The sequence below is a fragment of the Somniosus microcephalus genome, chromosome 30, assembly GCF_052327205.1.
Source record: "Somniosus microcephalus isolate GS21.2 chromosome 30, FLI_Smic_1.0, whole genome shotgun sequence".
In the NCBI taxonomy this organism is placed as follows: Eukaryota; Metazoa; Chordata; class Chondrichthyes; order Squaliformes; family Somniosidae; genus Somniosus; species Somniosus microcephalus.
In genome coordinates, this window is record NC_141016.1 from 20,625,381 (window position 1) to 20,697,469 (window position 72,089).

Genomic DNA, 72,089 nt, shown 5'->3' on the forward strand with positions numbered 1-72,089 from the left:
CAAACCTAAGCCACTGGAGCCAGCCATAAACAGATATGCAACGTGCAGCGTAGTACATTCACCATCTGCTGCTGCCTCCTTACAAGGGAGAAAGGATCTCGCTCAAATCTAGAACTCAGCACGTGAACAAAGTACAGACCTGGACCCACAGGTCATCAAAGGGGCACCGTGTGCTTGCGACAGGTTTTGACTTAAAAAGCCCCAGCACCCCCGCACCCAGTAATGAAACCCCAGGCGCATGAAACACAAGAAGTTAGCATGCAGGTACAGCAAGTAATTAGGAAGGAAAATGGACCATTGGCCTTTATTGCAAGGGGGATGGAGCATAAACATAGGCAAGTCTTGCAACAACTGTACAGGGCGTTGGTGAGACCACACCCGGAGAACTGCGTACAGTTTTGGTCTCCTTATTTAAGAAAGGATATACTTGCATTGGAGGCAGTTCAGAGAAGGTCCACCAGGATGATTCCTGAGTTGAAGGGGTTGTCTTCTGAGGAAAGGTTGAGCAGGTTGGGCCCATGCTCATTGGAGTTTAGAAGAATGAGAAATGATCTTATTGAAACATATAAGATTCTGAGGGGGCTTGACAGGTTAGATGCAGGGAGTATGTTTCCCCTCCTGGGGGAATTTAGAACTAGGGGGCATATATTCAGAATAAGGGGTCGCCCATTTAAAACGGAGATGAGGAGGAATTTCTCCTCTCGGAATGTCGTAAATCTTTGGACTTCTCTACCCCAGAGAGCTGTAGAGGCTGAACAATTGAATATAATCAATGCGGAGATTGACAGAGTTTTGGAAAACAGAGGAATCAAGGGTTATGGGGACCGGGAAGGAAAGTGGATTTGAGGCCAAGATCAGATTAGCCATTGTCTCATTGAATGGCGGAGCAGGCTCGAGGGGCCGAATGGCCTACTCCTGCTCTGATTACTTATGTTCTTCTGCACGCACCATCCAGTCCCCCTCTGATCCATCAGTGGCGCGGCTTCAACCCAAATATAATTAGCCGGAGGTTAAACGAGCCCAGGGACCGGCTGCAAGTAAACCTCGAAGGAGAAGGCGACCCAACATGGTATAACTAACCCGGGGGAATCGGGGTTGGCAGCGACTCGACAACTCCGATTCTGGGATATTTGAAAGGCTGGAGAAGAGCCGGTGTCGGGGGTGCACCAGCCCACTGGCCATTCAGTGACTCCCCCGGTGGCTCGGCTCTGCTCAGTCTCCAGTCATCACCCCCTGGCCCCAGCCCACAGGCCCAAGCAGCGACATGGCTCCTCTTCTACAGTCTTATTAAGACCAGTACCGGGCAGGGCTGCGGAGTACCGACAGGCCGCGGACCCCAGCTTGAGAAACGCTCCAGAGGTTTAATTATAAATGAAGACAGTGCCCCAATGCCCCTGTAAAAATTGGCACCCAGTAAACACTTATAAATTAAATCTCGCCCCCCGGGAATCCCCGGTACAATCAACTCCCAACCCGGGGAGCCATGTAATTGTTAAAATGGCTTGAGACACATACCAGGAACTCCAAGAGCAGCGAGTACGGGATGTTAAATAATAACAGTAATCATAGCATCATAGATTGGAGCTGATGCTCTCACTTATACTATGGGTAACACTTTGAAAAATACTCTTACTTATAGCAGAGGAAAATCCTCCAGCGATACAATTAGGGCCCATGGCAAGTGACATTAATTACAGTCACTAAAATAAGTTAAGCGAACCCATTTCATCCGAACACTTGTTATGTCATAAAATATAATTAACTAGATATTGCGAAAGCCCAGAATATAATTTCACTAACTGTTCCACTGGTGGATACTGCACAGTGCGATGGTTACATTTATACAGTAATACCCCCATCTGCCTATGGATACTGCACCGTGCAATGGTTACATTTACACAGTAATGCCTCCCTCTTCTGGTGAATAATGCACAGTGCATTGGTTGGCTTCATACAATAATGTCTCACTCCTCTTGTGTATTCTGTATAGTGAAATATCTGCACTTATAAAGCACTGTTGAATACTGCACAGTGCAATGGCTAAAGTTATACAGTAATCTCTCGTTCCACTGGTAAATACTAGTTTATACCTCGGCTGGTGAATACTGCCCACTGCAATGGCTATATTTATACAGTAATGTCTCCCTCCGCTGGTTAATACTGGTTTATACTTCGGAAGGTGAATACTGCACAGTGCAATGGTAACACTTATACAGTACTGTGCGTGACCTCTTCTGAATACCGGACAGTGTATTGGATATATTTATATAATAATGCCTCCCTCCGCTGGTAGATTCTCCTCCATTAACGTCACCAATGGCTCCAAGGGATGCAATGTGTGTTTTCTCAATTAGATCCCGTAATTCATCCAGTACTTCTAAACATTTTCAAGACAGGAAATATAAACAGCACCCATAGAGTAAGGCATAAGCCATCAAGTGGTCCACTAACCATAAACTGACAGTTTTCATGAATAGACAAACAAACTGAATCAGTTCTTATAAACTGACCACAGCCATAAACAGATCCCATCCATAAGATAACCCACTACTCATTAATTGAACAACTCACCAAAACTGACACATCACCAAATAAATACGTAACCATCTAAACTGATTTGGCCTGTAATTGGTTCTCTTCTCTTCTATTTGTCCTGGATTCAGATCTCGTTCGGGGAGCGGCCCAATCTGTGGATATCTCTCCACTCCCACATGCATGATGCTGCCTAACCTGCCATGCACTTGCTATTCGTTCATCATTTTTCTGCTTCCTGTGTTGGGCACGGTTGCATAGTGGTTATGTTCCTGGATTAGTAATCCAGAGGCCTGGACTTCACATCCGGAAACTATGAGTTCAAATCGCACCATGACAGCTGGGGAACTCAAATTCAGTGAATTAAATAAATCTAGAATAATAAGGCAGTATCAGCAATGGTGATCATGAAACTACGTAAAACCCATCTAGTTCGTTATTTTCCTTTAGGGAAGGAAACCTTCTTCTCCAAGTCACACACCACCCTGACCTGGAAATACATCGCCATTCCTTCATCGTTGTTTGGTTAAAATTATAGAATTACCGAAAAGCACTGTGGGAGTTCCTCCACTATACGGTTCAAGAAGGCGGCTCACGACCACCCTCTCAAGGGCAATTAGGGGTGTCACAGGTCAAAGTAATTGATAGCCGGTCACTTGTTCTGGACTTCTCGTGCTACACGCTGTCAACACTCAGTTTGAGCTCCAGGTCTGGCTGTAGGTGACACAGGACATTGACAGACACCACACGACCACCTGTCAATATGGACATAACAAAAGCAAAATACTGCAAATTTTGGTAATCTGAAATAAAAGTAGAACACTCTGGAAACATACAGCAGGTCATTCAGCACCTGTGGAGCGAGTTAACGTTTCAGTTCTGTGATTTGTATCAGAACTGGAAGGTGTTAGAAATGAACAGGATTTTATCAAGTAAAGGGCCAGGGAAAAGGAGAAAATGCAGATTCTGTGCTAGGCTGGAGGTAGGTGTGATTTACTTACAACAGTGATGAAGGGCAAGACATAGGAGGTGATAATGGTACTGGTTTATAAACAGGATATGCTTCCAGACAGCTGCATAGCACAAGTTGGGGGGACGGAAGCATGGGAAATCTGTCAAAATAGAGAAGGCTCCTGTGGGCCGGGAATGTGGTAACAGCAAGGCAGGTACACCCAAGGACAACCACGCCAGTCGTGTATCAATATGCGATCCCTACACCAAGCTCCAGCCCACACCTCCGCCACTTCCACTATTTCTGGTACATCCATCCACCATGATCAGCACCTGCTGTCCGACAATATAAGAGTGGGCGTTTAAGGCTGAAAGGCCTAGAAATTCAGTAAGGCGCTGCCAGCTTTGCGGCCAGTTACCGCCCAAAGCGGGCTTCTGCGCCAATAGAGGAGGTTGCGCTGATATTGAGCTCGGCGGTAATGGCGGCGGTAGCCGGTAGCGCTGCGCCGGCACCGATGACGTCATCGGTGTGCGCAGTGCCCTGTTTCCGCCCCGATGCCGGCCCGACGCCCATATTCAGTTGCCGCCGCCTCCTCCGTGGCGGCCGCTACTAACATCCGGAGACCAGGGCCTTACTGCAGCCTTAGTGGGGCGCATAGAGGTGGAGGTGCGGCCGGCCGGTTTTTCAGCGTCCGCATGCCCGCACCTCCTTCCCCGGCTTCCTCCATCACGCCCCCCACGGCATTGCCGGCTGCTTTCCGCGAGCCCGGCACTTCTCCGTGGTGCCGGGCTCATTTGCCGGCACAATCCAGCGGCGATCTCCCCGTTGCAGGCACCTCCACCTTAAGAGAAGGAGGAGGCCTGCAGTACCGCAGCCTGCTGCACCGCATCGGGTGTCGCTGCGGCACCTAGAGCGCTGAAATTCAGTTTCAGTGCCCCAAGCGGGGGCGGGCACACCCTGGAATAGCGCCCGGTTCCGACTTGGGGCGCAAAAACTGAATATCTGACGGTCGCAACTGGCTCCGCGCCCAGCGCTAACTTTTGGGCGCTAGCCAGCTGGCGGGGCCATAGTGAATTTCTAGGCCAAAGTGCCTAATAGAAGTTGAGGTGCTGACTGAAAGGAGATGTTCAGCAAAGCGATCACACAATCTGCGTTGGACTCCCTAATGTAGAGCAGACCACAGCGTGAGAAGCGAATACAGTATACTTAGTTGGAAGAAGTACAATCAAATGACTGTTTCACCCGGAAGGAATGTTTGGGGCCCGGGACTGTGGAACGGGAGGAAGGGAACGAGCAGGGGTTGCATCTCCGTCACTTGCATGGGATATTTCCGGGGGAAGAGGAGTGGATTTGGGATTGATGGAGAAGTGGACCAGGGTGTCACGGAGGGAATGGCCCCTTCCTAATGCTAAAAGGGGACGGGGTAAGATGTGTCTGGTGGTGGCATCGCGTTCGAGGTTGCCGAAATCTGTTGAATGTTTTGTCGAAGTTGAGGAAAAGGGGGACCCTATCATGGTTCTGCTGGGGAGAAGGGTTGAGGGCACTCGTGCTGGAAATGGGACGGACACGGTCGAGGGCCCTGTAAGCCACAGTGGAGGGAACTCCTCGGCTGAGCAAAAAGGAAGGCAATTCAGAAGCAGAGGTGTGGAAGCTTGCAACGCCGTAACAGATGTGACGGTGACAACTAAACTGGGAGAATGGATGGAATAGAGACCTAAAAGAAGAAAGAAAGACTTGCATTTATGTAGCGCTTTTCATGACCTCAGGACATCTTAAACCGCTTTATAGCCAATCAAGTACATTTGAAGTGAAGTTACTGTTGTAATGTAGTAAACATGGCAGCCAATTTGCGCACAGCAAGGTCCCCAAACAACAATGTGTTAATGGCCAGTTCATCTGTTTATAGTAATATTGAATGATGGATAAATATTGGCAAGAACACCAGTGGTAACTTCCCTGCCCTTCATCGAAATACTGCCATACAACAACAACAACAACTTCTATTCATATAGTGGCTTTAATTAGTATAACGTCCCAAGGCGCTTCACGGGAGTGCTATAAGAAACAAAATGACACCGAGCCACATAAGGAGAAATTAGGGCAGGTGACCAAAGGTGTGGGCAAAAAGGTAGGTTTTAACGAGCGTCTTAAAGTAGAAAAGATGCAGTGAGGCGGAAAAGTTTAGCCAGGGAATTCCAGAGCTTAGGGCCCAGGCAACAGAAGGCACGGCCACCAATGTTTGAGCGATTATATTCAGAGATGTTCAAGACGGCAGATTTAAAGGACAGATATCTCGGGGTGGGGGGAGGTGGTGGTTGTGGGGCTGGAGGAGATTACAGAGATAGGGAGGGCTGAGGCCATTGAGGGATTTGAAAACAAGGATGAAAATTTGAAATCGAGGCATTGCTTAACCGGGAGCCCATGTAGGTCAGCGAGCACAGGGGCGAAGGATGAACGGGATATGGTGCAAGTTAGGACATGGGCAGCCGAGTTTTGGATGACCTCAAGTCTATGTAGGGTAGAACGTGGGAGGGCAGCCAGCAGTGCATTGCAACAGTCAAGTCTAGATGTAACAAAGACATGGATGAGGGTTTTAGCAGCAGATGAGCTGAGGCAAGGGCGGAGATGGGCAATGTTACAGAGGTGGAAATAGGCGGTCTTTGTAATGCCGTGGATATGTGGCCGGAAGCTCATTTCAGGGTCAAATATGACAGGAAGGTTGCAAAAAGTGTGTTTCAGCCTCAGACAGATGTTAGGGAGAGGGTTGGATTCAGTGGCTATGGAGCGGAGTTTGTGGTGGAGATCTGATTCTGGAGTGGTTCCTGATCTGATTCTGGAGTGGATTCGGATCTGATTCTAGTTGGGTCCTGATCTGAGTCTGGAGTGGGTCCTGATCTGATTCTGGAGTGGGTTCCTGATTTGATTCTGGATTGGTTCCTGATCTGATTCTGGAGTGGGTCCTGATCTGATTCTAGCGTGGTTCCTGATCTGATTCTGGAGTGGGTCCTGATCTGATTCCAGAGTGGTTCCTTATCTGATTCTGGAGTGGGATCCTGATCTGATTCTAGAGTGGTTCCTGCTATGATTCTGGAGTGGGTCCTGATCTGAGTCTGAAGTGGGTCCTGAGCTGATTCTGGAGTGGTTCCTGATCTGATTCTGGAGTGGGTCCTGATTTGATTCTGGAATGTATTCTGATCTGAATCTGGAGTGGAATGCTGATCTGATTCTGGAGTGGGCCCTGAGCTGATTCTGAGTATTGTATGCAGTTTTGGTCACCTTATCTGAGGAAGGATGTTCTTGCCATGGAGGGAGTGCAGCGAAGATTCACCAGGCTGATACCTGGGATGGCAGGAATGATGTATGAGGAGAGATTAGGTCGATTGTGCTTATACTCGTTCGAGTTTAGAAGAATGAGAGGGGGGATCTCATTGAAGTGTATAAAATTCTAACAGGGCTAGACAGACTAGATGGAGGAAGGATGTTACCGATGGTCAGGGAGTCCAGAACCAGGGGTCGCAGTCTAAGGATAAGGGGTAAGCCATTTAGGACAGAGATGAGGCGGAATTTCTTCACCCAGAGAGTGGTCAACCTGTGGAATTCTCTACCACAGAAGGCAGTAGAGGCCAATTCATTCAATATATTCAAGAAGGAGTTGGATATATTTCTTAATGCTAAAGAGATCAAGGGATATGGAGAGAAGGCAGGAACGGGGTACTGAATTTGGATGATCAGCCATGATCTCATTGAACGGCGGAGCAGACTCGAGGTGCCGAATGGCCTACTCCTGCTCCTATCTTCTATGTTTCTATGTTTCAATGTGGGGACAGAAGACAATGGCTTCAGTTTTAACAATATGTATTGGAGAAAATTTGGAGACTGTGGAGAGGTCGAGAGAAGTGGTGGTGAGGTAGAGCTGGGTGTCGTCAACGAACATGTGGAAATTCGGATGATGTGGCCAAGGGCAGCTAAGTGCCATGGAATATTTTATACCCACCTGAGAGTGCAGACTAGGCCTTGGTTTAATATCCTGGTGAGGGTTGAAGGTGTAGAGGGACAGTCGTCCTGACGAGAAATTGAGGTGTAGATGGGCTGAATGTCCTGTTGAGAGATGGAGGATTAGAGGGACAGGACGTCCTATCAAGGGATGGAGGTGTAGAAGGATTGAATGTCTTGGTGAGAGATGGAGGCATAGAGCGACTGGACTTCACGGTTTCAGATTAAGGTGTAGAGGCACTGAGCACCCTCGTGTGAGATGGAGGTGTTGAAGGACTGAAAGTCCTTGTGAGAGATGGACGAATGGAGGGAATTGGACATCTTGGTGAGAGATAAAGGTGTAGAGGGACTGGACGTTCTGCAGAGTGATGTGCGAGTGGAGGGACTGGACGTCCTGGTGAGAGATGGAGATGTAGAGCGACTGGGCGTCCTGGTGTAGGATGTAGGTGTAGAGGAACTGGAAGTCCTGGTGAGTGATGGAGGTGTAGGGGGATGAATGTCCAGGTGGGGGTAAAGTTGTAGCGGAACTGGAATTCCATAGCAGATAGGCCACGATTATGGCCAAGAAACTTGAAATGGTTAAAATGACAGATGGCAACTGAAGTCTTTAAACATTGGGAGAAAAAATAGAATTGAGTTTGAAAGAAATAAATTCTGTTGGGCAGCAACAGTATTTTTTATTCACTTATGGGAATTGCGTGTCGCTGGCAAGGGCTGCATTTATTGCCCATCCCTAGTTGCCCTTGAGAAGATGGTGGTGAGCGGCCTTCTTCATCCGCTGCAGTCTGTGTGGTGTTGGTACTCCCACAGTACTATTAGGTAGGGAGTTCCAGGATTTTGATCCAGCGACGATGAAGGATCGGCGATATACTTTTAAGTCAGGGTGGTGTGTGACTTGGAGGTGGTGGTGTTCCCATGCATCTGCTGCCCTTGTTCTTCTAGGTGGAAGAGGTCGCGGGTTTGGGAGGTGCTGCCGAAGAAGCCTTGGCGAGTTGCTGCAGTGCATCTTGTAGATAGTACACACTGCAGCCACGTTAGGCTGGTGGTGGAGGGAATGAATATTTAAGGTGGTGGATGGGGTGCCAATCAAGCGGGCTGTTTTGTCCTGGATGGTGTCGAGCTTCTTGAGTGTTGTTGGAGCTGCACTCAACCAGGCAAGTGGAGAGTATTCCATCACACTCCTTACTTGTGCCTTGTAGATGGTGGAACGGCTTTGGGGAGTCAGGAGGTGAGACACTCGCCGCCGAATTCTAGGGAATCTATCTGAGCAAGTGGTAGAAGTGTCAGTAGGAGAGCAATTTGGTGACAGTGACCATAATTCGGTGAGATTTAAGGTAGTAATGGAAAAGGACAACTGTGGACCAGAGATAAAGGTTCTAAATTGGGGGAAGGCCGATTTTAATATGATAAGGCAGGATCTGGCCAAAGTGGACTGGCGTCAGCTACTTGTAGGGAAATCCACATCAGAGCAGTGGGAGTCTTTCAGAAAGGAAACAGAGAGAGTACAAATTCAACATATTCCCGTAAAGGTCAAGGGTGGGACCAACAATCCCAGGGAACCCTGGATGTCAAGGGATATTCAAGAATGGATTAGGAAAAAAAGGGAGGCGTTTGGCAGATACAAAGGACTAAAAGCAATGGAAGCCCTAGAGGAGTATAGAAAGTACAGGGGGGCAATTAAAAAAATTAGGAGAGCGAAGAGGGGGCATGAAAAAACACTGGTGGGCAAAATAAAGGAAAATCCCAAGGTGTTTGATAAGTATATTAAGGGCAAGCGGATAACCAGTGAAAGAGTAGCACCCATTAGGGACCAAAGTGGCAATCTGTGTGTAGAGCCGGAAGATGTAGGTGAGGTTTTAAATGAATATTTTGCATCTGTGTTCACTTTGGAGAAGGACGACGTAGGCATAAAAATCAGGCAGGGGGCATTGTGATATACTTGAACAAATTAGTATTGAGAGGAAGGAGGTACTAGCGGTTTTAGCGGGCTTAAAAGTGGATATACCCCTAGGCCCTGATGGGATGTATCCCAGGCTGCTGTGTGAGGCAAGGGAGGAGATTGCAGGGGCTCTGACACAAATTTTCAGAACCACTCTGGCCACAGGGGAGGTGCCAGAGGACTGGAGGACAGCTAACGTAGTACCATTATTCAAGAAGAGTAGTAGGGATAAACCAGGGAATTACAGGCCAGTGAGCCTAACATCAGTGGTCGGGAAATTATTGGAAAAAATTCCAAGGGACAGAATTAGTCTCCACTTGGAGAGGCAGGGATTAATCAGGAATAGTCAGCATGGCTTTGCCGGGGTTGGTGGGTGGGGGAGATCATGTCTGACCAATTTGATTGAATTTTTCGAGCGGGTACCTAGGTGTGTGGATGAGGATAGTGCAGTTGATGTAGTCTACATGGACTTCAGTAAGGCATTTGACAAAGTCTCACTTGGGAGACTGGTCAAGAAGGTAAGAGCCCATGGGATCCATGGTAATTTGGCACATTGGTTCCAAAATTGGCTTAGTGGCAGGAGGCAGATAGTGATGGTCGAAGGTTGTTTTTGTGACTGGAAGCCTGTGTCCAGTGGTGTACCGCAGGGATCAGGGCTGGGTCCCTTGCTGTTTGTAGTGTACATTAATTAATTAGATATGAATGTAGGAGGTATGATCAGTAAGTTTGCAGATGACACGAAAATTGGTGGAGTGGTAAATAGCTAGGAGGGAAGCCTTAGGCTACAGGACAATATAGACGGGATGGTTAGATGGGCAGAACAGTGGCAAATGGAATTTAAACCTGAAAGGTGTGAGGTGGTGCATTTTGGGAGGACTAACAAGGCAAGGGAATACACAATGAATGGTAGAATCCTTGGAAGGACAGAGGATCAGAGGGACCTTGGTGTGCATGTACATAGATCCCTGAGGGCAGCAGGACAGCTAGATAAGGTGGTTAAAAGTGCATATGGGATACTTGCCTTCATTAACCAAGGCATAGAATATAAGAGCAGTGAGGTTATGATGGAGCTGTACAAAACGCTTGTTAGGCCACAGCTGGAATACTGTGTGCAGTTCTGCGTGTGGCGCTGCGGCACGTTGCGCTGCGATATTCAGTTTCAGCGCCCTAAGAGGGACGCGGAGCGCCTTGAGCCTCGCCCCGTGTCCCTCTTGGGGCATTCAAGCTGAATTTCCTGCGGTCGCAACTGCTCTGATCGCTGCGCTAATTCCGGCGCCCAGGCGAGCATGGCGCCCCGTTTGCAGCTCCACCGAATTTCTCCCCCATTCTATGACTCTATGAGAATACGTAGCCTCTGACCTGCTCTTGTTGCCACAGTATTTATATGGCTGGTCCAGTTAAGTTTCTCATTAATGGTGACCCCCAGGATGTTGATAGTGGGGGATTCGGCGATGGTAATGCCATTGAATGTCAAGGGGAGGTTTTTAGACTCTTGCTTGTTGGAGATAGTCATTGCCTGGCACTTCTGTGGCGCGAATGTTACCTGCCACCTATGAGCCTAAGCCTGAACGTCGTCTAGGTATTTTTGCATGTGGGCATGGACTGCTTCATTATCTGAGGAGTTGTGAATGGCACACAATACTGTACAGTCATCACCGAACATCACAATTTCTGACCTTATGTTTGACGGAATGTCATTGATGAAGCAGACTACCGGGGCAGTCTTGTTTGTGAATGTTAGGAAGGAGGTAGAATGGGCTGTGCATGGTTAGTGATTATGAGGTTGGAAGCCATGGGGTGAAGACCTCAGAGGAGAGGAGGTCAGTGACAGTCTGAGAAAGGATGGTTTGATGTTCGCTGGCAGGGCCAGGGTGCAGGGGGAGGTAGGACCAGATGTCAGAGAATTGGCGTTTAGGTTCCACAATTTAGAGGTCTTATCACCAAACAACGACTTCCTTGTCAGTAATGGTAATGACAATGTCAGGGTTGGACCTGAGTTAACGGAGTGCTGAAAGTTGACAGGGACATAGGTCAGAGTGAATGAGGGAATGATACATTTAATCACTCCTGCCCTCCATCCTTTAAGAGACTTTCACCCTTTTGATTTTCCATTCCTTCCTTTTCCCGGCTCTGTATTTGCTAAAAGTGGTTAATCTCTTAACATTTTACTTTTCTGAAGAAAGGTCATTGACATGAAACGTTAGCCCTGTTTCTCTCACCTCAGATGTTGCCTGACCTGCTGAGTGTTTCTAGCATTTTCTGTTTTTATTTACAGTAATGTTTGCCGTCTGCTGGTGGACACTGGCCGTTGCACGAGTTGTCCTGATAGAATAAGTATTAGCACCTACTGATGGACAAGATGCGCTGCAATCGTTCTGCTGATTGACTAACCATTCCTCCCTGCTGCTTAATAACTGAAATATTTAACTTTTAGAATTAAAGTTCAAAAACGATGGCCGTGAAATTCTGATCAGATTCTCCTGGTGTCCCGCCATACTCTGGAATCCCCAGGGATTGGTGCAGTGCAGTAAAACAACATCGTGATGAGTCTAGGAATTGGTGTATGTTTAGTGACTGGATTATAATAAAGACATTAACGTCGACAAAGACACAAGTTCCAACTAAAATATTTAATAAATGCATTTGATATTTTTAACGGTTTTTTACATTGTAAACTTGTATTATGAGACTGCAGCAGACTCTACTTCGAGCATACGGCGGTATGTTAGGGACCAGTTACAATAAATGGAGATAAAAGAGAAAGACCATTCATTTGACCCCCTGCGGCTTCTAATCCTTCTTTAATGGGATATTAACAATTGAAGAGGTTGCAAAATGAAGTTCCTATAAACCCTTCATTAATAAAATTGGGTTTATAATCTTCACACGGAGTTGGTCCATCCAACCAGATAAATGCATTACAGTGTTAATATAGACAGAACAATGATCCGAAATACATTTTTTCTGTTTTACAATTTTTAATTAAACAGAACACAGACAGTTTCAAACAAAATATGCAGAAAACCTAAATCTAGTTATTTCAACACAAAGTAAAATGGCGATCAATTAAAATAAAGTGATAAATATGAAGAAAAGCACATTCAGCATGCTCAAATTGTTAGAAAAGTTAATGGACACTTAGATTTAACACATAATATTTCCCGCTAGTCTGTAGAATGTCTCGGGACATCGCATCGTGGAATTTACGTGGACTTTTTCCTGAAAGGGAACAACAAAACCTTGCGTGAGAGATGATTAAATCAATTCCCACCAACACACAATAAAATCAAGTGGAGTCTTTTTTCACTGATCAGAGTATTCTCTCTGATATGTAACTTCAACTAGCCTTTTCTTTAAATAAATCGAGCTTGAGGACAGAGCTTGGAGAGAGAGCTGGGAGATCGCAAACGGAAAGAATCGCAAGCAGAGCGGAGGAATTTTGTGACCGCAGGAATCGGTGGAGAGGGGGAAGGCGTTGGAGACATCTGACTGAAAAGGAGGAGTGGAGCCACAGAACTCACGGTCTCTAAGACACTAGACATGAGAATGGACCTGCGGGAGAACGAGAGGAACGGCCACAGATAAAGGGAGGTCCAAGAGCCCGGAGGGAATGCGAGTGTCAGGGAGCGTGATAATTGATGTCAAAGCAAGGGAAGGAGCTGACTGGTGAGTATTTGGTGATTGTTCTTTTTGCCTTAAGTTTATTTCTGTTTAGTTACTAAATAGTCCATTAAGTAGAGTCATGGCAGGGCACCTCAGTCCAGTGGAATGCACATCTTGTGCCATGTGGGGACTCCAGGATGTTTCCCATATCTTGGACAACCACATGTGCAGGAAGTGTCATCAGCTGGAGGAGCACAAGCTCCAGATGTTGGAGCTTGAACAGCAGCTGGCGTCACTGTGGTGCATCCATGAGGCTGAGAGATACATGGATAGCATGTATCAGGAGGTGGTCGCCCCGCAGCATAAGAGTGTGCAGGCATAAAGGGAATAGGTGACCATGAGACAGCAAAGGGGAACCAGGCATGTAGTGCAGAAGTCCCCTGAGTGCATCCTGCTCTCCAACCCTTATTCAGTACTGAATACTGGTGAGATCAATGGCTCCTCTGGGGAGTACAGCCAGAGCCAAGTCCATGGCACCACGGGTGGTTCAGCTCTACAGGGGTGGAGGAGGAAGATCAGGAAAGCAATAGTAATAGGAGATTAGATCGTTAGGGGAAGAGACAGGTATTTCTGCGGCCGCAGACGTGATTCCAGGTTGGTATGTTGCCTCCCTGGTGCCAGGGTCAAGGATGTCACTGAACGGCTGCAGAATATTCTGAGGGTGGAGGGAGAACAGCCAGAGGTCATTGTCCATATCGGTATCAACGACATAGGTAAAAAGAGGGATGAGGTCCTGCCGCTAGATTTTAGGGCGTATGAAAAGAGTTTAAAAAGCAATACCTTAAAAGTAGTAATCTCCTGCCATGAGCTAGTGTGAATAGAAATAGGAGGATAGAACAGATGAATGTGTGGCTGGAGAGATAGTGCAGGAGGGAGGGCTTTAGATTCATGGGACATTGGGACCGGTTCTGGGGAGGTGGGACCTGTAAAGGCTGGACGGGTTGCACCTCAACAGAGCTGGGACCGATGTCCTTGCAGGGATGGCGGGGTGGGGGGGTGGTGGTTGGTGCTGTTGGGGCAGGTTTAAACTAACTTGACAGGGGGTGGGCACCAGGATGTAGCATTAGAAAGAAGAATCAAAGGACACAAAGGATTGGGAGAACCAGATAGCACTAGAGTAAGGTATAGTACGGGATTAGGTGGGATCAGACTAAGAGGGAATACACGAAGATCTAAGATAAGTTTACAGTGCATGTGTGTGAATGCGCAAAGTGTGGGAAATAAGGCTGGTGAGCTACATGTGCAAATAGACACATGGGAATATGATGTGGTGATAACAGAGAGCGGGCTCAAAAAAGGGCAGGATTGGTTACTAAATATTCCTGGATATAAGATGTTCAGGAAAGATAGTGAAGGAAAGAAAGGAAGTGGGGTGGCAGTATTGATTAAGGAGATTATTTAATGCTGGAGAGAGAGGGTGTCCTGGATGGGTCAAGGACAGAATCTATTTGGTTAGAGTTGAGAAACAATAGGTGTGCCATTACACTACTGGGTGTATTTTATAGGCCGCCAAATAGTTGGAAGGATATAGAGGAGCACATTTTCAGGGAAATTACAGAGGGTTGCAAGAACTATATAGTAGTGATAATTGGGGACTTCAACTATTCTAATATAGACTGGGATAGTAATAGTGTAAAGGGCAGAGAAGGGGAAGAAATTCTGAAGTGTGTTCTGGAGAAATTTCATCAGTATGTTTCTGGCCCAACGAGGAAGAAGCCATTGCTGGATCTGGTTCTGGGGAATGAGCTGGGTCAAGTAGAGCAAATGTCAGTAGGGGAACATTTAGGGAACAGTGATTAAGTATCATAAGTTTTAGACTAGTTATGGAAAAGGACAGGGAGCTATTTAGAGGAGAAGTACATCATTTGAGGAAAGACAATTTTAGTGGGTTGAGAATGGATCTGGCCTGGCTTAATTGGAATCAAAGATTGGCAGGCAAAACTGTAAGCGAAAAATGGGATGCCTTTAAAGAGGAGATGCTTCGGGTACAGTCGAGCTACATTCCGACAAATGGGAAAGGTAGGGCAAACAAAGCCAGAGCTCCCTGGATGACGAAAGAGCTAGAGAGTAAGATGAAGGAGCAAAAGGGGGTGTATGATAGATGTCAGGTTGAGAACCAGGCTGAATATAGAAAGTTCAGAGGGGAAGTGAAAGGAAAATAAGAGAGGCAAAGAGAGAGTATGAGAATAGATCAGCAGCTAACATAAAAGGGAATCCAAAAGTCTTCTATAGTCATATATATATAGTAAGCAGGTAGTATAAAGAGGGTGGGTCTGATTAGGGACCAAAATGGAGACCTGTGCATGGAGGCAGAGAGCATGGCTGATGTACTAAATGAGTACTTTCCATCTGTCTTTACCAAGGAAGAAGATGCTGCCAAAGTCATAGTGAAAGAGTAGGTAGTTGAGATTCTGGATGGGATAAAAAATGATAAGTAGGAATTACTAGAAAGGCTGACTGTCTTTAAAGTAGATAAGTCAACATGACCGGATAGGATGCATCCTAGGATACCGAAGGAAGTAAAGGTGGAAATTGTGGAAGTACTGGCCATAATCTTCCAATCCTCCTTGGATACAGGGCTCGTGCCAGAGGATTGGAGAATTGCAAATGCTACACCCTTATTCAAAAAAGTGTGTCAGGATAAACCCAGCAACTACAGGCCAGTCAGTTTAACCTCGGTAGTGGGGGAACTTTTAGAACTGATAATCCGGGCCAAAATTAACAGTCACTTGGACAAGTATGGATTAAGTAAGGAAAGCCAGCATTGATTTGTTAAAGGCAAATCGTATTTAACTAACTTGATTGAGATTTTTGATGAGGTAACAGAGAGAGTTGATGAGGGCAATGCAGTTGATATTGTGTACATGGACTTCCAAACGGCGTTTGATAAAGTGCCACATAATAGGCTTGCCAGCAAAGTTGAAGCCTTAGAATGAAAAGGACAGTGGCAGCATGGATACGAAATTGGCTAAGTGACAGGAAACAGAGAGTAGTGGTGAGCGGTTATTTTTCGGATTGGAGGAAGGTATACAGTGGTGTTCCCCAGGGGTCGGTAAAAGGATCACGGCTTTTCTTGATATGTATTAATGACTTGGACTTGGGTGTACAGGGCATAATTTCAAAATTAGCAGATGACACAAAACTTGGAAGAATAGTGAACAGTGAGGAGGATAGTGATAGACTTCAAGAAGACATAGAGAGGCAGATGGAATGGGTGGACACGTGGCAGATGAAATTTAATACAGACAAGTGCGAAGTGATACATTTTGGTAGGAAGAACAAGGAGAGGCAACATAAACTAAAGTGCACAATTCTAAAAGGGTTGCATGAGCAGAGAAACCTGGGGTTGTATGTGCACAAAACGTTGAAGTTGGCAGGGCAGGGTGAGAAAGCGATTAATAAACCAGACGGGATCCTGGGCTTCATCCATACAGGCACGGAGCACAAAAGCAAGGAAGTTATGATGGACTTTTATAAAACACTGGTTCGGCCTCAACTGGAGTATTTTGTCCAATTCTGGGCACCGACCTTTAGGAAGGATGTGAAGGCCTTCGCGAGGGTGCAGAAAAGATTTACAAGAATGGTTCCAGGGATGAGGGACTTCAGTTAGGTGGGTAGACTGGAGAAGCTGGGTTTGTTCTCCTTAGAGCAGAGAAGGTTGAGAGGAGATTTATAGAGGTTTTCAAAATCATGAGGGGTCTACACAGAGTAGATGGAGAGAAACTGTTCCCATTGGCAGAAGTGTTAAGAACCATAGGACACAGATTAACTGCAATTGGTAGAGAAACCAAAGGCGACATGAGGAAAAAGCATTTAGAATATGGAATTCGCTGCCTAAAAGGGTGGTGGAGGCAAAATCAATTGTTGATTTCAGAAGAGAGTTGGATAAGTACCTGAAGGAAAAAATGCAGGGCTACGGGGAAAGCGCGGGGGAGTGGGGCTAGCTGAGGTGCTCTTGCAGAGAGCCGGCACGGGCGTGATGGGCCGAATGGCCTCCTTCTGTGGTGTAACCATTTTTGATTCTATGATACTGTGGCAAAGCCACCAAGGGACTCCTGTATATGACTATATATAACTGACTTTAACAGAGTGCTACAGCACCTATGTTTGTTTACTGTTTGTAAATAACCCGCTCTCGTAAGTTGCAGAACCAGCGCGATGACGTCATCACGTGACGTCTCGAATGGCGGGAAACGTCATGACGTCATGCTGGGAGGTTCCCAGGTCAGACCTCGTGAAGCCAGCCTTAAGAAAAGAGCTGTTGATTGTTTCTCCTGCATTCCATTGTTTGTTCTTTAGTTTACATTAAAGTTTGTTTAATTATCGGACTGACTCAACCTCAGTATTTCAGCTAGGGATCTGACGATTCCTACAGTGGTGACCCCGAAGCTTCGTGGACGATTTTCGCGGAGGAAGTGCGACGCAGCACGATGGATGTTAATGCAGTGACCTTGAAGCTCCCTCAATTTTGGGAACAACAGGGGGCCTCCCGGCTCAGTTCCAACTTCAGAACATCGTGCTGGATCAGACCCATTATCTTTACGTGGTCTCCTCACTGGACAGCTCGATGGCTTCAAGGATCATTAGCCTGCTGGAAAACCCGCACGTGGATAACAAGTATGATATGCTTAAGGCGTGACTAACGCAGGTTTTCGGCCTCATGAAAGCGGAGCGCGCGCGACGTTTACTCACACTGCCCAGGTTAGGCGATGCCAAGCCATCTGATTTGATGAGCCAGATGCTCACGCTCCTTGGCTCTGAGCCGCAGTGTTTTTTGTTCCGGGAACTGTTCCTGAGCCAGCTCCGAGCAGCTGCAAGCAGCCCTCGCCAGGTCGAAGGCTATGGATGGTGTAGCGCTCGCGGCCGAAGCCGACACTATTTATGCGGTGATGCAGCAGTACTGCACCACCTCGAAGCATCCTGCCCCAAAGAACCCCGCCTTGGTGCCTCCACCTCACGCCCGTTTTGGCCCAAAATCCAGATGCTGCCATCCTCCCTGTAGTTTCGTGCCTAATGCAACAAGAAAGCAACAGCACTGACTGCATGAACGGAAGAAAGACCCCGATGTCGGTTTCGCATCTATGATGGCGGTTGGAGATTCCATGAAGTTACTTTATATCACCGACTCCATTTCGGGCTGGCGGTTTATGTGTGACACGGGCGCCCAGTGCAGCATCCTCCCCGCTTCACTCCTTGACATCAGGGCCGGGAGGCACGGTTCTCCACTCCAGGCCGCCAACGGCAGTGCTATTCGTATGTTCAGGAAGCGGCGGATCCAGGTGTGTTTCGGTGGACAACGTTTCCTATGGGAGTTTATCTCCGCCCAAATCGCAATGGCAATCCTCGGTGCTGACTTCTTCTGTGCCAATGGCCTATTGGTTGATTTACGAAATCGCCGTCTGATTCACGCCACCACGCTTGCCTCCATCCTGTGCTTTCAGGGCTTAGATGTGCCTCACACAGTTTCCTGCACCGTGGCGGTGCCCGACGACTTCGCCCACCTTCTCGGGGAATTTATGGATCTAACTCGGCCCACCTTCTTGGCAACAATGGCTAAACATGGTGTGGAGCACCACATCATGACGACCGGCCCCCCGGTCTATGCCCGGGCTCGGAGGCTGGAACCCAGTAAACTCGAGGCCGTGAAGGCGGAGTTCGCCACCATGGAGCGGATGGGGATTGTTCGCTGGTCGGATAGTACCTGGTCTTCGCCACTTGATATCATCCCTAAGCCCGGCAGTGGTTGGCGGCCCTGCGGTGATTATCGGTGCCTCAATGAGGTCGCGATGCCCGACCGGTACCCAATACCGTACATCCAAGATTTCTCCACACATTTGGCGGGCAATTCGTTTTTTTCCAAAATCGACCTCGTCCGGGGGTACCATCAAGTGCCCATCCACCCGCAGGACATCCAGAAGACAGCGGTCATTACCCCGTTCGGTCTTTTTGAATTCCTCCGAATGCCGTTTGGGCTCAAGAATGCGGCGCAGGCGTTCCAGCGCCTTATGGATTCAGTGCTGCGGGATCATAAGTTCCTGTTTGTGTATCTCGATGACATCCTGGCCACCAGTATTTCAAAAGAGGAACATCTCTGCCACCTGCGCCTCATTTTCTGCCGCCTCCATCAGCATGGCCTCATAATTAACCTGGCCAAATGCCAATTTGGGCTGTGACAGATCGACTTTTTGGGCCACCGCATCACTGCGGAAGGAGCAGTGCCACTTCAGTCGAAGGTGGAGGCGATTGCTGCTTTTCCATGCCCGCAATCCGTTAAAGCGCTCCAGGAGTTCTTCGGTGTGGTAATTTTTTACCATCGGTTTGTTCTCCGGGCCGCGCAGCTTATGCGGCCACTCTACGAGGCACTCAGAGGGAAACCGGGGAAGGAACCTCTGGTCTGGACACCAGAGATGCATCGCACTTTTGTGGACACGAAAGATGCTCTCGCAAATGCAACGATGTTGGCACACCCGCTGCCTGGGGCCACCATCGCATTTACGACTGATGCTTCGGACTACGCCGTAGGTGCTGTGCAGGAGCAATGGCTCAACGGGACGTGGCAACCGCTGGCGCTTTTTAGTCGCCAATTGCGTCGTAATGAACGCAGCTACGGCACGTTCGACAGGGAGTTGTTGGTGTTGTATCTGGCCATCCGCCATTTTCGTTTTCTGTTGGAGGGACACCAATTCACCACATTTGTGGATCACAAGCCCCTGACGTTTGCCATGGCCAAGACGGCTGAGCCGTGGTCGGCTCGACAGCAACGACAGCTCACCTTTATTTCTGAGTTCACCACCGACATCCGGCACATGGCCGGCAAGGACAACGTGGTCGCCGATTGCCTCTCGCGTGCGACGGTCCAGGCCATCCAGCTGGGACTCGATTATTCACTCATGGCTGCAGACCAAGCGGCTGATCCGGAAATGCAAGCTTTCCGTACTGACTCCTCCTGCCTTCAGCCATCGGATGTGCTTTTCCACTCGGCTGGCACCTCCGTGCTCTGTGATGTCTCCTTGGGGGACCCCCGCCTGATCGTTCCACTGTCCTGGCGTAGGAACGTTTTCGATGCCATCCACGGGCTTGCGCACCCTGGTGTGAGGGCTTCACAAAAACTACTGGCATTCAAGTTCGTCTGGAGAGGGATGCACAAGGATGTCCATGACTGGGCCAACACCTGCATCGTGTGCCAGCAGGCTAAGGTTCAGCGGAACGTCAAAGCTCCCGTAGCCATTTTTGAAGTACCGGAGCAGCGTTTCGATCAAGTCCATGCCGACCTCATTGGCCCACTACCGCCGTCACAGGGTTTCACACATATCTTGACTATTGTCGACTGTACCACCAGGAGGCCGGAGGCCATTCCTTTGACGTCCACCACCTCCGCGGATGTCGCCCGGGCTTTTCTTTCCTCCTGGGTTGCACGTTTCGGTGTTCCATCTGATATTTCATCAGACCGCGGGCCGCAATTCTCATCTGCACTGTAGAATGCCTTAGCCTTGGGTTTGGGCACCAAGCTCCATCGGACCACGGCTTACCATCCACAGGCAAATGGACTATGTGAGCGCTTTCATTGGTCCTTGAAGGCATCGCTGCGGGCCAGCCTCCAGTGGGCCGCATGGATTGACAGGCTGCCTTGGGTGATGCTCAGATTACGCACAGCGCCCAAAGAGGACCTGCAGGCATCGGCCGCCGAGCTGGTTTATGGACAGCCACTTCGGGTGCCAGGCGAGTTTCTTCCATCACCAACGCGACCTTGGTCGGCAGCCGAACCACTGGAGGCCCACCGGGACGCAGCTCAATATTTTAGGCCAATTCCGACGTCACATCATGGTTTGCCCGTGTCACACGTTCCGCCGGAGCTTAAGCAGGCTAAATTCGTTTGTGTCAGGCATGACGCCCACCATAGTCATCTCACACCTCCATATACAGGCCCTTTCCAGGTACTGCAGGCGGGTGCCAAGAGTTTTTTAGTGGACGTCGGGGGCAAGCCTGACCACATTTCCGTGGACCGCCTCAAGGCTGCACACCTGGACCTTGAGCGACCGGTCGAGGCAGCACAGCCAGCACATCATGGGCGGCCATCTGCTGCCACCACACGTGACGTCCTGAACGGCGGGAAACGTGATGACGTCAGGCTGGGAGGATCCCAGGTCAGACCTCGTGAAGCCAGCCTTAAGAAAAGACCTGTTGATTGTTTCTCCTGCATTCCATTGTTGGTTCTTTAGTTTACATTAAACTTCGTTTAATTATCGGACTGACTCGACCTCTGTATTTCAGCTAGGGATCTGACGATTCGTACAATACTATAAATAAACACCATGTTCTCTCTGATAGTTTCAATATCATTAACTGTAGTAAATACACACCCCACAATCACAGAATTGAATTAAGTACAGCCAGTATGAAGGGTTATTTTATTTCAACAGTGAATACATAGAATGTTCTCTCTGATACTCTCAGTATCACTAACCGTTGAATACATTCCCTAGTATCACAAAGTAGACACCACCCGGGAATGGACACTCCTCAGCACTGCGGCACAAACAAAGGAACAGATCATAAAACATTGCTTTTACCGATTTGATGTAATTGATGTAAAGCTTTGAGCCACACAGTCACTGCCCATCGGTGGCGGAATTTCCGGGGCTGTGAACATGTCACAGTGAGCGTCATCATTGTTACCAGGAACCGTTAAACCGGGATCAGTGTGGGGCTGAGAGCTGTATGCTGCGAGGAGAGACAGATTATGGATTATTAATGGAACTGAGACCGGGATCCATGCGGGTGTGTCAACAGTATACTGTGAAGATTATGGGTTAAAGATAGCATTAAAACCCACATCAGTGTGGGCAATATATCTGTGTCAATTTGGTGCAGGGGCTGGAATTTGTTGATCTGTGAGTGGAAGAGAATTGTTTTCAACCTAGACCCAGTGCTTTGTTTTACAGCTGGGTGACAGCAAATGTGGTGCATCTAATATCCAAAAACCAGAGTACCAAAAGTAATAAAGGATAGTATTCGACTGAAAACAAGGGCATATAAATTAGCCAAATCTAGTGGGAGGATAGAAGATTGGGAAGCATTTAAAAGCCAGCAAACAATAACTAAAAGATTAATTAAGAAAGGGAAGATAGATTATGAAAGTAAACTAGCAATAAATATAAAAACAGATAGCAAGAGTTTCTACAGCTATATAAAAAGAAAAAGGGTGGCTAAAGTGAACGTTGGTCCCTTAGACGATGGGACTGGGAAACTAGTGGTGGGGAACATGGAGATGGCAAAGACGCTGAACAAATATTTTTTATCAGTCTTTACAGTAGAGGACACTAAAAATATCCCAACACTGGACAAACAGGGGGCAATGGGGGGCAGGGGGGGGGAGGAGGAGCTAAACATGATTAAAATCACTAAGGAGATGGTACTCAGTAAAATAATGGGACTTAAGGCGGATAAATCCCCCGGACCTGATGGCCTACATCCTAGGGTGTTGAGAGAAGTGGAGGCAGGGATTGTGGATGCATTGGTGATCATTTTCCAGAACTCCCTGGACTCAGGAAAGGTCCCGGCAGATTGGAAAACTGCTAATGTAACACCCTTATTTAGGAAGGGAAGTAGACAAAAAGCTGGAAACTATAGACCAGTTAGCCTAACAGCTGTGGTTGGCAAAATGTTGGAGTCCATTATTAAGGAAACAGTAACAGAGCATTTGGATAAACATAATTTAATAGGACAGAGTCAGCATGGTTTTACGAAGAGGAAGTCATGTTTGACAAATTTGCTCGAATTCTTTGAGGATGTAACATACAGGGTGGATAAAGGGGAGCCAGTGGATGTAGTGTATTTGGACTTCCAAAAGGCATTTGACAAGGTTCCACACAAAAGATTACTGATCAAGATAAAAAATCACGGGATTGGGGGTAATATACTGGCATGGGTAGAAGATTGGCTATCTAACAGAAAACAAAGAGTTGGGATAAATGGTTCGTTCTCGGGCTGGCAATCAGTAACTAGTGGTGTTCCACAGGGGTCAGTGCTGGGACCCTAACTCTTTACAACCTATATTAACAATTTGGAGGAAGGGACCGAGTGCAACATATCCAAGTTTGCCGATGATACAAAGATGGGAGGGAAAGCAGTGAGTGAGGAGGACATAAAAAGCCTGCAAAAGGACATAGACAGGCTAAGTGAGTGGGCAGAGATTTGGCAGATGCAATATAATGTTGGCAAGTGTGAGGTTATGCACTTTGGCAGAAAAAATCAAAGAGCAAGTTATTATCTAAATGCAGAGAAACTGCAAAGTGCTACAGTACAAAGGGATCTGGGATTCCTGGTGCATGAAACACAAAAAGTTAGTATGCAGGTGCAGCAGGTGATCAGGAAGGCCAATGGAATCTTGGCTTTTATTGCAAGGGGGATGGAGTATAAAAACAGGGAAGTCTTGCTGCAGTTATACAGGGTATTGGTGAGGCCACACCTGGAATACTGCGTGCAGTTTTGGTTTCCATATTTAAGAAAATATATACTTGCTCTCGAGCCGGTTCAGAGAAGGTTCACTCGGTTGATTCCAGAGATGAGGGGGTTGCGTATGAGGAAAGGTTGAGTAGGTTGGGACTCTACTCATTGGAGTTCAGAAGAATGAGAGGCAATCTTATCGAAACATATAAGATTGTGAGGGGGCTTGATCGGGTGGATGCGGTGAGGATGTTTCCACTGATGGGTGAGATTAGAACTAGGGGGCATAATCTTAGAATAAGGGGCTGCCCTTTCAAAACTGAGATGAGGAGAAACTTCTTCACTCAGAGGGTAGTAAATCTATGGAATTTGCTACACCAGAGAGCTGTGGAAGCTGCAACATTAAATAAATTTAAAATGGAGATAGACATTTTCCTAGCAGATAAGGGAATTAGGGGTTACGGGGAGAGGGCAGGGAAGTGGACGTGAGTCTAGATTCAGATCAGCCATGATCCTATTGAATGGCGGAGCAGGCCCGAGGTGCCGTATGGCCTACTCCTGCTCCTATTTCTTATGTTCTTATGTTCTTCTGATTCAGTTTGAACACTGGAATGATTCTTGGTGCGAGTATTGACAAGGTAGATAATACACACTGAACAGGATAAGGATCTCTTTTCAGGAACATCGCTTTTCTTTAAGACGTCACTTCTTGTAATCACAACAGGAATCCACCACCTTTCCGTGACACAACCGATTGAAACAAAATTTTAAACAGCGACAGTCCATTCCAATACAGAGTGCTGGTGACTGCGGGAATGTCGGAGATGCAACTCACCGATAGTGGAGAGATCACTGTCAGCACTTCTGAGTATGAGGAGACCATCAGGACCACTGTCCAGCAGAAAGTGTCCGCCCTGAGTGTCAATGGCTCCAGTTTCAACATCGTCACAATCGCCGGGAACCGGACCTGGGAGGATATAGAGATTTTCTCAGAAACGACTCAGAACCGTGTACTCAGAATAATATTATTATAAATAAATCTAACCGGGCCTTGCAGGGCGGGGGAGTGGACCATGTGTGGTCTTCCGGTGAAGTCATAGGGCTCGATTTCAATGGGCCGTGGAGGCGGGTTTGGAGGCGTGTGGGTGTTTAAAATCCCGAAATCAGGGGTCCCGACCCCATCCCACACCCAATCCAGTTTCAAAGGAGGTGGGTGCCTGCCCCGCACTGGGCCCCGCCTACCCGAGGTGGGAAGGGATTTGTGCCAATTATCTGCCTGTTAACAGGTAGTTAACAGGCAGTTTTTAGCCTAATCCCTATTTTTAAGGTTGAAGTGTGGGATTCCCGACGGCTCCAAACCACGCCAAATTTGCGAGGTGGGCCGTCGGTTGAAGGACTTGGAGGGGTCGAGATGTCGGTGTTCAGGTGAGTGATGTGTGCATGAGGGCAAAGGTAAGTGTGTTTGGTGTGTCTAAAGTGTTTAAAGAAGTTTTACTTACATGAACTTACCTTTTCAGCCCTTCCTTCCTTTAGGTTTCAGGAGTCCCTCATCTCAAAGGCAGAGAAAGCAGAATGGCTGCGAATTGTCAAAAGTGACAGCCTTCAGCTTTCTTTGCAGGAGAGATTTCTAACTGAGTCTGCAGAGAAGGATTCAAGTTAGAAATCAAATTGTCACTGTTTGACAGCTTCACAGAGCTGTCAAACGCTGATATTTCATCTGTCAAAAGCTCTTGGCAGATGAAATGTCAATCCCTATAACCAGTTGTCCCTTAATTGGCCTGCTGAGCCCGCTGGGCAGGCTCAACAAGGTCAATCAAGGGAAAATCGCGTGGGTTGGCCACAAATGGGACTACAACCCAAAAAGTGGGAGTCCCGCCTCCATCACGTCCCCATTGACAAAATCCAGCCCATTGGGTGTGTCTGCTTCCACCACGTCCATCGGCAGCGAGTTCCAGGTCCCCACCACTCGCTGCATAAAAAAGTTTTTCCTCAGGTCCCCCCTGTATCTCTTGCCCAAAACCTTAAATCAGTGTCTCCTAGTCCTTGTAGTACTACTGGGAACAGCCTTTCCCAGTCCAGCCTATCCAAACCAGTCATCATCTTGTACACCTCTGTCAAATCACCCTGCAAACTCCTTTGCTCTAATGAAAACAAATCCAGCTTCTCCAACCTGTCCTTGTACCTAAGATCCCCCATCCCTGGAAACATTCTTGTAAATCTCCTCTGCACCCTCCCAAGTGCCTTCACACTCTTCCTAAAGTGTGGTGACCAGAACTGGATGCAATACTCCAGTTGTGGCCTAGCCAGTGCTTAATAAAGGTTCAGCATAACTTCTCTACTTTTGTACTCAATACCTCTATTTATGAAGCCCAAGATCCCATATGCTTTGCTAACCACTCTCTCAATATGACCCGCCACCTTCAGGGGTCTATGCACAGTAACTCCCGGGTCCCGTTGTCCCTGCATACTCTTTAAAACTGTGTCATTAATGTATATTGCCTCTCCCTGTTCCTTCTGCCAAAATGCATCACCTCACACTTCTCTATTAAATTCCATCTGCCACTTGCCTGCCCCTTCTGCTAGTCATTCCCTGCCCTGTTGCAGTCGATTTGTATCATCATCACTGTTTGCCGCACCCCCAAGTTTGGTGTAATTGGCAAATTTAGAAATTGTACTCTCTATTCCAAAATCCAGGTCATTTATATATATCAAAAAAAGAAGTGGTCCCAGCACTGACCTTGGGGAACACATCTGTCGACCAACCTCCAGTTTGAAAAACAGCCATTTACCACAACTCGCTGTTTGCTGCCCTTAAGCCAATTACTGATCCAAGCTGCCATTGACCCACCTATTGAATGAACCTCAATTTTGTTAACCAGCCTTCTATGTGGTACTTTGTCAAGCGCTTTCCGAAAATCCATGTAGACAACATCCATTGCATTCCCTTCATCAATCCTTCCTGTTACTTCATCAAAAATTCAATTAGATTAATGGCGTTAGCTGGCGGGGAATGATTGGACCATGTTGTGTAGAGGTAGTTAAGTCTCCGCTTTAAATTCACACATTTACCATCCAAACTGCACAAACATTTTACATGTCGTGGCCCGTAGAGCCGTGTGAAGAAGCACAATGAACTGAATGTTTCATTCCATTATACCATTGGGGGAAATCGATATGACTTTGTTTCGAATCCAACGTATTTCCACAATATTTTGTAACTAACGTCACTCTCCAGTACTACGGGTCCTTGGCAGTGTCATTTTTCGGCGAGTAAGTTCAGATATCTTTAGTTGCTGGTTTTTGGTAGTAGAGAGTGTGACGTCCAAAAAAGAGATTGTACGAAGTAAAGTTGTACCTACCATGAATACTGGAAGAGTTCCCTTCAGGATTTCCTGCTCCCGGATCAGTGTCGCCGAAAATGTCACTGGTGTAATTTTCAATCTGATTGAGTCAATGGAACCAGAAACTGCCAACCACAAAAATAGATGGTTATTAGAGAGATTGATTAGGACATTGGAGCATAGGAGCAGACAACATAATGCCTCCATCGTCCCTGTGAAAATATCCTGGAATTTGGTACCTGACACCATTGTGGGAGATGATTCACCACAAGGAATGCAGTGGTTCAAGAGGAAGGCCCACCACCACTTTATCCCACAGTACAACGGTGACCTCACTCCAAAAGTACTGCGCTTTGAGACGTCCGGTGGTCGTGAAAGGCGCTATATAAATGCAAGTCTTTCTTTCTTGATCAGGGCAACTACGGATGGACAGTACATGAGCCCAGAACACAAGGACTGCAGTGGTTCAAGGGGAAGTCCCATAAAAAAAACTTCTGAGCAACTCGGGATGGGCCGGCGAGCCGGCACAACAATAAACAGTGCAGCCCGTTAGTACAGGTAATATATCAGAGCAGAAAAAACAGTATACAACATAATTGTTTAGTACAAAGAGAGTGAGCAGGGTTTCCTGATCTAGAATCCCTCCCTTTCCCCCGTCTCTTACATTTTCTGAGTCTCTAAAACCGAGTTGATTGCAGAAACAGGACCCCCCGGACTGTGGGCCAGGAAAGAGTTTAACGAGCATAATATCGGCTTCGTTCATCCGTCTGCTTTTTAACCGAGATTTATCTTAACGGTTAAATCCCTGCCTAAAAATAGCGCAAGACAAAGATTATATCGATTCGATAAGCGTTCTTGCTCTAATATCGTAAAGCGCAATTAGTAAATTAATGTTAAATATCAGAATACAACCGGTTAGAATAAATCTGATAGAAGCAACCAATCGCAGGAAGGGAGTTCCTGACAGGAACGTGTTCCAGATACAGGAATAGAATAATCAAAAAAATAAAATCTGCAACAAGATATATAGATTTTTGGACTGATAGTTAGATTTTTGGACAGTAGAGGAATGATGGGATATAGGGATAAGGCAAGAACGTGGAGTTGAGGTCGATGGTCAGCCATGATCTTATTGAATGGCGTAGCAGGCTCGAGGGGCCGAATGGTCTACTCCTGCTCCTAATGCTTATGTTCTTATGACAATGCGGCTGTCGCCTCATAAAAGCAGCGACTGCTTTGAGACTGTTTAAAGGGAATGAAATTAAATGTTAGTGACAGAGAGTCCAAGCTCAGCAAACACATGAAATATTATAAAGGATAGGCGATACGTGAGCAAGGAAAATGGTTTCAGTCGGTTTCTGACTTCGGGTGATGTTTGAGTGAATATAAAATAAAAGATTACAATCAGCCGATGTTTTTATTATTCACGGGCTCAGGTATCTGAGGGAGACCGTGTGGAGCCGGCCGGGAAATGGAAACAATGACTCTGCTCGGTATATACAACCAACCGGAAAATCTGTTATTTGAGCAATACCGACCAGTGGGAATCTTCCTAAATCATTTTGCTGGTCTCACTATACACACGGACACAGCGACCCTCTCACTGTGATAGGACTCCTTCACATGGGGGCAGTGAGCGGAATGCTGTTCGTGTCCAGTCAGTACATTGACCATTAAAAGGGGTATTTAAGGGTAGGCGGCGTTTGTCCAGTGAAGATTCGGCATCAAACGAAAAATACTGACCTGATCCCTGGGTCTGAGCGGAATCTCCGCCGGGTGGAATATTCTCAATTTCTTGGTACAAACTAACAGCTGAGTTCCTGCCGCCAGTGACAGCACCTGTTGGACGGAGGGCGGGCGATTAACATGTTGTCTCACTCCTCGTGCGTTTATCAGTAATTCGTCTGAGAATGAATCCAATTCTTAGAGATGGTGATACTCAAGGGACAAAGTCAGTTAGCTTGAATGTGGAAGAGTTTTGTTGTGTGTGTCTTTCCTTGTGTGCGTGCGGATCGGTGTGCGTGTGTCTGTGTGTGCGTCTTTATCTCTGTGAGACACTAGTTCAGAGCCAGCAGACCGGGGCCAATTGTATTAACAACGGGAACGACGAAATGAGGGGGTACCAGGAGAAATGACCTCCAACTGATCGCTCGGTTTCGGGGCCACAGAGTAATTCAGCTGCAGAGAGGCTGGGTGAATTTGGCTGATCTCTTCGGACAGCATCAGTTTGGAACCGCGAGTGAGGAGCTGATGGTTCTTTGTCCTTTTCCGTCAATGTAAGAAGTGAATTGCTGTGTACACAGAGTGCGTGTTGGGTGCATGAGACATCAGTGGAACAGTTGTGTTGGGCTGTAGAATATTCAGTGTCGAATGTTAAAGTGTCACCTCTCAAAATGACGGAGAGAACCCGGTCAGAGAGTTCGCGATTGGGCATCCGGATTCGGAAACGGAAGGGCTGGAACGGATACCCAATGGATAAAGGAAGTGTAACAGAAAAATAAATAACTGAACGCATAGCCCAGACAATTCAATTAAACTTTCTATTCCATTGTTGGAGCAAGTAAATTCTTCTGGAATCTCATGTATCGAATGAGGAGACTTGAAAAAAATCTCCATTGTAAACGTCCCATTTTACTAATTCGGGCAGTACACAGAATGAAACAAATTGCCAAAAGCGGATTAAGATTTCTTTCTAAAAAGACCACTTGATACTCTATGGAAAGGTGCAATGAACTGGAGATTCGCCAGGATATGAAGCGATCTGAGATCAAGTGTTAGTTCAGCGGTAAGATTTGAGCCTCACTTCTTGTTGACTTGCTCTGCATTACCGCCATCAGTGCGATTAGATCACAGATTAGAAAGACTCGAGGGTTATGCAGATGGCAACAGGGATGGAGGTGTATTTACCCCACTGTCCTTAATCAAAAGATTACAGAATGTTTTAACACACAGTTCGCCTTGTATTTTTTTTATAAAATGTTCCAGTCAATTTGAAACCGCTCACATTATCTTCAGAGATTAATAAAACTAAGAAAATACAAATAATAACAAAATCACTAATATGAAAGCTAACACTAATACTAACAATAGTACTAATAATGGTAAGTACCTGCATATGTGCAGGGAAAACCAGGAAGCGGCTAATTGAGTCATGTGGAATATAATGTAAAAACATTTCAAAATTGAAACATTAGAATTTTACATTAAAATAATAAATGTTGTTCTTAATTTCATAAATCATTGAGCGATGTACACAGACCGAGTAACACCCCCTGCGACCCTTACCGGAACAAATCACACCGGCATCTTCCTTGTGATCACAGTCATGTTGACCTAGTGGTGAGGAACGACAGTCGGACAGAAATGATTCACTTCCGGTGCACCTCACCTCATCCAGCCAGATAAGGCCGTCACCCTGGGCAAATGCGGCCCCCCCAGTGGCCAATAGAGCGGGGCCGCAACCCAGCTGTCTGCAGACAACATTGGCATCGGCCATATCCCAGGAGTCATCACACACCGTGCCCCAGCTCTTATTGGACAATATCTCCACTCTCCCGGAGCAGTTGGTGTTGTTACCTCCAACCAGGCGCAACATTTGGCCTGAGTCTGTCAAAGTGAATTATGTATTGTTATTTATTTAGTAAAAGACAGAAATACAAGTCAGCTAATCGGTATAATAGAGTAGGAAGCACCTGGTGAATGTTAATGTTTAGAACCAGATTCTTGAACGCAGAGCCTTGAATTGTGGGATCCCAGCGGTATTCTGGCTTCTGTTGGGAAGAGAAGCATGCTGAATGTATTGGACGTGAACGTTTGGACTGACACCCGCACATTGAGAGGCTCGTACCTGAACAAACGACACCTACATCCTCACTGTGATGACAGTTGTGTTCACCCCACGGTTCTGACTGACACTGCCAAAGCGCCGACTCGTGTGCATTACACTCCATCTCATCAAGCCAAATGGGTCCGGATCCCGCTCCGAATAACCGAGTGTCATACTGAATAGATGTGAGAGGGCCGCACTGTAACTGTTTACAGATAACACCTGCATCATTTGGACCCAGATTTTCCGAGCACACTGTACCCCAGGTTCCATTGTAGAACACTTCTACTCTTCCCTCACAGCGATGCTTTCCATTCACCAGCCGCATATCTTTGTACTCTGTCAATGAAACAAGAAATATCCAGTTGGTTCTATTGACATCTCGTTGTGCTCATACTGCACAATCACATGTTACACCGGTTGTGTTCACTGGTTGTCGGTAATTATTTAAGAAATTTAATTTTTTTTTTCAATCCGAGCATGTGAGAAAGAATTGTCAACAGGGATTTCTAAAGGGAATGTCATGCTTGACCAACATTGTTGAATTACTTGAAGTTACAGAAAGAGTAGACAAGGGTAATGCAGTAGCTGAAATATTCTTGGATTTTCAAAAGGCCTTCGATAAGGTAAGCCATAGCAGAATCATGATTCATGTCAGAGAATGTGGAGTCAGTGGGCAAGTAGCAGAATGGATAGCAAGCTGGCTACTAAACGGAAAACAGTGAATCTTGGTTAAAGGTAGTTAATCAGACTGGCGGAAGGCGAGAATTGGTGTTTCACAATGATCGGTGCTGGGGCCACTGCTATTCATAATTTATATAAACGGTTTGGACTTGGGAATCGTAAGTACATTTTCAAAATTTACGGGTGACAGCAAATTGGGGGGTCTAGTTAATACGGAGGCCGACCGCGACAAATAGGGGAAGACATTAATAAACGGGCAGAACGTTCGCGTAATTGGCAAATTAATTTTAATAGAAGAGTGAGGTGGTGTATTTTGGTAGGAGAAATATGGAGGCCAAATACTCTTTGGAAAATAAGAGGCTAAATGGGATAGAGGAGCAAACGGATCTGAGGATACAAATTCTCTAATCATGAAAACTGGCGGACACCAAAGCTAACCGTGATAATTATACCGTTAATAGTATTTATTAATATATTACTAATTATTAATGCTTTTATTGCAATTTAGGTCACACAGATCTCAGAATGGTATCTGGGGGCAGTCGATGCTCCGGCCGGGTCGAAATTCAATTCGGAGCGCAGTGGGGGACGCTGTGTGATGTTTACTTTGGTTTAGAAGACGCCAGCGTGGTCTGTGAGCATCTTCAGTGCGGGGCAGTCAGCGCAATCCCGGGAGCAGCTCACTTTGGGGAGGGAACCAGCCCAGTGTGGAAGGAGAACTACAGGTGCCGAGGAAACGAGTCCCGCTTGTGGGATTGCCCGGTTTCAACCTGGGATCAGTTTAGCTGCTCACATAGAAATGACGCCAGTGTCATCTGCTCGGGTGAGTCCACAGTCTATTGAACTGCAATTCACCAACTGTAGATGTTGCCTTTGACACTGAGCGAGTCTGAGTTGCATGTGTCGGTCGATTTGTCTCAATAAATGAGTACTGAACCAAAGTGTTTCAATGCAGTTCATGTTTTATAAATTAATTTCTTGTTACGATGTTTATCTGTCTGGGTGAATCCAGAGCATTATCCAGAATCCGACACCAAGAGCTGATGGCAAAAACGTTCAAACAGCAAAACGGGGACAACTGCTGAAAAATGACATGCTGCAATTGTACTGAAACGGCTATAAATGTTAGCAGTTAAAATATGAATCAACATTATAAAATTATGAAGGGGTTCCATATGTTAAATATAGAGAAGATGTATCCCCTTGCTTGGAAGTCCAAAACTAGGGGCCATAGAAGAAGATTGTCTCTAATAAGGCCAATACAGGATTCAGGAGAAACCTCTTTTTACTCTTGAGAGTGGTAAGAATGTGGAAATCGCCACCACATGGAATAGTTGTGGCGAATCGCATAGATGCATTTAAGAGGAAGCTAGCTAATTGCAAGAGAGAGACTGGAATCGAAGGATGTACTGACTGACTGTAGAAACACCATGTTGTAGGCCTTACGGTAGGTAAGATAACTGGTAAGATGGCTGACTGCAGGAGCACCATGTTGTAGACCTTGTCCCAGCGGGGACTCCACAAGGACTGCGTTCCCTGTCCCGTGAGGAGCGTGTGGGGAGCCTCATAACCTCCTCACACTCGGCTCTATATTCCCGACGTCACGTGACCGCGTCATGACGGCAACACGTTCACGTGCGCTTAGGCGGTCACGTGACCTGCGCCGTTGCATCGTACCTCTCCCCAGTACGAAAGCTGGCTTTGAGGCCAGGGTTGTAAGGCTGCGGTACTTGCCACAGGAGTGGAGGATCACTTCACTCCCGTCTGCTGGCTGATGCGGCCAAAGTTGCGGTTGCTGGCCGATGCGGCCGAAGTCACGGTAGGCCGGGCTGTGCCGGTGGCCGTCTTGGAAGCCCGAATCGGGCCGGCGGCCAGTACCCATGCGTCAAGTGATGCGTGACGTCAGCGCGTTAGGTCGGCGGCCGACGCGCATGCGTCACGTGATGCGTGACTTCAGCGCGTTAGGTCGCCTCTTAAAGGGACAACGGCCCAACAGGTAAATTAAAGGGGCAACGGCCCAACTGGTAAGTTACACAAATAAGTTAGTTAAGTACATACAGTTAGGTAAGTTATACATACATAAATAAGTTAAAGGGAATTATGTAACTCAATGTAAAGGACAACCGTTGGGACCGCCACATGGTGAACTTTTGCTGCACTCCCTCTATGGCAAGTATATCTTTTCTTAGGTAAGGAGACCAAAACTGCACACAGTACTGCAGGTGTGGTCTCACCTAGGTCCTGTGTATCTGTAGTAAGATATCGTTGCTCCTGTACTCAAATCCTCTTGCAATGAAGGCCAACATACCATCTGCCTTCCTAACTGGTTGCTGCACCTGCATGTTTGCTATCAGTGACTGGTGTACAAGGACACCCTTTGTACATCAACATTTCCCAATCTATCACCATTTAAATAATACTCTGTCTTTCAGTTTTTTTCTACCGAAGTGGATAACTTCACATTTATCCTTGTTATACTGCATCTGCCATGTATTTGCCCACTCACTCAACTTGTCTAAATCGCCTTGAACCCTCTTTGCATCCTCCTCACAATTCACAATCCCACCTAGTTTTGTGTCGTCAGCAAACTTGGAAATATTACATTTGGTTCCCTCATCCAAATCATTGATATATATTCTGAATAGCTGGGGCCAAGCCTGTGGTACCCCACTAGTCACCGCCTGCCATCCCGAAAAAGACCCATTTATTCCTACTCTCTGTTTTCTGTCTGTTACCTATTTTTCAATCCATGCCAGACTATTACCTCCAATCCCATATGTTTTAATTTTGCACACTAACCTCTTATATGGGACTTTAGCAAAGGCCTTCTGAAAATATAAATACATCAGATCCACTGGTTCTCCCTTATCTATTCTACCAGTTACATCCTCAAAAACTCCAGTAGGTTTTTCAAACACGATTTCCCTTTCATAAATCCATGGTGACTTTGTCTAACCCTGTAGATATTTTCTAAGTGTCCTGTTATCGCATCCTTTATAATAGACTCTAGCATTATGCCTACTACTGATGTTAGGTTAACTGGTATGTAGTACCTTTTTTCAATAGTGGGGTTACATTTGCCACCCTCCAATCTGCAGGAACTGTTCCATAATCTATAGAATTTTGGAAGATGACAAATAATGCATCTACTATTTCCGTGGCTACCTCTTTTAGTACTCTGGGGTGCAGATTATCAGGCCCTGGGGATTTATTGGCTTTCAGTCCCGTTAATTTCTCCAGCGCTATTTTTTTATTAACACTAATTTCCTTTAATTCCTCCTTCTCACGAGACCCTTGGTTCCCTAAAATTTCTATGAAGTTATTTATGTCCTCTTCCATGAAGACAGAACCAAAGTATTTGTTAATTGATCCACCATTTCCTTGTTCCCCATTACAAATTCTCACGTTCTGACTGTAAGGGCCTACATTTATCTTCACTAACCTTTTTCTTTTTACATACTTGTAGAAGCTTTTACAGTCCGCTTTTAGGTTCCTTGCAAGTTTACTCTCATATTCTATTTTCCCCTCTTAATCAATCTCTTGGTCCTTTTTTGATCAATTCTAAACTGCTCGCAATCCTCAGGCCTGCTACCTTTTCTGCCAACTTTATATGACACCTCTTTGGATCTAATACTATCCTTAATTTCTTTTGTTAGCCAAGGTTGGGCCGCTTTTTCTTTTGTGTTTTTGCGCCAGAAAGGAATGTACAACTGTTGCAATTCATGCATTCGTTCCTTAATTGTTAGCGATTGCCTGTCCACCGTCATGCCTTTTAATTAAGCTCCCCAACATATCATAGCCAACCCACTCGTCATACCTTCGAGTTTCATTTGTTTAGATTTAGGACCCTAGTTTCGGATTGGAGTACTTCACTTTCCATCTTAATGAAGAATTCTATCATGTTATGGTCACTTTTCCCTAAAGGGCACTGCACAACAAGATTATTAATTAACCCCTTCTCATTGCACAATACCCAATCTAGGATAGCCTGTTCCCTAGATGGCTCCTCAACGTACTGCTCTAAAAAAAAATCTCGTACACATTCCAGGGATTCATCCTCCACAGTATTATTGCTAATTTGGTTTGGCCAGTCTATATGTATATTAAAGTCACCCATGATTAATGTAGTACCGTTGTTACATGCATCTCTAATTTCCTGTTTGATGCCATCCTCTACATTACTACTTCTGTTTGCAGGCCTACAGACAACTCCCAGCAATGTTTTCTGCCCCTTGGTGCTTCTTAGCTCCTCCCAGACTGATTCAATATCTTTATTTTCTGAGTCAATATCCTTTCTCACTATTGCTCTTATTTCATACTTTACTAACAACGCCACATCACCTCCTTTTCCTTTTTGCCTGTCCTTCCTAAATATCGAATTTCCTTGGATATTCAGCTCCCAGCCTTGGCAAACCTGCAGCCATGTCTCCGTAATCGAAATTACATCGTATCTGTTTACATCTATTTTCACTGTTAATTCATCTACCTTATTACAAATGCTTCGTGCATTCTGATACAGTGCCTTTAGATGTGTCTTTTTAATATTGTTAGACATCTTAGCATTTTTTGCACTATGGCCCTATTTGTCTTATTACCATTTTTTCTTACCCAGACCCTATTTTTTAGTGCACTCTTTTGTTTGTACGCTCTGTTGCTTCCTGGCAGATTCTGGTTATCCTTACCCCATCACTTTCTTGCATTGCTTCCTTGTCTTTTCTCTTTAACATTCTAGATGTCTCTCCACCGGGACCCTCCCCCCTGCTTTATTGAGTTTAAAGCCCTATCTACCTCCCCAGTTATTCGATTCACTAGAACTCTGGTCCCAGCACGGTCCAGGTGTAGTCCATCCCAACGGAACAACCCCCTCTTTCCCCAGTACTGGTGCCAGTGCCCCATGAATTGAAACCCACGTCTCCACACCAATTTTTGAGCCACGCATTCATCTCCCTGATCCAATTGACCCTATGCCAATTTGCTCGTGGCTGTTAATAATCCAGAGATTATTACCTTTGTGGCTCTGTTTTTAAATTTAGTCCCTAGCTGCTCAAACTTATGCAGCAGAACCTTTTTCTCAGTCCGACGTATGTCATTGGTGCCTACGTGGACCACGACAACTGGATCCCCCCGCTCCAAGTTCTTCTCCAGCCTGGAGGAGATGTCCTTTACCCTGGCATTGTGTAGGCAACACAGCCTTCAGGACTCACGCTCTTGGCTGCAGAGAACATGTCTATCCCCCTAATTATACTGTCCCCTACCACTACCACATTTGTTTTTGCTCCCCCCTTTTGAATGGCTCCCTGTACCATGGTGCTGTGGTCAGTTTGCTCATCCCCACTGCAGCCCCTGCTTTCGCCCACACAGAGAATAAGAACCACGTAACTGCTGGGCAAGAGCAAGGGCTGAGGCTCCTCCACCACTATCTCCTGGGTCCCCATACCTGCCACACTCGTAGTCACACCCACCTGCCCTGACAACGGACCAGATTTGAATTAATGAATCTAAGGGTAGTGACTGCCTCCTGGAACACAATGTCCAGGTAACTCTCCCCCTGCCTGATGTGTGTCAGTGTTTGAAGCACGGACTCCAGCTCATCAACACGGAGCCGAAGTTGAGCAACCGGCACTTTTTGCAAGTGTGGTCGCTGTGAGCCTCAATGCTGTCTACCAGCTCCCACATGTTGCAGCAGTAACACATCGCCTGCCCTGCCATCTCTAATATATTTAATTAATTAAGTGTTTAAGTTTTAAACGCTTAGTTTTTAATCCCGGCTCTTAATTTAAAGCAATGTCCAAGAAAAAGAGAGAAATACTGACCAACCAATCACGTCCCTGCTTTCCTGTGACGTCACTTCTTGTTTTTCATTGTCAGTTCCGCTGTCTCCGCTCTTGGGCCTTCCTCTGCCGCGCCCTTTATTTACTCAGTCGCCACCCTCGTATCGCTTACGTCCGCTGTCTCCGCATACTATTAACACCATTACTGCTTAACGAAAACCTCTGCTGCCATTACTACTAATGTTAACACTACTATTGCTAGAACTATTATTATAATATTACTGCGGCTATTACTACTGCTACGAAAATCATTACTACTGATAATGCTATTCCTACACCGAGACCTGTTGGCACAACTGCGACTATTACTGCTGCCGCTATCACTATTATTACTAGCTGCAATATAGGAACAGGAGTCAGCCACTCAGCCCGTTGAGCCTGTTCCTCCATTCAATTTGGTCATGTCTGATCAGTAGCTCACGTCAATTTTCCAACTTTGCTCCATATGCCTTGATGCCATTACCTAACAGAAGTCTATTGGTCACTGTTATGAAATTTACAACTGCATTTTGGTGCAGGGCACTCCAGATTTCTAATTTCACTTCTGAATGTCCTAGCTCCAACCTTAAGATTGTGCCCTAGTTCTGGATCCCCACAATCAGAGGAAATATTTTCTCGGTATTGATTAATCGAAACTTTTATAATTTAAACCATCCCAATGACACAACCATTCAACTTTCTAAACTCAAGTGTATAAAAACCAAACGTATAGATCCTGTCTTCAGAATTTAACCCTTGTAGCCCTAGTGTCACGCTGGCGAATCTGCGCTGCAGCCTCTCCAAGGCCAATATACCCTTCCAGATGTTTGGTGCCCAAGGCTTAAAACAGTACTCCAGATGGGGTCTGACTAAGGCTCTGTACAATAAAGCATCACGTCCTCACATTTGTACTCCAGCCTCCTTGATATGCAGACTGATATTTCATTAGCCCTCTTCGTTACTTTTTGCAACTTTGCACTAGCTTTTAGTAATTCGTGTCCCGGGGCACCCACACCCTTTTGCTCCTCCACAGATTCTAGCCTCTCACCACTAAGACAATATTCCGATTGGTATTACTTTGATGGCCTCACATTTGCACACATTGACCTATACCTGCAACGGACTCGCCCACTCACTTGACCTGTTTGTTCCCCGTTTTAACTTTCTAATCCCATCCACATAACTTACTTTGCTGCCTAATTTAGGGTAATCTGCAAACATGGTCCTAAAATCTCAATTCTTTCATCCAAGTCACTACTAAATATGGTGAAAAGGTGAGGTCCCAGTACAGATCCCATGAACAACAACACTTGCCATAGGGATACTCCCTAATCAGGGATACTCCTTTTATCTGTACTCCCTGTGTCGTACCTCCCAAACAATTTGCAACCAATGTTTCAAGGTCAAGTTCAATCTCGTGCACTTTTATTTTTGCTAATAATCGCTTTGCAGAACCTTATCTAATGTCTCCAAGAAGTCCATATAGACGACATACAAAGACATTTACTTCTTTGGGACCGCATCAAAAAATCAAGTACACATGACCTAGAATCATAGAATAATACAGTACAGAAGGTAATCATTCGGCCACAGTGCCTGTGCCAGCTGTTTGAACGAGATATGCAATTAGTACCACTCTCCTGCTCTTTTTCCATAGCCCTGCAAACTTTTCCTCTTCAAGTATTTCTCCAATTCCCTTTTGAATGATGTTATTGACTGTGCTCCCTCCAGCCATTACAGTAGTGTATTCTAGATCATAACAACTCGCTGTATAATCATTTTTCCTCTTGTCATATCTGGGTCTTTTGCCAATTACCCTACATGTGTGTCCTTTAGTTACTAAATCTTCTGCAACTGGAAACAATTTTTCTTAATTTACTCTATCAAAACCTTCATGATTTTGAATCTCTTATCAAATCTCCCCTTCTCTGCTCTAAATAGAACAACTACAGTTTCTCTAGTCATAGAAACATAGAAACATAGAAGATAGGAGCAGGAGTAGGCTATTCGGCCCCTCGAGCCTGCTCCGCCATTCAATGAGATCATGGCTGATCATCCAAACTCAGTACCCTGTCCCTGCCTTCTCCCCATATCTCTTGATCCCTTTTGCCTTAAGAAATATATCTAACTCCTTCTTGAATATATTTAATGAATTGGCCTCAACTGCCTTCTGTGGTAGAGAATTCCACAGGTTCACCACTCTCTGGGTGAAGAAATTCCTCCTCATCTCTGTCCTAAATGGCTTACCCCTTATCCTTAGACTGTGACCCCTGGTTCTGGACTCCCCCGCCATCGGAAACATCCTTCCTGCATCTAGTCTGTCTAGTCCTGTTAGAATTTTATAAGTTTCAATGAGATCCCCTCTCATTTTTCTAAACTCCAGCGAGTAACAGTCTCTCAACGTAACTGATTGTTTCATCCCTGGCACCATTCAAGTCAAACTCCTCTGAACTCTCTCTAAGGACTCAACATATTACCTAAAATATGATGCATTGAATTGGCCTCAATATCCATTTGGGGCCGAACCAGAGTTTTTTTTGAAGATTTGGCATAACTACCTTGCTTTTGTACTCATGCCTCCAGTTATAAAGCCAAGGATCCCCTGTGCCTTTTTAATAGCATTCACAACTTCTCCTGCCACCTTAAAAGACGTAACCCCCTGGTCCCTATGCTCCTGCACCCCCTTCAAATTGTACCATTTAGTTTATATTGCCTTTACTCATTCCTCCTACTAACAGTAATCATGTCACACTTCTCTGCGTTAAATTTCATCTGCCATGTGTCTGCCAATTTCACCAGCTGCCTATGTCCTCATGAAGACTGTTTCTCTCTCCCTCACTGCTGACTGCATTTCTGAGCTTTGTGTCATCTGCAAACTTTGAAATGATGCCCTGTATATTCAAGTCCAGGTCATTAATACATATCAAACATTGCAGTAGTACCAACACGAAACCCTGTGGGACACAAATTCATACTTCCCTCCAGTCTGAAAAACATCAACTCATCACGACAATCTGAGTATTTGTCCCTTAGCCAATTGCGTATCCATGCAGCCACTGCAAATTTTATTCCATGGACAAGAATTTTTCTATGACGTCTATTATGTGTTTTTTTTAAATCAAAAGCCTATTGCAAGTCCATAAACACAACATGAACTAAACTACCATCAACACTCTCCAATAATTCAGCAAAATCCCAATCACGTTTTGAAAATACGAAGTTACTTTAACAAATACATGCAGGCTTCCATTCATTAACCCATATTATTCCAAGCGCCAATACATTGTGTTGCAGATTATTGGGCCAGAAATTCCAGGCCAGAAGCGTGAGTACGGTCGGCTTACTCACGCTTCTGGCCGTTGGAAATGCCGGCGTTCAGCATGAACAGCGCATGCGGGGAACGCCGGCATTTCCAGACCTCGAGCGCGTGCGACTGCACAGGCAGCGCTTGCGCAGTGAACTTCGTGGATTTCATTCATGAAATCCGTGAGGTTAAGTCCTTAGAATTTACACTGAAAAAAAGCAAGTGTAAAGTGGTTCATTGGCTGCGGAGGAAGATATATTTTATCGTGGAGCTTTTGAAATGCAATATTTTTGTTTGGGAAAGGGAGGGAAGTTATTTTAAGAAATTTTAAGTAAGTTTTAAAGTTAACATTTTTTTTTTTTTAAAAGGGTTTTCAGAACGGTAGGTAGAAGGAGCAATTGTGGCTGTGTGAATGGAATGTGAGAATGAGTTATGTATGTATGTCCACATATATTCCTTTACGTATATGTATGTATGTTTTATATTCCTTTACTATGAATGTATGTTTTTAATTATGATTTTCCAATAAGTTACTTTCTCTGAAAGTCATAATTAAATAATACATTCATACACATAAGTAAAGGAATATATACATAACACGCAAAGGAATATATACAGACATACATACTTTCAGAAGCTCCACGATAAGAAATATCTTCCTCTGCAGCCTCTGTAGCAACTGTACCCATGCTTTTTTCATGTGTAAGTTGTAATGACTGGACCTCACTGAAAGCATTAATGAAAGCGGCGAATTATACTGCGCACGCGCTGCATGTGCAGTCGCACGCGTTCTGCCTCTGAACCCCTTCGTTCAGAGGACAGGAAATGCCGGTTTTCCCCACATGCACTGTGCATGCTGAAAACCGGCATTTCATCCGGCCAGATGCGTAAGTACCCCGACCGTACTAGCGCATTTGGAAGGGAATTATTGGGCCAACATTTTACATGTCAATAAAATAAAAAATTTAACACTTGCACGACTTGCCCCCTCGCATCTGCGACTGAGGGTCCAAGGAGGTGCATTGCGCAAGAAGTCATCATCGGACGTATCCTCACACTGTTCCCTTTGGGGAACTGTATGAAGTGGTGGAAGGATTTATGGCCGTGATTAACGCTCATTCCGTGACCGTAACCATCTTTGAACCAGCCATTAGGGTGGTTAGTCCTATGGCGGGAGGGTTTTACGGGCTCCCACAACCCATCTGAGGGGGGGGGGGGCCACCAACACCCACGGACGCAAGTATCCCGCTGGATGTCAACCCAGAATTTGGAGCCGGAGCTCCGACTCCACTTGCCGGGACTGTCTGGAGCGGGGTTCGAAACCCTACCCTGATCTGGCCCAGCGGCGGGGATCCTACTGCTATGACAAACGCCCAATCCGATTAGCAACGTGAAATGGCAGCATAGGGCTCCAGTCACGGGGAGGGAAAAGGCGCAGGAAACGTATGGGTGTCACCTTTTGTGCGGAGTGGGCCTTTTGCGTAGCAGTAAGCATCCCCTCCGCTGGGCCAGAAGGAGTAGGGTTTTGAACCCCACTCCAGACAGTCCCGGCAAGTGGAGTCGGAGCTCCAACTTTAAATTGTGGGTGGACATCCAGCGGGATACTTGCGTCCGTGGGTGTTGGTGGCCCTCCCCCCTCAGATGGGTTGTGGGAGCCCGTAAAACCCTCCCGCCATAGGACTAACCACCCTAATGGCTGGTTCAAAGATGGTTACGGTCACGGAATGAGCGTTAATCACGGCCATAAATCCTTCCACCACTTCATACAGTTCCCCAAAGGGAACAGTGTGAGGATACGTCCGATGATGACCTCTTGCGCAATGCACCTCCTTGGACCCTCAGTCGCAGATGCGAGGGGGCAAGTCGTGCAAGTGTTAAATTTTTTATTTTATTGACATGTAAAATTTTGGCCCAATAATTCCCTTCCAAATGCGCTAGTACGGTCGGGGTACTTACGCATCTGGCCGGATGAAATGCCGGTTTTCAGCATGCACAGTGCATGTGGGGAAAACCGGCATTTCCTGTTCTCTGAACGAAGGGGTTCAGAGGCAGAACGCGTGCGACTTCACAGGCAGCGCGTGCGCAGTATAATTCGCCGCTTTCATTAATGCTTTCAGTGAGGTCCAGTCATTACAACTTACACATGAAAAAAGCATGGGTACAGTTGCTACAGAGGCTGCAGAGGAAGATATTTCTTATCGTGGAGCTTCTGAAAGTATGTATGTCTGTATATATTCCTTTGCGTGTTATGTATATATTCCTTTACTTATGTGTATGAATGTATTATTTAATTATGACTTTCAGAGAAAGTAACTTATTGGAAAATCATAATTAAAAACATACATTCATAGTAAAGGAATATAAAACATACATACATATACGTAAAGGAATATATGTGGACATACATACATAACTCATTCTCACATTCCATTCACACAGCCACAATTGCTCCTTCTACCTACCGTTCTGAAAACCCTTTTTAAAAAAAAAAAAAAAAAATTTTAACTTTAAAACTTACTTAAAATTTCTTAAAATAACTTCCCTCCCTTTCCCAAACAAAAATATTGCATTTCAAAAGCTCCACGATAAAATATATCTTCCTCCGCAGCCAATGAACCACTTTACACTTGCTTTTTTTCAGTGTAAGTTCTGAGGACTTACCCTCACGGATTTCATGAATGAAATCCACGAAGTTCACTGCGCAAGCGCTGCCTGTGCAGTCGCACGCGCTCGAGGTCTGGAAATGCCGGCGTTCCCCGCATGCGCTGTTCCTGCTGAACGCCGGCATTTCCAACGGCCAGAAGCGTGAGTACCCCGAGCGCACTCACGCTTCTGGCCTGGAATTTCTGTATCTTTCGTCCTCCAGCGAGGTCTAGTTTTGGATGCCCTTCCTTTCCCCTTGTAGGACTGTATCGAGTCTGTACCCAACTACCTCCTCTTTGGAGGCCTCCCATTGTTCATTAACTGCTTTACCTGCCAATCTTTGATTTTAATCCTACTGGGACAGATCCCTTTGCTCACTGCTTCCTGGTACTTCACCAAATGCCTCAAAATGACGGTTACCACTCCAAGCATTCAGCCGTGTCCTCTTTATCTCGAGAGGATAAATACCGTCCAGTCCTGGGCCATTGATGGTTTTGAGTATATTTGCTTTTCTAGAAGCTGCAGTTTATTTTTGCTGAAATGTTTGACGTAATTATATTATCACTGAAATATTTCTGGGGTTAGGGAGGTCATCGTTTAGTGTATCGTCTATTTTGTAATCATCTATTCGTTTGACCACATTAGCGTCTTCTCTGCCCTCTTCATGTTATATTTCTGAATTAATTCACGTTGTTATCTTTTGCGGCTCTGCGCCGCTCAATTCCTTGTCCCCGACCATCTCTGTGCCCGCGTTTTTACAATGTTTTGGAATTACTTTATATTTATCTTTGCAGAATTTTTGGCGGTGAAATTGTTCTTGGGCGGTAGCGCAAAATGGGCGATTTCACTGGAAAAGTAAATCGAGCGGCGTTTAAACTTGCCCCGATCGCTATTGTGCATTTTAATCTCCTGCCCAAGACCAATTGCCACGCTGTTTTTTTCCTCTATTTCCCTTCTGAATAATTGTTGTTTTATTTAGCATCATGATTGTTCAGAATATATTCCTTCTGAACCTAGGGATGTGCTTATTCTGTTTAGTCATAGAGTCATAGAGTTATATAGCACAGAAAGAGGCCCTTCGGCCCATCGCGTCCGCACCGGCCATCAAGCCCTGTCTAATCTAATCCCATTTTCCAGCATTTGGTCCGTAGCCTTGTATGCTATGGTATTTCAAGTGCTCATCTAAATGCTTCTTGAATGTTGTGAGGGTTCCTGCCTCTACCACCCTTTCAGGCAGTGAGTTCCAGATTCCAACCACCCTCTGGGTGAAAAAGTTTTTCCTCAAATCCCCTCTAAACCTCCTGCCCTTTACCTTGAATCTATGCCCCCTTGTTACTGACCCCTCTAATAAGGGGAATGTTCCTTTCTATCCATCCTATCTCTGCCCCTCATAATTTTGTATACCTCAATCAGGTCCCCCCTCAGCCTTCTCTGCTCCAAGGAAAACAACCCCAGCCTGTCCAGTCTTTCCTCATAGCTGAAGCGCTCCAGCCCAGGTAACATCCTGGTAAATCTCCTCTGCACCCTCTCCAAAGCAATCACATCCTTCCCATAGTGTGGCGACCAGAACTGCACACAGTACTCCAGCTGTGGCCTTACCAGCGTTTTGCACAGCTCCATCATAACCTCCCTGCTCTTATATGCTATGCCTCGGCTAATGAAGGCAAGTATCCCATATGCCTTTTTAACCACCTTATCCACCTGTTCTGCTGCCTTCAGGGATCTATGTGCATGCACACCAAGGTCCCTCTGATCCTCTGTCTTTCCTAGGGTCTTACCATTCATTGTGTATTCCCTTGCCTTGTTAGTCCGTCCAAAATGCATCACCTCTCACTTTTCAGGTTTAAATTCCATTTGCCACTGTTCCGCCCATCTGACCAACCCATCTATATCGTCCTGTAGCCTGAGGCTTCCCGCCTCACTGTTTACCACCCCACCAATTTTCGTGTCATCTGCGAACTTACTGATCATACCTTTTACATTCACATCCAAATCATTAATGTAGACCACAAACAGCAAGGGACCCAGCACCGATCCCTGCGGTACCCCACTGGACACAGGCTTCCAGTCACAAAAACAACCTTCCACCATCACCTTCTGCCTTCTGCCACTAAGGCAGTTTTGGATCCAATGTGCCAAGGCACCCTGGATCCCATGGGCTCTTACCTTCCTGACCAGCCTCCTATGCGGGACGTTATCAAAAGCCTTACTGAAATCCATGTAAACCACATCCACTGCACTGCCCTCATTCACACACCTAGTCACCCCCTCGAAAAATTCTATCAAATTGGTCAGACATGATCTTCCCTTGACAAAGCCATGCTGGCTATCCCTAATTAATCCCTGCCTCTCCAAGTGGAGACCAATTCTGTCCCTCAGAATTTTTTCCAATAATTTCCCTACCACTGATGTTAGGCTCACTGGCCTGTAATTCCCTGGTTTATCCTTACTACCCTTCTTGAATAATGGTACTACGTTAGCTGTTCTCCAGTCCTCTGGCACATCCTCTGTGGCCAGAGAGGTGCTGAAAATTTGTGCCAGAGCCCCTGCAATCTCCTCCTTTGCCTCACATAGTAGCCTGGGATACATCTCGTCTGGGCCTGGGGATTTATCCACTTTTAAGCCTGCTAAAACTGCTAGTCCCTCCTCCCTCTCGATGCTAATATGTTCAAGTACATCACAGTCCCCCTGCCCGATTTCTATGTCCACATCGTCCTTCTCCATAGTGAACACAGATGCAAAAAATTCATTTAAAACCCCACCTACATCCTCTGGCTCTACACACAGTTTGCCACTTTGGTCCCTAATGGGCCCTACTCTTTCCCTAGTTATCCTCTTGCCCTTAATATACTTATACAACACCTTAGGATTTTCCTTTACTTTGCTCGCCAGTGTTATTTCATGGCCCCTCCTCGCTCTCCTAATTTCTTTTTTAATATACCCCTGCACTTTTTATACTCCTCTAGGGCTTCCTCTGTCTTTAGTCCTTTGTATCTGCCAAATGCCCCCTTTTTTTCCTAATCCATTCTCCTATATCCCTTGATATCCAAGGTTCCCTGGGTTTGTTGGTCCCACCCTTGACCTTTACGGGAACATATTGCCATTGTACTCTCTCTATTTCTTTTCTGAAAGACTCCCATTGCTCCGATGTGGATTTTCCTTCAAGTAGCTGATCCCAGTCCACATTGTCCAGATCCTGCCTTATCATATTAAAATCGGCCTTCCCCCAATTTAGAACCTTTATTTCCGGTCCATCCTTGTCCTTTTCCATGACTACCTTAAATCTCACCGAATTATGGTCACTGTCACCAAAGTGCTCACCTACTAACACTTCTACCACTTGCCTGGCCACATTCCCTAGAATTAGGTCCAGTACCACCCCCTTTCTTGTAGGACTTTCTACATGCTGGCTCAAAAAGCTCTCCTGGATGCACTTTAAGAATTCTGCACCCTCTAAGCCATTCACACTCTGACTGTCCCAGTTAATATTGGGGAAGTTGAAATCCCCCACTATTATTACCCTATTATTTTTGCACTTCTCTGAGATTTGCCTACATATCTGTTCCTCTATCTCCCCCTGACTGTTTGGGGGCCTATAGTACACTCCCAGCAAAGTGCTTGCCCCCTTTTTGTTTTTAAGTTCAACCCATATGGCTTCATTAGAGGAACCTGTTAATATATCATCCCTCCTTACAGCAGTAATTGTCTCCTTAATTAATATTGCGACACCCCCTCCTCTTTTACCCCCTCCCCCCTGTCTCGCCTGAAGATTCTATACCTCGGAATATTGAGCTGCCAGTCTTGCCCCTCCCTCAACCATGTCTCCGTGATAGCAACAATATCATATTCCCAGGTGTTCATCAACGTGATTTACTTAAATGTGCTTAATTTCGCTGTAGCCAATTGTTGTTGCCCAACTCCACTTTCAAAATAAGTAGAATAAACGCAAAAAAACAGAAAATACTGGAAATACTCAGCAGCTCAGGCAGCAGGTCAGGTCGTTCTGACGAGGGGCCATCAACCTGAAACGTTAACTCTGTTTCTATATCTACAGAAGCGTTCTGACCTGCTGAGAATTTCCAGCATTTTCTGTTTTTATTTCAGATTTTCAGCATCCGCAGTATTTTGCTTTTGTATTATTGAGTAAGCCCATCCCTGGGTCATACAATCATAGAACATAGCACAGAAGGAGGCCGGGCAGGCCGTCGTGCCTTTGCTGGCTGGATGTTATCTCATCCCTGGTAGCATCCTGGTAAACCTCCCCTGTTCATCTTTCCTGAAGTGTGATGCTCAGAATTGTCCACAATGCTGCAGGTGTGGCCTAACAAGTGATTTTTTAAACGTTCTAGCATAATCTCTTGGCTTTTGTATTCTATTTTTCTATTTACAAACCCAGGTAAACCATTGGCTTTTTAAACCACGATATCAGCTTGCCCTGCCACCATTAAGGATTTGTGTATATGGACACCAACGTCTGTTCGTCTACACTTTTCAAAATCGTGCAATTTAATGTATACTTTATTTCCACATTAGTCCTCCCAAAGTGCATCCCTGAAGTATTGGGCTTGTGATCATCAAATCCTACTCCCAACCGCTGTGCTATTGCCAGTGTGTGTCCGGTTGGCTGAACCCGGTTAAAATATTTTTTTTTGATTTCACATACGCTTCTCAATTCTAATTTCATTGATTTAGGGGAATACTGACTACGCGCGATGGTGTAAGACGGTGATACTGCATCTGAAGCTCGTTTTATATCTCTCAAGATTTTTATTTCCATTTAAGTCAATAGCAATAAAAATACGGAGATATGTTAAACAGGGTGCCTGTTCGCTATGGCTGATTTTACATTATAACACAAATTTAAAACATACTCCCACTGTCTCCCCCACTCTAACATAACGGTCTGAATTGGACCCAGTTCCACGGTTTCCATTCCAAATTAAATAATAACACTTGACAGTGTTTATTTCCATCTCTGAAGGGACCCACATCCAATACCTTTGTTAATTTCACTTCCTAACAAGGACCTGCAATTAAACGGTCCATAAACTGTGGATCTTTAACCTGGAAATTAATTAGTCACAGCTAATTCAGTTTGTTTCTATCCCATAAAATATGATCTCCAGTTAAAGCTATACGTCCTCTAATTAAAACAAGAAAGTCACTATCAGATTAATTTTAACTTTGGGTTGATGAAATAAAACGGGCGACACGGAACTTGACACCAAATAGTCATTTCGCCTGATTTTCATTTTGTATTGAAGTCAATGGAATGGAAATCGGCCGAATTATATAATGGATGGTCACTTCAACACTGCTCATTTCTTGGGATGTGCGGTTCTGTATAACTGATGAATTCATTATTCATTCTGTCGCTTTTGATTTCGGGTTTAAACTATATACAAGAAGTAAACGGTGCAAGATTTTTTATTGCTCTATTAGACGATTGTGACGTGATGATTCAATATAATTACAAAGTTAGGAAGTGTTTACAGCACAGAAACTAGCCATTCGCCATATCAAGTCCAAACCGGCGTTAATGCTCCACATGAGCCTCCCCCAATCCTCAACATCTAACACCATCAATATATCCTTTTATTTCTTTCTCCCTCATGTGCTTTTCTAGCCTCCCTTTGAATGAATCTATCCTATTCTCCCCAAGCACTCCATGTGGTAGCGAGTTCAGATTACACGTTGAGATTCAGAGTGACATTTTTATGTCCAAAACTAGAATCTTATTCTTAAACAAAGCGAATTACATAAGTATGAGGGGCGAGTTGGCTAAGGTAGAATGGAAAAGTAGATTAAAAGGTGTGATGGTAGATAAGCAGTGGTGAACATTTAAACAAATATTCCAAAATTCTCAAGCAATATACATTCAATTGAGAAATAATAACTCCACGGGAAAAATGATCCATCCCTGGCAAACGAAAGAAGTTAAGGATAGTATTAGTTTACAGGCTTATAATGTTGTAAAGCATAGTAGTAAACTAAAGGATTATGTAAGCTTTAGAAACCAGCAAAGGATGACTAAAACACTGATAAAAAGGGAGAAAATAGAATGAGATTAAATAAGCAAGAAATATAAAAACAGCTTGTAAGTGCTTCTGTATGTATGACAAAAGGAACAGAGTAGCATAAGCAAACGTTAGTCCCTTAGAGGCTGAGACAGGAAAAAATATATTGGGGGACAAGGAAATGGCAGAAACTTTAAAAAAATCTCTGTCTTCATAGTAGAAGACACAAAAGTTATACCAGTAATAGTGGAGAAAGAAGGGGCAAAAAGAGGGAGGAACTTAAAGTAATTAATATCAGTAGAGAAAAGGTACTTAAGAAACTAATGGCGCTAAAAGCCGACAATTCCCCAGGACCTGATGCCCTACATCCTAGTGTTCTAAAGGAGGTGGCTGCAGAGATAGTGGATGCATTGATTGTGGCCTTCCAAAATTCTCTAGATGCAGGAATGGTCGCTGCAGAGTGGAAGGTAGCAAATGGAATGCCACTATTCAAGAAAGAAGGGAGAGAGCAAACAGAGAACTACGAGCCAGTTAGCCTGACATCGATTGTCTGGAAAATGCATGGAATCCATTATTAAGGAAGTGGTAACAGGGCACTTAGAAAACCAAAACATGATTAGGCAGAGTCAACTTGGTTTTATGATAGGAAAATCGTATTTGAAAAATGCATTAGAGTTTTTTGACAACTTAACTAGGAGTCATAGTCACATGATAAGTGGTCGCCCTTTTAAGAGTGAGATGAGGGGTAGTTTCTTCACTCAGAGGATTGTGAATCTTTGATATTTCTGCTCCAAAGAGCTGTGGATGCTCATTCGTTGAGTATATTCAAGGCTGAGAAAAATAGATGCTCGAGTAATCAATGGATATGGGAATCGGGCGGGAAAGTGGAGTTGAGGTGGATGATCAGCCATGAACTTACTGAATGGCGGAGCGGGCTCGAGGGGCCATATGGCCTACTCCTACTGTTAATTCTTATACTCTTATGTTCCATATTCTACCAACTCCCTGGGGCATGAAACTCCTCCTGAATTCCCTTTAGGATTTATTAGTGACTATATTTTATTTATGATCCCTAGTTCTGATCTCGTCTGCAACTGTATACATCTTCTCTAGCTCTATCAAACAATTTCATAATCTTGAAGACCGCTATCATGTTGCCCCTCAGTCTTCTCTTTTCTGGAGTAAATAGCCCCAACCTGTTCAATCTTTTCTGATCGGTATAACCTCTCATTTCTTTCAGTCCAGTAAATCTTTTCCCACCTTCTCCAGTGCCTCTATATCATTATAATGCAGAGATCCGAACTGTTCTCAGTACTTCAAGTGTGGTCTAACCATAGTTCTATATGCGTTTAGCATAACTGCTCTGTTTTCAATTATAGCCGCCTAGAAATGAACCCCCGTGCATTGTTTTTTAAAAATGACGTTATTAACCTGCGTCGACACTTTTATTGATCAGTGTTTCTGCACGTCCAGGACACGCTGTTCCTCAATCCCATTAAGACACTTTGCAAGGGGTACGTGACCTCCCTATTCTTCCTACTGAAATGTACTAGCTCGCAGTTATCTATATTGAAGTTCATTTGCCAATTACACGCCCAATCTACAAATTTATTAATGTCTTCCTGTATTTTGTCGCAGTCCTCATCTGCAAGAACTACACCTCACAATTTGGTGTCATCCGCAAATTTTGAAATTGTACTTCTAGTTCCCGAGTCCAAATCATTTATATAAATGATGAACAACAGTGGATGCAGCACCGATCCTTGTGGAACACCTCTTCCACCATTTGCGGGTCTGAAAACTGCCTTTAACCCCTACTCTCTTTTTTTCTGTAGCCAGCTTGCTATTCATATATAATTAAACATCAATCAATTCAGTGTCTAGTTTTTCGTTGCAGGATTATACATTGAATGTTAATAGGTCAATTAATCAAAAACAGCATTTTATTATTGTACCATTACTGGAATGCGAGGTATATATTAAACACAAATAAATAATCAAACTCTGATGGGTTAAATGCTTCGTTCATGGGATATAACATGGGTGTCAATTAATTAAAATATGTTTTAGAGCTCTTGTAGCGGAATTTGAGATGGGCAATAAATATATTAAAATAGTCAAACGTTGCTGTTCTGCCCTGCTCTTTCTAATGGTGCAGATTTTTCCTAATCCGTTAGCAGAGTGGGGGCTGTTTATTAAGTACAGGAAGCCGTAGTGGCTCAAATATTGTCATTTTTAGCTTGAATGTTTTATTGTTTCAGTAAGCATGAATGTTTAATTTACTATCTGCAAATATTCTGCATTTGTCACTGCCCATGTCACAGAAAGTAGGTCCTGGGCTATGGAAACCTTGCAATCTTTGAGATTAAGTAAATGAGCAGTGTTTACTGGTTCAGACATTTTATAATTAGAAAAGAACAGAGAGACCTGAAACAATTAGTTTGTTGTAGAAAATATATGAATGAAAGGAGAACGCATTTAATTAACGATAAACTTAAGTCTGATTCTGGAGTAATTGGACTGCTCAGAGGACATTGTTGTGGTGTAGAAAACCAGGAAGTGTGGAAAATATTTGGAAACAAGTAATTCACCAAATGCAAAAATATCCACCTACCTGGCCAAGCTCAGAAATTTCTATTTATATTACTGGAATTGTTTACTCAGGAATCATTAACAAGGGCACTTACTTGTATTATTCTTAATTTGATTTCAAACAGTACGGTGGCATAGTGGTTAGCACTGTTGCCTCACAGCGCCAGGGACCCGGGTTCGAATCCGGCCTCGGGTGACTGTCTGTGTGGAGTTTGCACATTCTCCCCGTGTTTGCGTGGGTTTCCTCCGGGTGCTCCGGTTTCCTCCCACAGTCCAAAGATGTGCGGGATAGGTTGATTGGCTATGATAAATTGACCCTTAGTGTTAGGGGATTAAATACGTGGGGTTACGTGTTGGTGTAGGGGTTACGGGGATCGGGTGGGATATGTATCGGTGCAGGCTCGATGGGCCGAAATGGCCTCTATCTGCACTGTGGGGTTTCTGTGATTCTGTGATTATCATATTAATTAGAGGGTGAGGTGAGTCCACAAACATCCGCTGGAACAGTGACTGCCCAATCAACAGCTGGTGCTGTGAAAACCCAGAACAAAATAATCAAACACTGCAAATCTGAAACCTAATCAATAGCTGGCGCAGTTAAATCTGTGTCGATAGAAGCAGTGAAAACCCACTCAACAGGAGATACAGTGAGAGCCCAGACAAGAGGACGTGCAATGAAAGACCAGACAATAGGAGATACTGTTAGAGCCCAATGAACAGGAGTTTCAATGAAAGCCCAGTTAACAGTCGCTTTATTGAAAGCTACTGAGACTGCTCAGCACAATGTGCAGTACTAGCTTAAAAGCAGCAGTAGGGGAGCAAAATGCCGCGAAACTGCCATATTGTCTGCACCGATCAAGCAATTTGTCTTTGCAGGTGCGAGTAAATTGAACATTCTGGGCAGGATTTTCATTGGGCCGTGGAGGCGGGATTGGAGGCGTGTGGGGGGTTAAAATCTCGAAATCCGGGGGCACGGACAAGTCCCGCCCTCTACCGACCTCCATGCCAGTTTCAAAGGAGGTGGATACCCGACCTGTGCTGGGACCCGCCTCCCCGAGGCGGGAAGGGAATTAGTGCCAATTAACTGCCTGTTTACAGGTAGTTAACAGGCAGTTTTTAGCCTAATACCTATTTTTATTGCTGAAGTGTGGGATTGCCGATGGCTCCAAACCATGCCAAGTTAGCGAGGTGGACCGTCGGGCTGAAGGGCTTGGATGGTTCGAGCTGTCCGGTGTTCAGATGAGTGATGGGTGCATGAGTGAAGAGGTAAGTGTGTTTGGTGTGTGTAAAGTGTTTAAAGAAGTTTTACTTACATTTACTTACCTTTACAGCCTTCCTTCCTTCAGGTCTCGGGAGACCCTCATCTCACTGGCACAGAAAGCAGAATGGCCACGAGCTGTCAAAAGTTGCAGCATTCAGCTTTCGGTTCTGGAGAGATCGCTAAATCAGCCTGAGAGGAAGGAATTAACTTGGAGTACAGATTGTCAGTGTTTGACAGCTGTCAAACGCTGATATTTCATCTGTCAAAAGCTTTTGACAGATGAAATGTCAATCTGTGACGTCACCTGTTGCCGGGTGGCCGTTAATTGGCCTGCTGGGCGGGCTCAACAAGGTGAATCAAGTGAAAATCGTGTGGGTTGGCCACAACTCGATGGAGGCGGGACTACAACCCCGAAAGTTGTAGTCCCGCCTCCTACAGGCCTCCTCAATCAAAATCCAGCCCTCTGTCTCAGTCTATTTTCACAGACCTATCAGCAGTGTCCCGTCCAAGTAACAGGATTGCAAATCAGCAACTAACTTTTGATTGGACAAATCAGCCAATGTCAGCAGTGAATTATAACGGCCATTTGTGGAAGATTCTGCCTTTTCACCCCGAAAGTGAAGAAATTTAAAAGCACACTCTCTTTTAACACCGTCCCTTTTATCAAGATACGAATGTTTCTAATCTGTCGCTATCTATCTAGAGGTGGCCGTACACTATCTGTTGTTAACCCATTTGTTTCCATAACTGTCGAAATTTGTACCTGAACAGATTACTCCAACATCCCGCTGGTGTCCGCAGCCAGGCGGACCAATAACAGACCCTGAGCCTTCTCCAAAGTGAGCATCAAGCGGCGCTGCTGCTCCAGAGCCACAGCCCAGCTCGTTACAAACAGCTTTCGCATTCGGTAAGGACCAGGACCCATCACCGCAAACTGTGCTCCAGGTTCCACTCCCGTAAATCTCCAGTCTCCCCGCACAGGGACTGCTTCCATTCACCAGTCTGGGCTTGGTACTTCCTGCGAATTATATTGAAATAAACAGTGAGCATTTAAGGCACTTTATAATAAAATGTGGTGAGAGTTTCTGTAATCTCATCAATAATCCGACTGCCCTGAATATTTGCAAACAGGTGAGACACACCTTAAACAGTGTGGTCATATTGTGTCAACATGTTAGATGAAGAGTTGGTGTTATCAATTTCGATCTTATCGCCGTGTATCTTATGAACTTTTTTTAGGCCGTCCAATATTTTGGTTTACATTTGGGCGTTGAACATTTAATCCTGGTACAGCAACATAATCCGCACTGAGATGGTCATATGTTGATGAATTTAAATCAAAATGTTTCTGTCACAAACAAGAGGATATTTCTAATTATTGTGAGCAGGTTAGGCGTTTTACTCACTCACACAGGCGGAATTTTAATAATTCTGAACAGTGAGAGGACTTCAACTGAATCGTGAGTTATGATGTAGGTAGATTCGGCAAACTTAAGGGAGACATGGATAAAGAGCTCAACAAATTCGGAGGGAGAGCTGTGAACTATACAGAAACAGCAAATGCACCATGTTTTTCCGGTCACACACACACACACACAACCACACACACACACACGTCCGTCCCGTCCGTCTGTTTACTTCCTTGCAGGAAGAATTGTTCTAAAATAGTTCATCGGTGAATTTCAACTCCATTCACATGACTCAGTACGGCCATTTATCAGATATCCATTTTGAGCACAGCAAGCTCCCTCGACCAGCAAATGGAGTAAATAGCTAATTTGTAAATAACTTATTAATGTGTTTTGAAAGTGATCGGGCGAGAACAATGGCTTAGGATTGCAGAATTATCCGCTCTTTTTCCGGCAGTTCCACGGGATGGTGCTTATATATTGGAACTGTTGACTCCTCTTGTCTAAGATTATGTCCTTACTGTTGTTGCAATATCCATCTAAATAGCAAAAGAATGGGCTATTTAGGCAGTTGTGGGATCTTACTGTGTATTTTCCTCCCGTGCTGCTCAGAGTAACCGCGGACACATTGCCCAGGCTCCTCCGAGGCTGAGAAACCTCCCTCCCCAGTCTGAGGTTCATTCTGTGTAGGATCTGACATCAAGCGATTAGCGCAGGCGCACAGCCGGGCTCACGCCCGGTAGCGGCTGTTGAGTTGAGAATGGAGAGTTGGATTCAAATTGTGACATTTCCAGCGGGTCCGCTCATTCACTGCGGCTTTGGGTCAAATCTCAATGGAGATTTGTTCTGTCTGCTCTGTAAATGTGCCGAGTGTCAGGTATTTACTGCTCTCGGTGGGAGAAGTTGATTAAGTATAATAACAAAGTGTTGCTAATATTAATAATATAACATTAATAATAACTGGAGAATACTGGAATTATTATCATCTCACTTTCCGTGTACGGACAGTGTCGGATTATTTTACTTCCGCTTTTTTCCAGAAACCATGAAACGCGGCGGGAGATGAGAGACAGGAGAACGATTTTTACCTGAGCAGATGACGCCGGCATCCCTGGGGTGTGACAAGGAATAGTGACCAAATGAATGTGAATGACACTCCCTCAGAGCGCCCTCGGTCCCGCTGCATCGTAAATATGTCGTCAGAAGCGGCCCGGACCCTTCCCCAAAGTGAGCCCCGCCCGGTGCTGACAGCGCGGCCCCGCAGCCCAGCTCCCGGCACACAACAGCGGCGTCCAGCAGATCCCAGAAATAATCCTCCATAGTCCCCCACTTTCCCTTGTAAAGAATCTCCAGTCTCCCAGCGCACGGACTGGCCCCATTCACCAGTCTCAGTTTCATCGTCTCTGTGAAAAATGAAAAATAACATCAAGCGGTTAGACTGAAGTAAACCCGCAGTCTCCCATCGCACGGACCGCCCCTATTCTCCAGACAAGAGGGAGCAGGTGAGCAATCATTGGGAACGTCAGACTGTGCCCAGACCCCGAATACTACCCGGAGTAAATATTAAACATGGCAAAAGGGAGAGGGAAATACTAATAAACGGTGTAAACGAGCAGGGAACCGTGAGTCAGCGGGAAGTTCCCAGCACCAGAGCGGCTCCCACGGGCGCCGGTTGGGCAATTGGCTCAGAATACATGCCAGCCTCCAGAGGTCGGGAGATGGGCGTGGCTGCAATGGCCAGCTGTCCATCATGCTCAGTACCGATTGGCCGAACGTAGTGAGAGCCCACACCCAGCCAGCGATTTTATCGCTTAGCCAATTGCGTATCCGTGCAGCCACTGGCCCTTTAATCCCATGGACAGCAATTTTGCTAACACCTCTATTATGCGGTTCTTTATCAAACGCCTATTGAATATCCATATACACAACGTGAACTGAACTACCATCATCAACCCTCTCCAGTAATACATCAAAGACTCAAAAACGTTGGTCAAATACGATCTTACTCTAACAAATACATGCAGGCTTTCATGCATTAACCCATATTATTCCAAGTGCCAATACATTGTGTTGCAGATTATATTGATCTGGAGATATGAGTTCAAATCGCACAGGGCAGCTGGGGAATTTGAATTCAGTTATTAAAATAAATCTGGAATAAAAAGCTAGTATCAGTAATTAAACTATCGAATTGTCGGAAAAACCCATTTGGTTCACTAATGTCCTTTAGGGAAGGAAATCTGCTGTCCTTACCCGGTCTGGCTTATATGTGACTCCAGACCCACAATAATGTGATTGACTCTTAACTTCCCTCTGAAATGGCGGCTCGCCACCACCTGCTCAGAGGCAATTAGGAATGGTCAATAAATGTTGGCCTTGCCAGCGACGTCCACATTCTGTGAATGAATAAAAGCATATTTTTTGCTGAAATGTTTAATGTAATTATATTGTTACTAAACAATTACTGGTGTTGGGGGAGGTTATCGTTTAGTGTATCGTCTATTTTGTAATCACCTATTCTTTTGACTACATTAGTGTCTTCTCTGCCCTCTTCATGTTACATTTCTAAATTAATTCGCTTTGTTATCTTTTGCGGCTCTGCGCCGCTCAATTCTTTGTCCCCGATAATCTCCGTGCCTGCCTTTTTACAATGCTTTGAAATTACTTTATATTCATCTTTGCAGAAATGTTGGCGGTGAAATTGTTCTGGAGCGGTAGCTCAAATCGGGCGACTTCAGTGGAAAAGAAAATCGGCCGGAGTGTAAAATGGCCCCGATCATTATTGCGCATTCGAGGCTCCCGCCCAAGAACAATTCCCACCCGCTTTTTTTCTCTATTTCCCTTCTGAACAATTTGTTGTTGTATTGAGCATCATGATTGTTCAGCATATATTTCTTCTGAACCTTGGGGTGTGTTTACTCTGTATGATCAACATCAATTTGCCAAAATGTACTTAATTTCGCTGTAGTCAAGTGTTGTTGCCCAACTCCTCTGTCTCAAAATAATTTCAATAAACCCATCCGTGGGTCATATAGTCCCAGAACCTACAGCACAGAAGGAGGCCATGCAGGCTTTTGCTGGCTGGATGTTACCTCATCCCTGGTAGCATCCTGGTAAACCTCCTCTCTTCATCTTTCCTGAAATGTGATGCCCAGAATTGTCCACATTACTCCAGCTGAGGACTAACAAGTGATTTTTGAAAGTTCTATCATAATCTCTTTACTTTTATATTCCATTCCTCTATTTATAAACAGAAGTAAACCATACGCTTTTTTGACCACCGTATCATCTTGCCCTGCAACCTTTAAGGATTTGTTTATATGGACACCAAAGTCTGTCTGTTCGCCTACACTTTTCAAAATCGTGCAATTTAAAATATACTTTCTTTTCATATTCGTCCTCCAAAATTGCATCACTTCACAATTCTTCGCATTGAACTCCATCTGTCATGCTTCTGCCCATGTTACAATCCTGTCGATGTCATCCTGAAGCCTATATTTCGTATCATCTGCAAAAGTTATACTGCTGCTACCTACACCGAGTCTAGGTCGTTTAAAAGTTTCCAAAGATTAAAGGACCCAATACTGGCACCTGTGGAACACCACTGCACAACACTTCTCTTCAATTCAGTCAGTGTAAGCAACATCCCCTGTCACTGACTTTAAGTAAATCAAAATCCCAGGTAATATTCAACTTGATTGTGTAGTGGCTCTCTCCCCAAGGCGGCCCCGAATCCCATTGCGTGCTTCCTGACAGGATCTCTTCGAATTGGTGAGTCAAGCTGCACGCGCACTCCCCTGGCTTCCCTGAAGCATTGGGATAATGCTCATCAAAAATTCCATTCTCAGCCGCTGATCTATTGCCACTTTGTATCCGGTTGGCTGAAACCGGTTAAAATAACATTTTGGATTTCACATACGCTTCTCCATTCTAATTTCACTGCTTTAGGGGAATAGTGACTTCGCGCGATGGTGTAAAACTGTGAATCTGAAGCTCGTTTTACATCTCTCAAGGTTGATATTTCCATTGAAGTCAACAACAATAAAAATACGGAGAAATGTAAAACAGGGTGCCAGTTCGCTGTTGCTGATTTTACTCTATCGCACAAACTTAAAACATACTCTCCCACTCTAATATAACGGCGTGAACTGGACCCTGTTCCACGGTTTCCATTCCAACTTAAATAACAATATTTGACCGTGTTTCTTTCCATCTCTGAAGGGACCCACATCCAATAACTTTGGTAATTTCACTTCCGAACAGTGACCTGAAATTTAACGGTGCATAGACTGTGAAGCTGTAACCTTGGAATTAATTAGTCACAGCCAATTCAGCTTTTTCTATCCCATAAAATATGATCTGCAGTAGAACGCTAAAATTTAAACAAGAAAGTCACCATGAGGGTAATTTTAACTTTGGGTGATGAGCAACATGGAACGCGAAACCAAATATTCATTTCGCCTGATTTTCATTTTGTATTTTCGTCAGTGGAAGGGGAAATCGGCCGAGGTATATAATGGATGGCCACTTCAACACTGCTCATTTATTGGGATGTGAGGTTGTGTATAACTGATTAATTAATTATTCAATCTGTCGCTTATGACTTCGGGTATAAACTCTATAGAATAAGTAAACGATGCAACATTTTTATATTGCTCTATTAGACGATTGTGACGCGATGATTAAATGTAATTATAAACTTACGAGGTATTTACAGCACAGAAACAGGCCATTCGGCATATTAAGCCCAAGCTGGCATTTATCCTCCACGGGAGCCTCCACTACTCCTTTTCCTCTTACCCCATCACCATCTCCTTCGATTCCTTTCTCCCTCATGTGCTTTTCTGGATTCCCTTTGAATTGATCTATGCTATTCTCCTCAACCACTTCATGTGGTAATGAGTTCAGATTTCACATTGAGTTTGAGAGTAATATACTAAAATCCGAAACTAGAGTCTTAAATTTAAGCAAACTCAATCACATAAGTATGAAGGGCGAGTTGGCTAAGGTAGATTGGGAAATTAGATTAAAAGGTATGATGGTAGATAAGCAGTGGTAACCATTTAAAGAGATATTCCAAAATTATCAACGAATATTGTGAAATAATAACTCCACGGGAATAGTGATCCATCTGTGGCTAACGAAAGAAGTTAAGGATATTATTAGATTAAAAGAAGAGGCTTATAATGTTGCAAAGAATAGTAGAAAGCCTGAGGATTATGAAAGGTTTAGAAAGCAGCAAAGGATGACCCAAACACTGATAAAAATGGTGAAAATAGTGGAAGCTCACCGTAAATTCGAGGAACAGCACCTCATCTTCTGATTAGGCACTTTACAGCCTTGGACTCAATATCGAGTTCAACAATTTCAGATCATAACCTCGGCCCCTATTATATTTTTACTTATATTTTTTATCCACACCTTTGTTTTGGCCTTTCGCCCCCCCTTTCTTTTCTCTCTTTCCCATATGGCAGCTGTCTCCCATTCTGCCGTCGCATTTCACACCTAATCTGAGCCGTCTTTTGTCTCCACCAGTCCTATCACCATCTCGTCTCGTTTTGAATACCTCTTAAAATCTCTTCTCTTTTGTTCTCTCCCAGCCTGGCCTCTTAATCTATTTCATTTCCTGTGCTTCTTTAGTCTTGACAAAGGGTTTTCACCCGAAACATTGACTCTATTTTCTCTCCATGGATGTTGCCTGGCCTGCTGACTTTTTCCAGCATTTTCTGTTGTTATTTCGGATTTCCAGCATCTGCAGTATTTTGCTATCGTATTAGATTAAATTAGCAAGAAATATAAAAACAGATTGTAAGAGCTTCTATATGTATGCAAAAAGGAAGAGAGTAGCTAAAGCAAGCGTTTATCGCTTAGAGGCTGCTAGAGGAAAGCCGCTGTCAACCTGCCTCCAATCAATCTTCCCACGTGTAGGGTCCCCGATTTGCGCAAGGACCCGACACCTAGCGGTGGGAAGAGGATTTTAGCAACTTAACTGCTTGTTAACAGGTGGTTAACAGGCAGTTAAGAGGCTTTTTGCTATTTTGACTGTTCTACTGCAGACTTCACGACGTCCGGACACAACGCCAGGTAAGTGTGGCGTGTTGTGAGTCTGGTGTAATGTTTCTGCATTGATGGCAGCTGCAGAAGTGGTGTGAAGGAGCCAATGGTGCACTGGTGAGTTTCAGAGGTAAGGAAATGTTGGGAAAATAACTTTTAATGCATTTAGACTTGTCTGTAGATAACAAGTTTTGGATTGCATGTGTAGTCCCACCTCATTGGGAGAACTTCTCTCACCAGTGACAGATCGCTTCTGTAATCTCACCTGCAGCTGCCATCTGCTGTAGCCTACGCAGGGAGCCACAGGGGAGCCTGGGTGCAAGGACTCAGTAATTTTCAATATTTTCCGCACCTCAATGCAGTCAAACAATGAGAAATCAACTGTCAAAAAAAATTGTGCATGGCCCCTTTAAGAACGCCGGCAGCTGGCACGTCATCAAATGATGTCATATGACACTGGCTTCCTCCTAATTGTCTGGCAAGCTGCAGGGCAGTCTTAACAAGGACAATTGATGCAAAATCGCGTCTGTGCATCTGATGTCATTGGGGGAAGACAGCTGTCACGCTCCCAAGCCGCTTCGAACGGTAACACCGTGGCCTTTGTCTCTGTCTTCACAGTGGAAGACACAAAAAGTATACCAAAAGTAGTGGGGAACACAGGGGCTAATGAGAGGGAGGAAATTAAAGTAATTAATGTCAGTAGAGAAATAGTACTTGAGAAAATATTGTGACTAAAGGCCGACAAATCCCTTGGGCCTGATGGCCTACATCCTACTGTTTTAAAAGAGGTGGCTGCAGAGATAGTGGATGCATTATTTGTGAACTTCCAAAATTCCCTAGATTTAGGAACGGTCTCAGCAGATTGGAAGGTAGCAAATGTAATGCCACTATTCAAGAAAGAAGCGAGAGAGGAAACAGGAAACTATAGGCCAGTTAGTCTGACATCAGTCATGAGGAAAATGCTGGAATCCATTATTAAGGTATGGTGACAGAACACTTAGAAAATCATATGATTCGCCAGAGTAAACATGGTTTTATGATACAGAAATCGTGTTTGAAAAATTTATTAGAATTTTTTAGGATGTAACTAGCTGGGTAGTTAGAGGGGAACCAGTGGATGTAGTGTATTTTGATTTCGATAATGTGCCAAATAATAGGTTGTTACATAAGATAAGGGCACATGGGGTTCGGGGTAATGTATTACCATGGATAGAGGATTGGTTAATGGACAGAAAAAAGGAGCAGTGCTAAATAGGTCATTTTCAGATTGGCAGGCTCTAACTAGTAGCGTGCTGCATGGATCATTTCTTGGGCTTCAGCTATTTTCAATATATATTAATGACTCAGATGAACGTATCCAAGTTTACTGCTGATACTAAACTAGGTGAGAAAGTTAGCTATGAGGAGGATGCAAAGTGCCTGCAAAGGGATATAGACAGGTTAAGTGAGTAGGCAATAAGGCGACAGATGGAATATAATGTGGGGAAATGTGAGGTTCTTCACTTTGGGCAGAAGAATAGAAAACAATAACTTTTATCAAATGGTGAGAAACTATTAAATGTTGTTCAGCGAGATTTAAGTGTCCAAGTACAAGAAACACAGAGGGTTAGCATACAGGTACAGCAAGCAACTAGGAAGGCAAATGGTATGTAATACTTTATTGCTAGAGGCTTGGACTGCAAGAGTAAGGATATCTTGCTACAATTATACAGGGCATTGGTTAGGCCATACCTGGAGTACTGTGCACAGTTTTGTTCTCCTTATCTAAGGAAGGCTGTACTTGCCTTAGAGGCGGTGCAACAAAGGTTCACTGGATTGATTTCTGGGATGAGTGGGTTTTCCTATTTGGACAGATTGAGTAGATTGCGGCTATACTCTCTGGCATTTAGAAGAATGACATCTCATTGAAATATATAAGATTCTTAGGGAGATTGACAGGATAGATCCTGAGAGATTGTTCCCCCTAACTGGAGAGTCTAGTCCTAGGGGTCGTAGTCTCATGATAAGTGGTCGGCCTTTTAAGAGTGAGATGAGGAGGAATTTCTTCACTCAGCGAATTGTGAATCCTTGGAATTCTCTGCTCCAAAGAGCTGTGGATGCTCAGTCGATGAGTATATTCAAGGCTGAGATCAACAGATTTTTGGATTATAGAGGAATCAAAGGATGTGGGATCAGGCGGGAAAGTGGAGCTGAGGTCTAAGATCAGCCATGATCGTATTGAATGTAAGAGCAGACTCGTGGGGCCAATATGACCTACTCCTGCTCCTAACTCTTCTTTCTTATATTCTTATGTTCCACATTCTAACCATTCTATGGGTAAAGAACTTTCTCCTGAATTCTCTTTGGGATTTATTAGTGACTATCTTATATTTATGGCCCCTAGTTCTGGACTCGCCTGCAAGTGTATATATATTCTGTACCTCTATCAAACCATTTCATAATCTTGAAGACCGCTATCAAGTCATCCCTCAGTCTTATATTTTCTGGAGAAAATAGCTCCAATCTGATCAATCTTTCCTGATTGGTATAACCTCTCAGTTCTGGTATCATTCTAGTAAATCTTTTTCATACTTATGAACATACATACGAATTGGAACAGGAGCAGGCCATTCGGCCCCTCGAGCCTGCTCCGCCATTCAATCAGATCTTGGCTGATCTGATTACTCCACATTCCTGCCAACCCCCAATAACCTTTCACCCCTTGCTTATCAAGAATCTATCTACCTCTGCCTTAAAAATATTCAAAGACTCTGCTTCCACCGCCCTCTGAGGAATAGATTTCCAAAGACTCACGACCCTCTGTGATAAAAAAAATTCTCCTCATCACAGTCTTAAATGGGCAACCCCTTATTTTTAAACAGTGACCCCTAGTTCCACATTCAACCACAGAGGAAACTTCGTCTCCACATCCACCCTGTCAAGACCCCTCAGGATCTTATATGTTTCAATCAAGTCAGCTCTTACTCTTCTAAACTCCAGCAGATACTAGCCTAGACTGTCCAACCTTTCCTCATAAGACAACCCGCCCATTCCTGGTATTAGTCCAGTAAACCTCCTCTGAACTGTTTCCAACGCATTTACATCTTTCCTTAAATAAGGAGACCAATACTGTACACAGTACTCCAGGTGTGGTCTCACCAATGCCCTGTATAACTGAAGCATATTCTCCCTACTTTTGTATTCAATTTCCCTCGCAATAAACGATAATATTCTATTAGCTTTCCTAATCACTTGCTGTACCTGCATAATAACCTTTTGCGATTTTAGCACTAGGACATCCAGATACCTCAGCAACTCATGGCTCTGCAATCTCTCAGCATTTAGATGATATGCTTCTTTTTTATTCTTCCTGCAAAAATGGACAATTTCACATTTTCCCACATTATACTCCTTTTGCCAGATGTTTGCCCACTCAATTAACTTATCTATATCTCTTTGTAGCCTCCTTATGTCCTCTTCAGAATTTACTTTCCTACCTATCTTTATAGCATCAGTAAATTTAGCAACCATACCTTCGGTCCTTTCATCCGAGTCATTTATATAAAATGTAAAAAGTTGAGGCCCCAGCACTGATCCCTGTGGCACACCACTCGTTACATCTTGCCAAACAGAAAATGACCCACTTATGAAACTCTCTGTTTCCTGTTAGCTAGCCAATTTTCTATCCATGCCAATATGTTACCTGCTACACCATGAGCTTTAATGTTCCACAATAACCTTTGATGTGGCACCTTATCAAATGCCTTCTGGAAATCTCAGTACAGTACACCCACCAGTTCCCCTTCTCCCCCTTCTCCAGTGCCTTTATATCCTTTTTATAATACAGAGATCCTAATTGATCATAGTACTTCAAGTGTGGTCTAAACAAAGTTGTATACAAGTTTAACATAACTTTTCTGTTTTCAATTATAGCCCTCTGGAAATGAAACCCCGTGCTTTGTTTACCTTTTTAATGGCGCTATTAACCTGCATCACCACTTTAATTGATCTATGTATCTGTACGCTTAGATGCTGCTGTTCCTCAATACCAGTAAGAAATTTTCCAAGCGGCATGTGGCCTCCTTATTCTTCCTACTTAAATTTACATCTCGCACTTATCTATATTGAAGTTCCTTTGCAAATTACATGCCTATTCTACAAGTTTTTAAATGTCTTCCTATATTTTGTAGCAGTCCTCATCTGTAAGAACTGTACCTCACAATTTGGTGTCATCCGCAAATTTTGAAATTGTACATCTAGTTCCCGAGTCCAAATAATTTATATAAGTGATGAACAAAAGTGGTCGCAGCACCGATCCTTGTCGAACACCTCTTTCACCATTTGCCAATCTCAGTAATTGTATTTAACCCCTACTTTCGGTTTTCTGCTTTGTAGCCAGCTTGCTATTCATATATAATTAAACATAAATCAAAACAGTACCTAGTTTTCCATTGCATGATTATACATTGAATGTTAAATAGAACACATAATCAAACACTGCATTTTATTGGTGACATCGGCGAAAAACAGAAAAAAGTCAAAGCTAAAGGCACTATATCTGAAAACGCGAAGCATTTGCCACAAAATAGATGAATTTATAGCTCAGATAGAAATGATCAGGTTAGATCTAACAGCCATAACGTAGACATGGTTGCAAAGTCACCAAAGTTGGGAACTAAATATTCCAGGATACATAACTTTTAGAAGGGCTAGTCAAAATGGAAAAGGAGAAGGGGTAATCCTAATAATAAAGAATGGGATAAAGTCAGTAGAGTGAAAGTGTCTTGGCACCGGACATCAAGAAGTAAAATCAGTTTGGGTGGAGTTAAGAAACAGCAATTTGCAGAAAACATCGGTGGGAGTTGTTTATAGGCCCCCAAACAGTAGTTGTAACATAGAGCAGTGTATAAATCAGCAAATTAGAGCCACATGTAACAAGGGTAATAAAGTAATAATGGGGACTTTAATCTACATGTAGATTGAGCAAACCAATTTTTCACTAATAGTGTGGAGGACGAATTCATGGAATGTGTACAAGATAGTTTTCTAGATCAGTATGTTGAGGAACCAACTAGGGAATAGGTTATTTTAGATCTAGTAATGTGCAACGAGAAAGGGTTAATAAATAACCTTGTAGTAAAGGAGCCTTTAGGGAAGAGTGACCATAATATGAAAGAATGCTATATTGAGTTTGTAAGTGACTTAGTTAAATCCGAAACTAGGGTCTTAAATGTAAACAAAGCAAACTGGGTAGGTATGAGGGGCGAGTTGGCTAAGGTAGATTGGGAAACTACATTAAAAGGTATGACAGTGGATGAGCAATGGCAAGCATTTAAAGAATTAATACATAATTTATTAGAAATATATATCCATTTAAGGCACAAATACCCCACAGGAAAAGTGATCCAACCGTGGCTAACAAGAGAAGTTAAAGATAATACTAGATCAAAGGAAGAGGCTTATAATGCTGGCAAAAAGAGTAGTAAGCCTGAGGATTGGGAGGATTTTATAATTCAACAAAGGAGGACCAAGAAATTGATAAAGAAAGGGAACATAGAATATGAGAGTAAACTAGCAAGAGACATAAAAACAGACTGTAAAAGCTTCTATAGTAATGTAAAAAGGGAAAGATTAGCGAAAGTAAATGTGGGTCCCTTACAGGTAAGACAGGAGAAATTATAATGGGGAATAAGGAAATGGCAGATAAATTAAACAAATACTTTGTGTCCGTCTTCTTAGAAGAAAACTCCCCGGAAACAGTGGACAACCAAGCGAGAATGAGGAACTGAAGATATTAGTATTAATAAAAAAGTAGTATTGTAGTAATTAATGGGACTGAAAGCTGCTAAATCCCCTTGACCTGATGGCCGACATCCTAGGGTTTTGAAAGAGTTGGCTATAGAGATAGTGGATGCATTGTTTTTCATTTTCCAAAATTCCATAGATTCTAGAACGGTTCCCATTGATTGGAAGGTAGCAAATATAACCCCACTATTTAGGAAAGGAGGGAGAAAGAAAACGGAGAAGTACAGACCAGTTAGCTTGTATAATTCTTACTATGGTTTCTAACATTATAATTTTAATTACAGCGTGAGGTGAGACCACAATCACCCGCTGGAACAGTGACTGCCCACTTAGCAGCTGTTGCAATGAAAACCCAGAACAAAATAATCAAACACTGCAGGTTTGAAACCCAATCAATAGCGCAGTGAAATCTGCGTCGATAGAAGAAGCAGTGAAAACCCACTCAACAGGAGATTCAGTGAGAGCCCAGACAAGAGGACTTACAATGAAAGGTCAGTCAATAGGAGATGCTATAGGAGCCCAATGAACAGGAGGTACAATGGAAGCCCAGTTAACAGTAGCTTTAATGAAAGGCACTGCGAACGATCAGCCCAAGGTGCAGTACTAGTACAAAAAATAACAGGTGCAGTGAAACGCCGCTCAGCAGCAGGGAAAGCAGATGACGTGAAACTGCCCTATTCTTTGCATCGATCAAGCCATTTTTCTTCGCAGGTGCGAATAAGTTGAACATTCTGTCCGCGTGTTACTTACCTGTCAGCAGTATCCCGTCAATGCAACAGGATTGGAATTGAGCAACTATCTGCTGTTTGGGCAAATTAGCCAATGTCAGCAGTGAATGATGAGGGCTATTTGTGGAAGGTTCTGCCTTTTCACCCCGAAAGTGAAGAAATCTAAAACTAAACGTTGTTTAACACCCTTCCCTTTATCAAGAAGTGAATGTTTCTAGGCTATCGCTATCTGTCTAGAGCGGCCGTACACTATTTGTTGGTAACCCGTATGTTTCCATAACTATCAGATTGTACCTGAACAGATAACTCCAACGCAGCCAGGCGGACCAATAACAGGCCCTGAGCCTTCTCCAAAGTGAGCATCAAGCGGCGCTGCTGTTCCAGAGCCACAGCCCAGCTCGTTACAAACAGCTTCCGCATTCGGTAAGGACCATGACCCATCACCGCAAACTGTGCTCCAGGTTCCACTCCCGTAAATCTCCAGTCTCCCCGCACAGGAATTGCTTCCATTCACCAGTCTGGGCTTTGCACTTCCTGAAAATAATATTTAAATAAACAGAGAGCATTATAAGGCGCTTTATCTTAAAATGTGGTCAGAGTTTCTATATAATCCGATTGCCCTGTATATTTACAAACAGGTGAGACACACCTTAAACACTGGCATCATATTGTGTCAACATGTTAGATGAAGTGTTGGTGTTATCAATTTCGATCTTTTTGCCGTGTATCTTATGAACTTTTTTTAGGTCGTCCAATTTTGTGGTTTTCAATTGGGCGTTGAACATTTAATCCTGGCACAGCAACATAACCCGCACTGAGACGGCCACATGTTGATGAATTTAAATCAAAACTGTTTCTGTCACAAACGAGAGGATATTTCTAATTATTGAGGGCAGCGTAAGCGTTTAAATCACTCACACAGGCGGAATTTTAATAATACTGAGCAGTGAGAGGACTTCAACTGAATCGTGAGCTATCAAGTAATCAGATTCGGCAAATTTACGGGAGACATGGAAAAAGAGCTGAAGAAATTCGGAGGGAATGCTCGGAAATACCCAGCAGCAGCACATGCACCAGATATCCAAGTTTTTCCGGTCCTGTACATCTCTGCGTACATTTTCTTTCTTTCTTTCTTTCTTTCTTTCTTTCTCTCTTTCTTTCTTTCTACTTCCTTGCAAGGAGAATTTTTCTAAAATAGTCCATCGGTGAATTTAACTTCCGTTCACAAGACTCTATACAGTCATTTTTCAGGTATATCCATTTTGCGCACAGCAATATCCTACGATCAGCAAATATAGAAATAGCTAATTTGTCAATAACTAATTAATCTGTTTTGATATTGATCGGGCGATAACAATGGCTCAGGATTGCAGGAGAATTATCCGCCCTTTTTCCAGCAGTTCCACGGGATGATGTTTATTAATTGGAACTGTTGACTCCTCTTGTCTAAGATTATGTCCTTTCTGCTGTTGCAATATCCATCTAAATAGCAAAAGAATGGGACATTTAGGCAGTTGTGGGATCTTACTCTGTAGTCTCCTCCCGTGCTGCCCAGAGTAACCACGGACACATTGCCCAGGCTCCTCCGGGGCTGAGGAACATCCCTCCACAGCCTCAGATTCGCAGTCTGTGTAAAATCGCAGATCGCACATCAGGCGATTAGCGCAGGTGCACAGCCGGGCTCACGGCTCACGCCCGGTAGCGGCTGTTGGGTTGACAATGGGGGGAGTTGGATTCAGATTGTGACATTTTCAGCGGGTCAGCTCATTCACTGCGGCTTTGGGTCAAATCTAAATGGAAACTTCTTCTGAATGCTTTGAAAATGTGCCGAGTGTCAGGTATTTACTGCTCCCGGTGGGAGAAGTTTATTACATATAATAATACTGATATTATTATAACAAAAACAGTGTTGCTAATATTAATAATATAACATTAATACTATCCGGTAAATACTGGAATTATTATCATCTCACTTTCCGTGTACGGACAGTCCCGGATTTTCTTAGTTCCGCTTTTTTCCGGAAACCATCAAACGCGGCGGGCGATGAGAGACAGGAGAAAGTTTTTACCTGAGCAGATGACGCCGGCATCCCAGGAGTGTGACTCGGAATCACAGTGACCCCATCGAGCTGAACCACACTCCCGCAGAGCGGCCTCGGTCCCGCCGCACCGGAACTCTGACGTCACAATGGGTCCGGACCCTTCCCCAAAGTGAGCCTCGCCCGGTGCTGACAGCGCGGACCCGCAGCCCAGCTCCCGACACACAACCGCGGCGTCCCGCATGTCCCAGAAATCATCAAACACAGTCCCCCACTGTCCCTTGTAGTGAATCTCCAGTCTCCCAGCGCACAGACCGCCCCCATTCACCAGTCTCAGCTTCACCGTCTCTGGAAAATATCAGAAATAACATCAAGCGGTTAGAGTGTATTAAACCCACAATCTCCCAGCGCACGGAGCGCCCCAATTCACCAGGCAGGAGGGAGCATGTGAGCAATCAGTGGAAATGTCAGACCGTGCCCAGAGCCCGAATAAAACCCGGAGCAAATATTAAACATGGCAAAAGGAACAGGGAAATACTGATAAACGGTGTAAACGAGCAGGGAACCGGGAGTCAGCGGGAAGTTCCCAGCACCAGAGCGGCTCCCGCGGGGACCGGGTGGGCGATTGGCTCAGAATATAATCCAGCCTCCAGAGGTCGGGAGATGGGCGTGGCTGCATGGTCAGCTGTCCATCATGCTCAGTACTGTTTGGCCGAACGTTGTGAATGCCCACACGCAGTCAGGATTGGAAGACATACTCCCCTGTCTCCGCCCGCCAAAAGTGGAAAGGGCGAGGCTGGATGGTCATTTGATTTTATGCCAGCACTGATCGGTGAGATGGAAAGTGTGAGCTCCTTCAGGACCAACAGCAGTGTCAGTGGAGCTGGTCCTTCACACTCTGCCCTTCAGGGTCCTCGTTTATTGTCGCTCTGCATGAAGGCAGCAGCTGCCTCTCAGCTGGAATTAAAGATCTTTAGTAACAGTCCGCGGGAAACACTCTCCTTCCGAGGGACACATGAGCAGCGGGTTAATCGGTGATCAAGAAGGCCCTGAAATTGTCGCCCAGCCTTAATATTCAATTGGATGGATCAGAGCAGAGAGATACCAGATAACGTGAAAATAAAAGGCGATTACCTGATGGGTCAGCCTGACTGCTCCCAGGTCTGCCTGAAATGAGATATTGTGAATTAGAGTTCACTGAGGCAATACATGAATAAAACTGTCAGAAAGAAAAGTCACAAATACAATGAACTGTGGGGTAAGATTTCCCGCCAGTTTGCGAAAGCACTGATACCGGGGTCTGTGATTTCATCTGTTCTTCATTCCTTATAAAACCGCAAATACAATCTGTGCAGCAAGCTGACATTTGTAAACTGCCTACAATTTATCGAGAATTGTTTTCACACAAACACACACTGTCACCTGGGCACACTCTCTCCTTGTGGTGACGGTGCTCAGGCCCCATTTATTACCAGTGTGTAGGTGCCCTGTCCTCACCGATTTGGTCCATCATTTTACCCTTTAACAATGTTCGGTTAATGGTCCCCTCGTTTACTGCTCCTTGTAGAATCATAGAATGACACAGCGCAGATGAAGGGCATTCGACCCATGTTGCCCGTGCTGGCTCTTTGAAAGAGCTATGCAACTAGTCCCATTCCCCTGCCCTTTCCCCGTAGCCCTACAAATATGTGGTGTCGGTGTTCTGACCACTTATTCCCCGTGTGTATTTCTCTGAGCAGGCGCTGGTGATGGACCCGCTCTTTGACCCGCTCAGTACTGCTGGTGAGTGAGCTCTCACAGTGATGTTAGGTAGTGAATTACAGGATTCCGATCCAAAGTTCATGATGGAACAGAAATATAATTTACATTAAATTAAAGATTCTCTTATTGTGTGATGAATTTCGCTGCTTGTTAGTTTAATCCAATGTCTTCCACGTGGACATTTCAAAGTTTCAATAATATTGTAATTGGAAGTATCTGCTACTCATTTTAGTTATAAATTCCTCAAACAAAACAAAATGAACCGTTTGTCAGGCGGGTTCCCGCCTCCTATCTCCGTGCTGGCTGTTCCTCATTAAGTTCCTGCTGAGCGAATTCTCTTTAACCTGTCCTCACCGATTTGGTCCATCATTTTACCCTTTAATAATGTTCGGTTAATGGTCCCCTCGTTTACTGGTGAAGCTTTGCTGCTTTTTAAAATGCAGCCAGTATGTTGACCTGCTCTCAATCCCCCTGATGATAGTGAGTCCCACAGATCCCTTTCTATTTTAAATGTTTTATTCTGGAGACAGTGTGTTGACCTGCTCTCAATCCCCCTGATGAAATTGTGTCCCACAGATCTCCAGGTCTCTTTCTATTCTAAATGTTAGATACTAGAGACAGTGTGTTGACCTGCTCCGATTCTCCCTGATGATATTTTGCCCTCCAGATCTCCTGGTCACTTTCTATTCTCTAGCTTACATATTACAGACAACGTGACACCGATTCCTGTCCTCAGCTGCGCTTGTCGAGAATTCTTGAATGAGAGCAGTTTCCAAACAGAATCTCTCTGGTCTCACTCTGGCCCGGGTTCTGTACTGCTGACAGTGGGTTGCATGCGTCCACTCCAGGAGAGCCTCAGCTCTCCTTACCAACATTCTCCTGATTATCGTCAGTGTCCTGCAAATTCCTCTTTTATTGTTATCCATTGACAGACTAGTGGGAATAATCATTCAGTATTTACTCAGAAACGCTAACAATCTCAACGCTCCTGTTAGATTTGGTGATTTTGGATGGCAAAATAGAGTCAATGCAGAGTGTTTATAAGAAGATTCTTCTCATGGCAGATTATCAGGTGTGTCAAGAATCAAAATAATTATTTCCTATTATAATATTTCAAGTCCGATTTAAAGAGGTTTCACAATTAAATGAGATCCTTTTGGATTCATGAAGTAAATGAATTGAAAAATATTAATTGTCAGTAAAAACCTCCAGTAAAACACTAGATGGAGCTCACACCAAACAATCCAGGCTCTGAGCGTTAATAGCGCAAACAGTAATTTCTAACAAAATATCTCCATACCCCTTCACTAG

At 44.6% G+C, this 72,089-nt stretch overlaps 1 protein-coding gene across 6 annotated transcripts; it reads right to left on the minus strand.

Moving 5' to 3' along the window:
* Positions 1-12,027: 12,027 nt before the first annotated feature.
* On the minus strand, positions 12,028-55,900 carry LOC147097992 (scavenger receptor cysteine-rich domain-containing protein DMBT1-like). Of its 6 annotated transcripts, XR_015074255.1 has the most exons (7): positions 30,152-30,569; positions 29,669-29,782; positions 28,610-28,707; positions 26,885-26,991; positions 24,361-24,492; positions 21,650-21,800; positions 12,028-12,635 (listed from the first exon to the last, which is right to left on the minus strand). XR_015074255.1 is itself a non-coding variant. In XM_085971191.1 (6 exons), exons 2-6 carry the CDS (start codon positions 29,698-29,700, stop codon positions 12,561-12,563), a joined length of 444 nt encoding a protein of 147 aa, XP_085827317.1. In that variant the 5' UTR covers positions 29,701-29,777; positions 30,152-30,569; the 3' UTR covers positions 12,028-12,560. The 6 variants fall into 6 exon arrangements, 3 of the variants coding, with proteins under 3 accessions (XP_085827317.1, XP_085827316.1, XP_085827315.1); XM_085971191.1 differs by lacking the exon at positions 21,650-21,800 and having other exon boundaries at positions 29,669-29,777; XM_085971190.1 differs by lacking the exon at positions 21,650-21,800.
* Between the last annotated feature and the right edge of the window lie 16,189 nt (positions 55,901-72,089).

What these genes read in the sequence shown, in the direction of transcription:
- LOC147097992 (XM_085971189.1), bottom strand. Translation starts at nt 55,810, where the DNA reads ATGAAACTGAGACTGGTGAATGGGGCCAGTCCGTGCGCTGGGAGACTG. An exon ending in TGCCGGCGTCATCTGCTCAG is followed by an intron (nt 54,022 to 55,500) that starts GTAAAAATCGTT and finishes TATAATTCGCAG; the next exon opens with GAAGTACCAAGCCCAGACTG. An exon ending in TGTTGGAGTAATCTGTTCAG is followed by an intron (nt 31,032 to 53,766) that starts GTACAAATTTCG and finishes TTTCATTGACAG; the next exon opens with AGTACAAAGATATGCGGCTG.